Here is a 72,089-nt window from a genome sequence, read left to right as displayed (position 1 = left end):
TGTGTGTGCTTGAATGAATTTTCATCTTGGGCTTTATCTGTCTTATTTACTCCTGTTTTAAAAGCTCAAATCTCAGAGGTATTTTGGCATTGTTAGGCAATTGTGTTTAGGGATGGTGGAGCTCCCCGAGGCAAGGATCTTACTCGCGTCTTACTGAAGGCTGTCTATATGGTGCAGTGTAGAGCTGTGTAGATAAACTAAGACTTTTCCCAGGGAACCTGCTCGCAGTCTGTTAGTGAATTGAGCTAGTGCATGTTATTTCTCAGCATGGCTGGTTGGGCCAAGCAGTGTGCCAAAACCATGCCTACACCTCTCCCAAACTGCTTGGCTGTCTTTTGCAGCACTGCCCTGTGCCACACAGACCTTCAAGCAGAAGACCTTATCCGATAAGTCCCACAAATAGTCTAAGGAGCAGTTGTGTCATACAAGTAATAAAACCATATTGCAGTGAGACACTAGAAATTCTATTGTGGAACCATAGCAGGTAATAGCATACTTTCCATTCAAGTTCTTAAACTTAATTAAGAACCATCAAAAGTTAAATTGAATCAAACATGCATTCACTCTGCTTGTCAGTCTCAGGGAGTGTAACATAGCTCTGATTTCTAACCTGGATTTAAACTTTTGTCCTCAATTAGGTTATTTAATTTGCTTCATTTAAACACTACAGGAAAATGAAAAGCAGGTGTTTCCTTTGCTAAGCACCTTTTGTTATGCTTTCTTTTCTATTTTGAACTATAGTCACAGCATTTCAAATAATGAACCAGGACCTCCTCTTTGTTTTCGGTGAAGTCAAATGTACACTAGAGGACTGGAATGAAGCTCTTTCTCCTAGCGGTTACTGTCATAATAGATAAAGCTCTTCCATAAATGGGGGAGGGAAAGGAAAGGCAGCTCCAAGCGTTTATTTATCATCAGTGCATCTTGGTGGTACTTGTAATTTCCTGTGGCTACTATGACTAATAAAAAAGAAAAGTTCCTGGAATAAAGGAGCAGAAGCAGAGCTCTGGCCTCAGACCATGGTGATATTATCCCAGATAAACATGAAATCCTTTCACAAATTTACGGAGCTCTCCCAGTAAACTGCACAGATCTGTGCAAAATGTAAGGAAAGCCATTGCATCACTTAGCTGAATAGTGATTTGTTTCCTAGTTTAGGCAAGATGGCAGACGCCTATTTGCATTCTACTTAAATGCTGTGTTAGTCTTTTATGAAGGTCAGCGGTTAAACACAGGCTGCAAAAACAGAAGTTTATGAATTTGAGACAAAGAAATAGCCAATGTAAATGGTTTTGAAATAATTCAGAGTTTGAAAATACTATGTTTGTATAATAATATAGTCATCATAATCAAAACTGTAGGTACCTTATGATTAAAGAAAAAAAGTAGATGAATAAGCTTGAAACACAAAAGCTCAGCCCTGGTCTCGAAGAGCCTTAACAAAACACTGACCAGTCCCAATACTGGGATCAGCATGGAGCGCCCTGTTACCAAGTGAGGGAAATGTTTCTGGAACAGCCTTTTTTTGATTGTTCCAGAAGGAGAGTGAACATTCACGCTCTAGGAAATGTTTTCTGAGAATTCCTGCAGGCTGAGAAGTTCTTAGTCACGCCAAACACTTGATTAATGATGACTTTTTAGGTTGATTTTCCACTAGCAATGGGCAAATTTAATAGAGGTCAGTGGTTTCATTCATTTTAGTAAAGGATGTTTATCAAAACCTTACCCAAAATTCTGAGAGATAGAAATCTTCTGAGATTAGAGCATTGGAAAACTTGTTGCTTATGCTGCAGGAAATTGGGTGTGATCATTTCATTAGCCAATTTGATCATTGGCTATCTCTTTGTTATTCAAGCAAAAATCTGCCAGAAGATTTACCAGACACTGCACTAGATGTTGATCTCAGTTCCATGATATAATTCACTCCACTGATTTCAACTGAAGCACAAAAATATTGGGACCATCACTTTTTTGTGAGAGGACTTACTGGGTTGTACAACTAACACCATTGCAGAGGTCTTTAGGGAGAGGGAGTAGTACTTGTAACTGATGAAATTCTACTTGCCTTACTAACATCACAGTCATGGTATTAAAATGGTGGTTTTCTCAGCCTGCTGTGGTTTGAAACACTAGCTTTAATTTCACAGCAGTTGACCTTGATCGTGCAAGACAATAAGCAGCAGCACCATGGAAAAGTCCCAGAATACAGTTCTGTTTAAAAGAAGCAAAACAAAATCTGATCCACTGGTAATCTTAGAAGGTATTTAATCTAGCAGGAGAGATGACGGCTTCAACAGCAGTGTCTACAAACTTCTACACGTATGCCAGTCTTAATGATTTTCAAGTACATATAAGAACTCAAAACATTAAATTCCCAAATAACTCCCCCCCCACCTCTCTTGAAATGCTGTGCCTTATAAGAAATGAGCTTCACCTATAGATAAACACTGAATGTGGTTGGGCTACAAGGTTTCTGTTCTTCCAGACTAGATTCATATTTGCACACAATTTTTATTTATATTTATTTTATTTTTATTTTTTCCCCACCTTGTCTCATTAATATGGGTGAATGAAAAGGGGAACTATTCTACAGCTGACAGTCTCATTCTTATGCCTGTGCCATCATTAGGACACAGTGCCAGCATGTGGGTAATATTATTTGGGGAAAGGGAAATGGGCTTGCTTGCTTGTTCCCTCTGTACATGCACAAACAACTGACAAGCCAGCACACTGAGGCTCTTATTTAGCAAAGCTTCCTAAGTGTGTGCTCTAGCCTGCCCATGCTGGTGAGGCTGTTAAGAACGTGCTTAACTGTAATCAGATGTTAAAATTCAAAAGGATTTAAACATCTGCTTCTCATTAAATGCATGCTTAAGAGCTTTGCTGAATCAGGGCCTTAGCCATTAGGAAATAAACAGAGACCACCAACTTATTTTACATATACTCTTGAAGAGTGTTCGGATAGATAGTAATGACTTTCAGTCAGTACTGACCAAAGTTGGCTTTGAACTGCTGACCTAGAGGTGAAAGGCTCGTATCCTATTACCAATCCCTGGGGCAAACCAGTCTTACTTGTTTTCAAATATTAATGAATTAAGTCAAGTCAAAGTGTAGCCCCATTGATTGCCTTTTCCCAGTATTTTTCTTGTGTCAGCATCAGTAACTGATGCTGCTGTAGAAAATCTTTGGGAATCAGTGCTGCCCACACTTCTCTGGTTTAAATCACTTGTATTGTAAGCACAGTCTTAACTGAAACAGTTGGTTAGTTTCTAAAAATATTTAGAAATGGACCTTTCCACAAATGTTGATAGTAACTGTTCATCTAGGAAAACATGTGTCAGGTCTAATGAATTATTTAGATATCTATTCTCCTTGTGATATGCAGACATAACTCTCACTGACACTAATAGGAGATTCATATGCAGGCCAGGAGCAGGGAAAATCCTTGGAGAGTATTTAGACACTATTCCTTGAAGGATTGGGGTGGGGGAACATGCAAACATGAATTTGTCATTTTTCCACAGTAGATATGTGTATTTTTATTTTAAAAAGACAGTGGGGACCATTAACTAACAAATATTTAAAAGTCTATTTGCATGTCTAAAGGCAGAACTTAGATGAAGACCACACACAGACCTCCAGTTGAAAGTGGAGACACACTAATATTGAAGAAAAGCAAGTGCTCCTTGTAAGTGCTCTTTTGAAAACTTTGGGTTTAGTCTTGGGTATTTGACTTTGGGGAACCTTTATTCCCTATGAAAGGAGGCTTATTGAACCACAAGTATTATCTGAAATCTGGAGATCTTTATCATTGGGTCTAGGATGTACATTTGATCCAATGATTCAGGTGTTGTGTGGCTATGGTCATATATTGCGAAGGCTCATTTCCAGTAGGATTTGCTCAGTTGCTGGGTGACCTATACATGGTGTCCCATGCACATAGGACCTATGTGAGCTAGAACAGGTCAACAGATTGAGGATATCGGGAGCCTAGACCGTGGCACTGCAAATGCACATTTGCAAATGCAGAAAAGATTCAGGAAGGGCTGGTGGGGAATGTGAAGCTCAAGGGCAGCCTTGGCTGCAGCAACCATGAAATGGAGGAGTTCAAGATCCTTAGGGCAGAGAGGAGGGCAAATAGCAAGCTCACTACCCTGGACTTCAGGAGAGCAGACTTTGGCTTCTTCAGGGATCTGCTTGGCAGAGTACCATGGGACAAAGTCCTGGAATGAAGAGGCCAAGACAGCTGGCTAATATTCAAGGGTCACCTCCTCCAAGCTCAGGAGCGATGCATCCCACCAAAGAGGAAGTCAAGCAAATCCACCAGGAGGCCCCCGTGGATGAACAACGAGCTCCTGGGCAAAGTCAAACAAAAAAAGGAAACCTACAGAGGGTGGTAGCAAGGGCAGGTAACCTGGGGAGAATACAGAGAAACTGTCCGAGCAGCCAGGGAGCAGGTTAGGAAAGCGAAAGCCCTGATAGAAATTAGTCTGGCCAGGGACGTCAAGGACAACAAGAAAAACTTCTATAGGTATGTCAGTGACAAGAGGAGGACGAGGGAAAATGTGGGTCCCCTCCAGAATGAAATGGGTGAACTAGTTACCCAGAATATGGAGAAGGCTGAGATACTCAACGACTTCTTTGCCTCAGTCTTCACTGGCAAATCCTTGAGCCACACTGCCCAGGGCACAGAAGGCAGGGACTGGGAGAATGCAGAACCGCCCACTGTAGGAGAAGATCAGGTTCAAGAACATCTAAGGAACCTGAAGTTGCACAAGTCCATGGGACCTGATGAGAAGCATCCGCGGGTCTTGAGGGAACTGGCGGATGAAGTGGCCAGGCCACTCGCTATCATATTTGAGAAGTCCTGGCAGTATGGCGAAGTTTCCGCCGATTGGAAGAGGGGGAACATAACCCCCATTTTAAAGAAGGGTAAAAAGGAAGACCCAGGGAACTACAGGCTGGTCAGTCTCACCTTTGTGCCTGGCAAGATCATGGAGCAGACCCTCCTGGAGACTATGCTCAGGCACATGAAAAACAAGGAGGTGACTGGCGATAGCCAACACAGCTTCACTAAGGGCAAATTGTGCCTGACAAATTTGGTGACCTTCTATGATGGGGTCACAGCGTTGGTGGATAAGGGAAGGGCAGCTGACGTCATCTACCTGGACTCCTGTAAGGCATTTGACACTGTCCCGCATGACATCCTTGTCTCTAAATTGGAGACACATGGATTCGATGGATGAACCACGCGGTGGATAAGGAATTGGCTGGATGGTCGCACTCAAAGGGTTGTGATCAACGGCTCAATGTCCAAGTGGAGAACAGTGACAAGTGATGTTCCTCAGGGGTCAGTATTGGGACTGGCACTGTTCAACATCTTTGTCGGCGACATGAACAGTGGGATCGAGTGCACCCTCAGCAAGTTTGCCAATAACACCAAGCTGTGTGGTGTGGTCGACACAGTGGAGGGAAGGGATGCCATGCAGAGGGACCTTGACAGGCTGGAGAGGTGGGCCCGTGCGAACCGCATGAAGTTCAACAAGGCCAAGTGCAAGGTCCTGCACGTGGGTCGGCACAATCCCAAGCACGACTATAGGCTGGGCGAGGAATGGATTGAAAGTATCCCTGTGGAGAAGGACTTGGGGTTATTGATTGATGAGAAGCTCAACATGAGCCGGCAGTGTGCGCTTGCAGCCCAGAAAGCCAACTGTGTCCTGGGCTGCATCAAAAGAGGTGTGACCAGCAGGTCAAGGGAGGTTATCCTGCCCCTCTGCTCTGCTCTGGTGAGACCCCACCTGGAGTGCTGTATCCAGCTCTGGGGGCCCCAGTACAGGAGAGACATGGAGCTGTTGGAGGGAGTCCAGAGGAGGGCCACGAAGCTGATCAGAGGGCTGGAGCACCTCTCCTATGGGGACAGGCTGAGAGAGTTGGGGTTGTTCAGCCTGGAGAAAAGAAGGCTCTGGGGAGATCTAATTGTGGCTTACCAGTTTCTGAAGGGAGCTTACAGGAAAGCTGGAGAGGGACTGTTTATCAGGGAGTGTAGTGACAGGACAAGGGGTAATGGGTTTAAGCTGAAGGAGGGTCCATTTAGATTAGATGTTAGAAAGAAATTCTTTACTGTTAGAGTGGTGAGGCTCTGGAACAGGTTGCCCAGAGAGGTTGTGGAGGCCCCATCCCTGGAAGTGTTCAAGGCCAGGTTGGATGGGGCTTTGGGCAACGTGGTCTAGTGGAGGGTGTCCCTGTCCCATGGCAGGGGGGGTTGGAACTAGATGGTCTTTGAGGTCCCTTCCAACCCAAACCATTCTATGATTCTATAAGTCAGCGATGAAAGGAAGACTAGGGAAAACATGGGTCCTCTCCCAAAGGAAACGAGATGCTTGGTTACCTGGGATATAGAGAAGGCTGAGGTACTCAGGTTTTTTTGCCTCAGTCTTCACCAGCAAGTGCTGTAGCCACACCACCCAAGTCACAGAAGGCAAAGGCAGAGACTGAGAGAATGAAGAACCACCCACTGTAGGAGAAGATCAGGTTCGAGACCATCTAAGGAACCTTGAAGGTGCATAAGTCCATGGGACCTGATGAAATGCATCTTCAGGTCCTGAGGGAACTGGCAGATGAAGTTGCTAAGCCATTATCTGTTATATTTGAGAAGCTGTAGCAGTCTGCTGAAGTGTCCACTGACTGGAAAAGGGGAGACATAGTCCCCATTTTTAAAAAGGGAAAAAAGGAAGACATGGGGAACTACAGGCTGGTCAGTCTCACCTCTGTGCCCAGCAAGATCATGGAGCAAATCCTCCTGAAAACTATGCTCAGGCACATGAAAAACAAGGAGGTGACTGGCGACAGCCAACACAGCTTCACTAAGGGCAAATTGTGCCTGACAAATTTGGTGACCTTCTATGATGGGGTCACAGCGTTGGTGGATAAGGGAAGGGCAGCTGACGTCATCTACCTGGACTCCTGTAAGGCATTTGACACTGTCCCGCATGACATCCTTGTCTCTAAATTGGAGACACATGGATTCGATGGATGAACCACGCGGTGGATAAGGAATTGGCTGGATGGTCGCACTCAAAGGGTTGTGATCAACGGCTCAATGTCCAAGTGGAGAACAGTGACAAGTGATGTTCCTCAGGGGTCAGTATTGGGACTGGCACTGTTCAACATCTTTGTCGGCGACATGAACAGTGGGATCGAGTGCACCCTCAGCAAGTTTACCAAAGACACCAAGCTGTGTGGTGCGGTCAACACGGTGGAGGGAAGGGATGCCATGCAGAGGGACCTTGGCAGGCTTAAGAGGTAGGCCTGTGTGTACCGCATGAAGTTCAACAAGGCCAAGTGCAACATCCTCCATATGGCTCAGGGCAATCCCAAGGGCAACTACAGGCTGGGCAGAGAATGATTGAGAGCAGTCCTGAGGAGAAGGACGTGGGGGTGTTCATAGACAAGAAGCTCAACGTGAGGTAGCAATATGCACTTGCAGCCCAGAAAGCCAAGCGTGTCCTGGGCTGCATCAACAGAGCTGTGACCAGCAGGTCAAGGGAGGTTATCCTGCCCCTCTACTCTGCTCTGGTGAGATCCCACCTCGAGTACTGCATCCAGCTCTGGGGGCCACAGTATGAGAGAGACATGGAGCTGTTGGAGAGAGTCCAGAGGAGGGCCATGAAGATGACCAGAGGGCTGGAGCATCTCTCTTATGAGGACAGGCTGAGAGAGTTGGGATTGTTCAGCCTGGAGAAGAGAAGGCTCCGGGGAGACCTTATAGCAGCCTTCTAGTACCTGAAGGGGCCCCATAAGAAAGCTGGAGAGAGACTGTTTACAAGGGCACGTGCATAGTGACAGGACAAGGGGTAATGGGTTTAAGCGGAAGTAGGGCAGATCTAGATTAGACATTAGGAAGAAATTCTGTACTGTGAGGGTGGTGATGCTCTGGAACAGGTTGCCTAGAGAGGTTGTGGATGTCCCATCCCTGGCAGCGCTCAAGGCCAGGTTGGATGGGGCTTTGGGCAACGTGGTCTAGTGGAGGGTGTCCCTGTCCATGGCAGGAGGGTTGGAACTAGATGATCTTTGAGGTCCATTCCAACCCAAGCCATTCTATGTTTCTATGATTCTATGGCAAAAGATGCAGAAAATGTCATTTTTGTTTCATTCCTTTTAAGCCATCCCAACATCTGAGAGCGCCATCCCTCCAGTAATGCTGTATCAGAGGAAATTTGGTCCAGTTTGGTAGAATCAAAAAAGTCAATAATCATGGTAGTATCAAAATTATATACTCTATTCCCTGTCTGTTCTCTGATAGGTCCAGGGGACCCATCCTGCCCTATATAGCTCAGACAAGTTGTCCTCCAACTGTATCAGATGTAGATCCAGAAATCCTCAAACTTAACTTTGCTACTGTGCTCTGTTCCTAAAACTGGTTATTTGGCAGCCGGGAAGAGCAGCTCTCTAAAGAAGGCTTCCTGGGGCTTTTTTTTTTTTTTGGTTTGACTTTCTTTTGCCCAAGGATGTGTTCTGCCACAGGCTAAACAGGGACTGAGAAGGGGGGCATGAAAGTCCCTTTTGTAGCTGAGGCTTGCGGGGTCGATGTTTGTGGCTTTTTCTGTACCTTGGAACTAAAGTCTGTCCCACTGTATATTCTGGTTGCTTTGGTATATCCAAAACCTTCCTGTAAGTTGCGTTGCAGGCAGGTTAATTCAGTTTACAGGAAGAACTGCGATGCCATTGGTAAATGCTTCTGGCAAAAGGCAGCAAGTAATCTGCAACCTTGAGAAAGTTATCATGGCCTTTTCGCTTGCTGCACACCTGGCAGGAGGGCAACACGCCGGGAATCATCACCCTGAGCTTCTCCTGGGTTTCCTGGCTCTGCAAGGACCCTGGCCCTTGCTAATCCTAGAGAATGTGTGTAACATGAGGAGGAGCACAACTTCCAGACAGAAAAAAACAACTTTAAGTAGGTAGTATTTCTTTACTGTAAACACTTTTCATCAGTTCTGGAAAACCACAAAATAATGATAATGCAACGTTACTGGAGAGCAAAACTCATTAGACATTATGTCCTGATACAAAAAATAAGCCACAGCAAACCAATGACACTTCTTAGAAGAAACAAAATGTAAAAACAGCAAACCAATTTCCAGTGAAATGTAATTTGGATTATTAAAACATTTTAATCAAAGATTGAATCAGCAATTCATAAAAAGCCATCCTGAAAATTTATTATCTTATCTTGACAGCATGTCATTTGTGGTGGGGAAAATTACTAAAGCCACAGCAGAGGATAAGGACTTGCCTATAGGCATGCAGATATTTCTAGGAATTCAAGTTTTTTAGCCTTTAGAGACTGCAGTTTATTTTAGCCTAACTCATTTTCCAAAAACATTCAAAAGGTTGATAAATTCCTCTACCAGCTATTTTATCATATTTTATATACTGCTGAAGATATTTACTGCTTTCTCCAATGTTGGATTTTTCAGGTTGACATAAAAGAACATGAAAGAAATGTCATCGCTGTAAAAATGGTCTTTTTAATACAGACTGAAAAACCTTTTTATGAGACATTAGTTTGGTTGTGCTGGATCAGTAGATTCAGTTCTGGGTTGTGACTTACATTTACTTTAACTGACATGTCTTTTCACTATAGATCAGAGAAAAATGAGCAAGCCCATGTGAGGGGAAAAAAATTACAAAGCAAGGATAGTAAAACTGGGTTTGGATCTTTTTATGGAAAAAAAAAACATTTCTATGAGTAAGCATCAGCTTACTGCTATGTTTTAGTTTTTAGTTTTAAAAAAGCGCCTCTCCTCTCCACTTCCCTCAACCCAATTTGCTTTTGTTTTTTGACAAACACTCCTCTTTTCCAAAGCTAAACATATGTTTACGTGGCCCTCTGTATAAGCAGGTGTTTATTCACATGCGTTGCCTGCTTCCAGTTTCAGTCTTTATGGTACTTTGCTCTACAAAAAAGAAACGTTGCAAAGTAACTAAGCTGGAGACTCAAAATATTTCAGCTTGCGGTGCGGTTATGCCCTGCTGTTCCCTGGGACTGACAGCTCTAAAACAGAGGCAAATGTGGAAGGGGAAAACGCTGAGATTTCTAAGTGTCTGAGGGAACGCTTTGACTGGGCTGTTCGGTGGCTCTAAAACTCCTTCAGGCGGAGATACAACAGTGCCAGGTAGGACAGCCTGTTAGCCCAGTCGTTTTCACTTCATGAACAGAAGACATACATTTAGCTGTCAATGAAGGTAAGGGAGGTCATTTGTAACCAAAATGGGTTGTTTTTTCAGGGCTTAGGGTTGACATCAGCCTAGGTCAGCTGGGGCAGCACCTACTTGCACACATAAATATTGATGCCCTTTAACTAAGTGAAAAAAACATTCCATTACAAAGAAATAGGGAAGAGGGACAGGGCTAATTAATTTCAGTCAACCCTGATCAAAGATACCTGTTTATCTTTGCGAGCTCTCCTATCGGAGAGCTGCCTGATGGGGAGGGGATGCTCCATTGTCAGACCCGCTGCTCTCCAGATCTCATGCCCTCCTCTGCATCGGGAGCGTGCTGGAGGCAGGAGGAGGGTGAGCGGTCACCCAAGGCACCCACAAGGCTCAGGAAACCCAGGACAGCACAGCATCCTTTTCCACTATGGCAGGCTGCTGCTGGGGGAGAGGAGTCACAGCCCCCGCCCGCAGGGACAAGCTCCCCTCTGCAGCCGCTGAGTTTATTTCTTTGCAGAAATAATCTGAATTTGGTCTGAGGGGGCTTTTTCAGGGGGAAGGATTTACTCAAACTTGCTTTTTAGCTGGGGTTTTCAATGCTTTGGTCTATGTTTCCTTAACAAAGATATATGCTGGGATTAAAGGATATTGAGTTAACCTCCCCAGCTTATTTAAAATGCACTCTTTGTAAAATACACATCAAAAGTGTCATGAACTCTCTTTCACTCTGGGTGGCATGGAGGGTGGAGAAATGTTATAAACAAAGTAATACAGGGCAAATTGTAATCTAAGAGGCCATCTTTTTTTCCTATAGAAGGCAGCTGAACCAAAAATGTACTCCCTAGCTGCAGAACTGTGCTGAGGAGGATGTCTTATTATCATCATTGCTTTATTGCTATGCTGCTTCAAATCAGTATTTTGTACCCTTCTGGGAAAACAGGTTGGACATAAATACACTTTATATGCAGCTGAGGTTTGCTGAGCACTGCTGTTTGCTTCAGCGAGAGGAAGTTGCAGGTGGCTCGCAGTTTGGCAAGTATGCTGTATTTAATGCTGCTCAGCTTCTGTAGTTTGGCCTTTGGGGCTAGGGATTCACTAACATCTATTTACCTTATGGCAGTTCCCAAGACACTCCCTGAAATACCAGCCACTGGTTGTGCTTTCCTACACTTGTCAAATAACAGATTTGGAACAAATTGCGTAGAATTACAAGTGGCGCAAATGCAATGCATAATTATCTACCTAGCTACCAGAAGACAATGATAATTATGTTTTTATTTTAATTCATACGGTGGAGATGGCTACATTTCTTATAGTTCTAGTGTTGCTATGACCATAATAACACTTTAGGCTTCTAGTTCAGAAATGTGTTTTAACCTCCCCCCCCCAGCCCCGCTTCCCGCCAAGAGAAAATTATAGCCTAAGTAGCAGAAGGCAAGTAAACACCTTACTTTACACACTGGCACTTGCATTACAACGGGACACAGAGAAAGAACTGGACATCCTGGAAAATATATTTCCATATTTGAATCAAAATCTATGTAAGATGGAGGAGGTTTCAAACTAAGGGATGGGAAATTAGTCCCATAACAATATCAGAATTTGTGTTTAAATATCCTATGCAGTCTATGCGCTAGGAAGTATTTCTTGCCATGATTTCAAATGGCAGCGTTTGCATATTGAATGCTCAGCAGTATTTTAGGGAAAGAATGGGTACAATATGGTAACTGCAGCTGCGAGAGGGAAGGATACGAGCTGTCAGTTGGCCCAGCTAGCCCTTATGGCATAGATGTCAAACTGCGCTGCCTCTCGCCCTTTACACATGTCACTGTATCTACTGTTGCTGTTTATTTGTTGCAATTTTGGTCAGAGCTTTGGGACCTTCATCCCACCTGCTCCTTTTCTCCGTGCATCAGATGCGCTGTTGCATCTGTGGCCGTGTAATTTGTTCCTGTCTGTTAAGTGCCGCTCTCCAGTCGTGGGCACGGCTTACCGGCCAAGAAGTCACCGGTGAGAGCAGAAGCCATATGGAATCCAACTCGTCTGTTTTTCTACTTCATAACAATGTTTAGCTGAAACGCTTTCTGCAGCCTGGTGTTAACATGGCCCTGGTGCTGGGATGGCTGCTAGGGTGGAATTGTTGGAATACAAAATATTTTTGTTCCCCACCAAATAGCTGACAAAATCATTCCAACTGCGGAGAAAGAAATGAAATGAGGAATGGAAATGACGTTCTATTTGAAGGACTGAAGGGGAATGATCATGTGGGTAGGGGGAGCCCCAACCCAAAGTATTGTACATGGCCCCCCCAGGCACATACACAGTGTGCTCAGAAGTTAATATTGAGCAATGAAGGGTGTAGGATACTGCTAATAATGATGCTGTTTCAGGATCTCAACAGTAAACTCATACATGGGATTATCAAGACTGATTTTCTCCCTAAGGTCACCACCCCTGTTGTGAAATGATGTTTTGAATTGAGAGGCTGATGATTCCCTGCAGCTTCCTGCGTGACCATGTTGTCACTCTGAGCTATATAATTTTTTTATAATTTTTCCATCCATCTCACCTGTTTTGAAGGCTTGAATCTTTCCTCCATGTTAGAAATAGGTTTTCTGTTGACTCTATAACTCCATCTTGGCACAGATGTTACACAACCCTGTGTAACTCCTTGTAACTCTATAAGGTCACATTTTAATAAGAAAATGCACTCACCCCTCTGCCATCTGTGGGTGATGAACACCTGCATTAGGAGAGCACTGAATTCTTTCAAGATATTCTTGAATAGAGTTGTGAATAGAAGTATCTCCCGCTTCTCAAGACATGTGAAAACAATAGTCCCACAGAGTCAAAGGCACTATATTATGAAATTTAAACGTGTTTTGCTTACATGGGTCTTAGGATAAATCCTTTCTTTCTTTCAGCTGTGAAATCCCTCTTTCAATCCTTCGAATAACCCATCTGAAAGAAATCATTCCAACAGAGCCATTACAATTAATTCTATTATGTAAACCTGTAGTTTCGGATTTTCATTAAACTGACAAATGGTTCCTCAGAGTCAATTTCTAAATTACAAAATACATCTTGGCTGTTTTAAAAGGCCTGTTCTTGCACACTGTCCTGTAACGTAGGACTATATTAGTGGGGTGAAATTTAGTCCTCAGCCAGGATTTTTAAGGAGCTATGTTAGGTGCTGATGTCCATCTGTAGGCATGTAAACAGCCTAGTTTTAAATTACTTAGGATCCAAGGGAGTTGATCGGTATACAAGATTTTTGGGAAAACAGTTTCCATTTTTGTTGGGGCACTATGAAAACACTAGTGTTTTGAACAAAAAAATTGTAGCACAAATACCTAGGTAGCGTTAATGACATTAGAAAATGGGGTTTGCACCAGTTTTTTCTGTCAGTCCTAAGCACATCTTCCCCCTCCAGTGAAGCTCCTGATGGGCCTGGGCCAGCACTAAACTCGGCACCATGGGACTTAGTGGAACCCCTCAGAAGCGGCGGAGGTGCTGTTGTATGGGCAGGCATGGGAATTTAGCTGAATGGCCTCCTAAAGAAATCAATAATCAGATCATTTCAAAAGAACCATTCAACAAAACCTTGGATAAAATGACAGATTACTTACAACATTGGTTTAAAGCATTTATGTTGATAATTAAGAATAACAGACAAAGAGTATTAAGTAAAGGAGAGCAAACATCTAGCTAGTCATTAAAAGAACGGAATTTTTCTAATCCTCTTACAAAGATGCTGTTTTGGGTCAAAGTCCCTTTCTGCAGAAAGCAGCCACACCACATTTTTGAAGTGAATGAAGAGCTGAGAGCTGTAGCCCAGACCCTCAAAACTAGTTTAAACAGACAACTCCCACTGAGAGACAAGCATTTAAATTAATCTGGGGACTTGGGCCCATGAGATGAATAAAGAGAGTTTAGTTCACACTGTATTGCATAGTAAATAATTATGTAGCTAAATTAATTTGATATACCAGAAATTTACTAATGCTTTATTGGCTGGAAGTCTCCATGTTCTGTATCACACATGTTTTATCTCAAGGTTAAGAAATTCTGAGGAGTGCTTTTTATTAGGTTAAACTGACAGATTTTATTTCATACAGAGCCACATTTATAGACAACATCTGGTCTTTACATTTACTCTCTTTTTTTTTTGTTCGCCAATGATTGTTTGTTCCTGGGAAAGAGGGTGTGTGATTGTTTCTATCATCTCCCTCACAAGTAACTTGGAATCTGCAAAATAAAGTCAAATTTATGGTTTTATTTCTTAGGTACTTGTGAATCCCGCTCAAACCTCACGGCCTATTTGCACTGTTCTGATCATTATTAAGTACTCTTAATTGCAGTTGTCTTCCTCTGAGTCCTTTTGACCCCTTGTAGGATCTGAGAGGCAGTAGGGTCCAGTAGAAGATCCTTCAATACTAATCTCAAATCTTATTCAATTAGGCCCCGTTGGAAGACATTGCTTAATGAGTTGGAAGGACCTCAAATTCTACTTCTAGCCTATCAAACCCAATAACAACTCCCTAAACTGCATAATTAACCTTCCCCTTGGCAACTTCTTCCACACTTGCCTTCATGTCACCTTGTTTGAAGTCTCTGTCCAAAATGTCTTTATCACCCTGTTTATTGCCTAAATCTAGAGGGAGAAGTCTCTTCTTCCATAAGGCCTATAAACCTGACTGTACCAGCCAGTATGGTGAAGCAGCTGAGCAGATGACACTGTACCTCTTTTCTCAGTGTCTTCTGTTCTTACTGTAGCAAACGTAGCACGTATGAACAGCAAGGTCCAAATACTCCTGTCTGTAAGCTGCGTGTAACACACAACTAAATGGTGGTGTGGTCTGCTGTTCTGAGAAATGCTCCTGGTAAGGGTTATAAGCTGTTGAAGAGTACACTGGCCAGTATTGCTTTTTGTTTTTGTGTATAGGCAATTAAGCAAACTTATTGTCATTTCAGACAAGGGGCTTGGAAGTCTCGGGGGGGCAAGACTAATGTTTTCAAAACTGCTATCTCGTTATACCAGTGTTTGGGTACAGCCTTAGCCCTTGGTTTTCAGAGGTGATGCAGATTGCTCGAAATCGTCTACGCTACTAGAACAATTCAAGTGTTTTCAGCCAAATAAACAGACGTAGGGGCAAGTATAAGAAAGTTATATTTAAGTTGTATGGGATTTCTTTGCTCTTCAGTAACATATAGTGCCTATATACAAACCGATGGTGGATCTTGCTGGTCCTTTCTTTTTTTATCTCAAGAGTTTTTTTCCCTCCCTAAAATTAATACCCTACGGTGAATTAAGGAGTAAACAAGAGCCTGACACTTTTACTGTGAGGAATAGGAGAGAAAAGGAGTGAGTTGATCCATTCTGATTTTACACACCACAATTACTTAGGACTCTTACGAGCTAAATTCTGTCCTGTAGCATATTACATCTCCAGGAAAAGAGAAGGGAGAAGGAGTTTCTGATCCGAATAAACCTAGTTTGTGCCACATAGCAGCACCATAGAGAGCTTAGCTTTAAATGCTAAACTGCTCTGACAGATGGACCATATTATACCCTACAGGTACATAATTTTCCTTTGTAACTGGCTGCCTTTTGACCCTGAGTTCAGCACAATAATATATTAATGCCCCTGCACCCTTGGCCTATTTCCTGATTTAGCTTTTGTATTAGAACAGGAGGTATTCCTAGTTATTTTATTTTTACCTTCTCCTCCTCCTCTTTCTTTTATTCAGAAACTTGCTAATGCAATAATGACTCGGGCGATGACTTAGGACTAGGTTAGTGATGCTAAGTTTCCCATTCCACCTCCATCTCTAGCCTCTCTAGACCCAAGTTACAGTACATCATCAATTGCACAACGTAGCAGGATAACAAATTTCAGGCTGTGAATAATAATATGATTCAAGGTCTCTTGAACCTTCTGTAATTACTTCTATTAACAGATGACCTCGTACTTAATTAGCAAGTCGTTTGGAATCAGCACATACAGTAAGTTACATTTCATATAAGATACTCTTCTGAGAGTGTTTCCTTTTGGGGAAAAAAAAAAAAATTCCATGGCCATATTTAATCAGGTATTGATTGGCACTTAGTTCTGAGGAGTCTGTGGAGATAATTGTAGTGCACAAAATGCCAAAGCCTTTGAAAAAACAAAGTATATTTTCTCATGAAGTGATAACTTTGATGTCATAATTATGATCATCTAACTAGCAGCGGACAGCAAGAAGAAGCCAGGCTCCAGCTGTGCCTGCAAGCTGGTGTTGATACGTACCTACCAGCTGCACAGGAATGAAGTTTTACAAACACTTTCTGTCACCCTTAGAGCTTGCTCCAAGGTTCTTCAGGTTCCTCAGCAGCATGGCTCCTGCTGCTCTTCAGAAAAGATGCAAGTATTAACAAAATGAATGATCAAAATAATAGCCTTTAAACATGATGCTGTCTAGTCACACAGATGGTTGGGTGTTCTAGAAACCCCAGAACAGAGCTGCTTCTATCACCTGGCCCTGGCACGCAGTGGGGAAAAATCTTCACTTTGGTAATTTGGACTGCTGAACTCAGCCAGTGATTAGAAAACTAAATTTTGCCAAATGTTGGAATTAAATGTTGGAATTAAAATCACAAAGTGGTAGAAGCCAAGTTTCTCTGAAATAAGTAGACCTGCCAGAAAGATATGACTTGGAAAACTAGGTTGGAAGCACATGCTGTTCTTTGGTTCCGCTCTAGGGTTTTTTAGGTTTGTTGTTTTTTTAAAAAAATTCTTTCTTTTCCCAGTGCAAACAATGCAGGTTGTTTAGATCATACGTGTATAATACGTGTTAACTTTATAGTCTTGTATATAACAGGTTACTGTGGTATTGTGGCAATATTTTTCCACGGTTTTCGTCATTGCCAGTATACGTCAAAAAATTAATTTCTTTAGGTTTTGAAGTAATAACTCCAGTGTGTATATGACATACTCGTCCTCCATCTAAACTCAGCATGTGTGTTTGGTTGCCATGTGTTAGAGATGACATTTTTTGACTAGAGCCTCATGTAGGCCAATATCTTAATTCTCTGAGAAGACTGTGCAGTGTAGTTCAGCAACTCTTGTTTATTCAAATTAGAATTAGAGTTGTAAAATGTTTTTGCTCAGCTCCTGATGCTTTTAGAGACTCTTGCAAATCAATAGATGTGATGTAAGTTTAGAAAAGGCTCAAGGAATCTTATCCATTTTTTCATTTTATATATTGTGTCTTGATTTGGTCCCTGATTTCAGAGAGACCGTTTCTGGGTCAGTACTCAGAGTACTGGTACTGTTCAAGCACTTGAATAATTTAACCAGACCTGCTGTGATGCCAAGACCAACAACTTCATACCTGAATGTACAGGTACTTGCACTGTAGCTGGGGAGAAAACGAAGAATTTTTTCCCGATTTGGAATACCTTGTACTCAGGTACAAAACAGAATTGAAAGAAAAAGGAACGATGTCTGTGAAAATCCCTCTCCCCACAAAAACTCACACACTTTGTTTAGTAAGTGTCAGTCAGACCTCTGCTCCAGCATTACAGCTTTGCTCACCCATGGATTGTTTGTCACATTTTTCAGTTTGTTTCACTTTACATCGTTTCTTGCCGAGAGGCCACCATTATAGGCCTGACCTGAATACTGGAGTTATGAAGAAGAAAAAAGTCACCCTGATGGAGAATAGATAGTGACAAAGACTTTATTCTCCTGTGCAGACCATCAGCTGAGAGGGACCTGCTATCAGCAGTAACTGAGCCTTGAATCGCATATTTTCAATGCTGCAGGCGGGAGATGGTCTTGAGTTACAAAGCTAAGTCTCACATCAATTAAAGTCTGTGTGCACAGCAGCTGCATTCAGAAAGGTGGAAGAGATTTAATCTTCACCTTTCACCTTGGGTCAAAATACAAGGTTACCAAGACAGACTGTTATTAAAAATGGATTGTTTCTGCCAACTTAATGTTAAAAGTTTGCAGTTATTATGAAAGCACTTTATTACTTGCTCCCTTTGTTAAGGAAACTTGCTGTTAAATAGCAAGGAAGTAGTAAAACAGTTGAAAGGAACAAATAAATATTTATGCTGGACTTTCAAAGGCTGTAGCAGTTTTAGTCTTGATAAAAATTAGAGAATTATTCTCTACTGCATCTTATTGGTGAGTAGGTAATTATTCTGACTGAGTATAAAGAGAGGGTCGCAGGACTGAACACTGACGGTGTACTTAGCTTGAAGGGATATACAATGTGAGCAAGATTTTATCTTAGTACAAGTATTAATTTAAAAAATAAACCCTATATGAAGCACTAACTTCTTAGCTACATCTCAGAAATCTTATGTCCAAATTCAGCTCATCACTGAGGTCTCTGGGCATCTTCCATTGTTTTTCAGAGGAAGCTGAATAAAACCTGAAGGGGAATGTGTTGCTGATCTGTGTTCCCAGGATGCACTAAAGATAAACAAGGTATGATTGATCACGTTGGTATCTCACTGTCTTTTATATGTTGTCTGTGATTTGAATTTGAGGCCAAACATCTGCATATTGAAAACTGGAGAGGGACTTTTTACAAGGGTGTGTAGTGACAGAACAAAGGATAACGGCTTTAAGCTGAAGGAGGGTAGATTAGATGTTAGGAAGAAAATCTTTATGATGAGGATGGTGAGGCACTGGCACAGGTTGCCCAGAGAAGTTGTGGATGCCCCATCCCTGGAAATGTTCATAGGCCAGGTTGGATGGGGCTTTGGGCAACCTGGTCTAGTGGAGGGTGTCCCTGCCCATGGCAGGGGGGTTGGAACTAGATGGTCTTTAACATCCCTTCCAACTCAAACCATTCTATGATTCTGTTTTCAGATAAGTAAATTCCCGTAGTCTTCATGTCTCTTTGTGCATCTAAATGAAGAAATTGCCCCAGAGAGATAAATACAGATATTTTTCTGTGGTTATATATGGCCTGTTTTCCAAAGTTCTGTAGAGAAATATTTAACTGCAAAAATATATATACATTTTAAAGATGGGGTCAAAACCTGTGTTTCACATGGGTAAAGGTCTGCCACTGCTAAAGTCAATGGAATCTTTGTCATTGACTTGGAGGGGTATGAATGAACTGCCTGTGAACAAGGGAAACTCTTACAGTCATTAATTTACAGAAATTTTGTCATTCCAGTTTTACGTCATTAACCTCAGGTAAAGTAAAGCTGTCATAACAGAATAGAAAAAGCAAGCTGTGCTGGTAGCTGCTCTTACTCTTTAAGGATAATGTTTGGAAAGACAACTCGTCCAAGAAAGTTGAATTAAGGGAAGGAATTTTTATCTAACTTAGGCGTCAAATACGCAATGTGGTGTGTGTCTGTGCTGGGTTCAGCAGCACTCATACTGCAATTGGGTCCTTTGAAAAAGCGATTCTGACGACACATTCATCCTCTGTGCAGAGTGTATATTTCATGACATCTGTGCATTGTTTGAGTTATAACTGAATATGACTTTTTAATATATTCCAGATATGTTAAGCAACAACTGAAGAAGTATGTGGAGCATGTTCTAGTTTTTGTTCTAAAACACGTGTGTTTTATTTATAATGTGGAAACTGTACAGTCATCACAATAATTTCACTCTGATATTTAGCTTTTTATTAACAAACAATATCTTTACTAAAATTGCAGCAGCATTTTTAATTCATTTTCTATTTAAACAATTATCTTAGTCTATTTAGAGTTTGAATGATACAGGGTGATACTGATCATCGCTTGCACATTAAAAAAGCTTTTGTTCAGTGGTTCCAGGTCTGTAATAAGACATAGAGGGCTTAGGTCCCTTGTGTCATGTGATGACTTTCATTCAAAAATATAGAAATCTTCTTGTATATATAGTGTCTAAATGAAGGTTTAAAAAAAATGAATTGAATGTAACTGTCAAAGCACCTTCCTGAGTCTGCTGAAAGCCTAAAATAGTAGCTCAGAGATGTGTGAACCAACCTCCATCACATTCAATTCAGTGTAAGAATTCTGCAAATAATTTTGTCTGCAAGAGGGCAGTGTACGGCTTTGGCACAGCTCTGCCGTACACCTCTCTCCATATGCTTCCTCTCGGCTTCACACAGGTACCAGGATCGTTTGCATGCAACCTCGTCTAGGGCTGTTTCCCAAGTCACCTGAAATAATATTGGAAGTGCAGAATATAAACACATGGCTGTGTACCACCTTATTAAACACAGATGTGGCTCTTGTGAGGGCCTTGTTATCTAGAGGTGCCTCACCTTCGTTTTCTTGGGTACCAGCATCCCACAAAGAAACCTCTGTTGTACTGCATTAATGCAGTGGTGGCAAAACCAGCCACAGCCTCAGGTAGGGGCTTGCTGTAGCGGCTGCGTGGATAGAGGGCAGAGGGGTTCCTCCAGTCCTGACCTCCTCGGGAGTTAAGGTCAGAAGGCCAGATTATTTTTGTTTATGCATAAAGTATGTTAAGTGCCAGACTTTTTGGAAGCCCTTAGCTAAGCTGATAATGCTTTGAAAAATTCACCACCAAAATCTGAAAAGCTTTATAAATAACTTTTGAAAATATAACTGTTGCTACCTGTTAATTCATTAATCTCAGAAGCAAAGGGTACTGTGTACTAGAATGTCAGAACTGGTGGCAGGAATGCATACAGCTGATGCCTTTCTGGGTCTGAGCGGGATTTCTTTGGTGTTAAGTGTCTCATCACTGTGGTTAGTGTCTAATTTGCTTCTGGTGAGGAGCTTGATTGAAGACTGGACTAGTCTGATTGGATTTTTCCTTCATTACAATTTTTATATACATTTGCTAATTTTCATTAGACTTCTACCAGGACTTTTCTGCTCCAGGACAGTATTTCTGCCAAAAATAGAGAGGCAGAGATTTCAGTAGCCTTTTATTCAACAACGTTCCCTGGGCTGAGGGAAATTTAGTCACGAGCCTTTAGTCCAAATCGGATGAGAGCTCTGACCACCAGGCTTTTAACTGGGACTGCATGGGTGTCTCCTGAGTTTTTGTTTTTTTACATAAAACTTCAAAAGGCCTTGTTTTTCATCCCAACAGGGAACAGGAAAAGATTTTGTTTGAAAGCTGAAAAAGTTTCATGGTACAGAAACACCATTTCATATCCATATGTAATCCAGAATTGAGTTTGTCAGTGCAGTCTGAATTTTGTCTTTGATCTCTAAAAGAGAAAGGCAGCCCAGGAAAATACTGCTGAACTAAAAGAACATAAACACGCTTAAAACACCACATTCTGATTGAGGGTAAAATGACATTCTGATGGAGTGTATCCCATCCAACCCAGGGCCCAGTGAATTTACCAGGGAGACTTACAGTGCAGTAAAGAGACAATTTCAAAGCTCTGAAATTTTATTTCACTTTTTATCTAACCCTTGTCTGAATTTCTTTCCTGGATTTCTAGTCTCATTATCTGATCTTTGGCATTTTGTTTTCCCAGAAGTATGGCTGAACAAATCATATCTTGGCAAAGAATGTACACATCCAGCGGATTTCTCTGGAGAGATCTTTTAATTTGATGAACACCTTGGATGCGTCTTGGTTGATTCTTGCTTAGTAATAGATCGGCCTCTCCCCAAGTCCTGGAGAAGCATGTGCCAACCATATTCCTTGCCACACCTGCAAGGCAGCTTTGAGGGCTCTCATCTTTTATAAAATCGATGAGATCCCCATTGCCTGGTTGCACTTGGCATGCAGGGCCCTGGAGCATGAGATTACTATACCACTGTAAAAGCTGGTGTAATCAGGGCATTTTCAGTGCATGTTAACAAATTCTGATAAGCTCTAACACCTGCCTCAGTTTATGCTTAATGAACCCTATAGAAAGAGATGTACCAGTATGGAAAATAAGTTCTATGTATCTTAGCATCGATCTATTGCCACCAGAAACTAAGAAAAGTATGGCATAATTCTCAAAAAAAGCCATAAGAGCCCACACTGAATGTCCTATCAGATCAGCAAGGAGCAACGGCGCTCCGAGAGACCTGAGATGGCTTAGTTGTTATCTGATTTTTACTCTGATTTTATTCATGGAAAACTTGTTTTCCGATCTGTGCACTACAAATAACCACTCACCTAAAACATTAAATAATGAAATTCAAATGTATTGAGTTAATCACTGGAAAAGTGCTTCATCTGAAAACTCCACAGGGGATCATGTTTCAGAACACAAGTGTCCTTGTACAGTATGCATTTCCTCTTTGGTTCACAGGTTTGCTCATGCAGAGATTTAGAGTAATATTGAATTACTGCCTGAAGCCATGCCTGACTATCTCTTTCATTAATTACCTTCCATGGCTTTGGGACAGATTAACTGATAAATATATGAATCCCTGGTGTAGTAACCTTTACTGTGTACCTAGAATAACTGATAGGCATGTAATCTCAGAATCTGCGAAAAACTTTTTTTCTTTCTTCCTATAGATTACTACTGTGCTCTTGCTGAGTTTCCTGTCCACGCTGCTGTATTGTCTTTGCTAAAAGATGTTGCTAAATCAATAACTAGGACCTCTACAACAGACTTCTACAACAGTCCAAAGGGAAGATTGGTATGGTTTTTCAAAAAATATGTTTGTTTCTTTTTCTCATTTGTTAGTATTAAAGATGGGTGAAACTATATAATGCCCTGTGTAATCTTTTCTGGGCAACAGATGCTTCAGAGTAGTCTAAGAAATGCAAATCAACCAACCATTTTTATGTTGCTTTGGGGTGTTTTTTGGGGAGGTTTTTTGTTGGGTTTGGGCTTTTTTAGCAAAATGTTTCAGAAACTGGTCATTCTGGAAGGGTAATCACACTGCCCTAAAAAAAACAAACCACCACCTAGTTTCTGTTGCAGCTGGGGGTTATGTTTCTCTAACCTACCTGCCCTTCAGCAAACTATCTGTTGCAAGTTATTTAACCAGTGTATCTCCTTTTCCTCTGTGCAAAGATTACTCAGATTTTAATTTTTTTAAAAATCAGTGAGAAGCATTTCAGATATTTGTTCCATGTCTGGAGAGCTGTTGTTTCTTTTGCTTTAATTGTTATGAGTATTCTTACTGCATAATCGAGCTAGCGATCTAGCTAGACAATATTACTGACCAGGAACCTTGCTGGGGTTGCTTGAACCTTCTTAGGTGCTTTGCTTTAGGTCATCATTGCAAGTCAAAAGAATCACTTGACCACAGTCTGAAGAAATCAAATAAAGCCAAATATCAGTGTTCTAAAACATACATACAAAGGGAACTGAACTAATGTGCTTGTATACTTATTTCTAAGGCTTTTGCATTGATGTATGTCATCAATTATTAATAATATGTGATAAGACCATTTATTTACCAGGAAATGATCTCAGGTGAACAAATCTTTTCATTAGTGCCATTATAGCAGGTCAGTTTATATTTATTCCCATTCACTGGATTGGATCTGAACTGGTTATCCATCCCTTTATCAGTTCCCTGATAACCTCAATTTCCATACCCACAGCATCTTTACCATACAGCTGCTCTCACATGTGCAGTATCTTTTTTACAATTACTTTGGGCATGTGTAATGAAAAGGATGGTTTGGAAGAGCAAGAAAGAATGTAAAGGCAGTTCAGGTGATGCTAGTGGAGAAAGAGGGAAGTGCAGAACATTTTTTCCCTCTGGTAAAGCAGTGCTTGAATAAGTCACGGTATTGCATACAAATAGGTGACTATGCAAATATAGACATGGAGCAGAAGATTGGGACTAAAATCAGTTGGGTTTCAAGGATGGAATTTTTGAATACATTTGCTATTGATCTATTAAAATTGTTTTTTAGTTCCCAGCCATGACAGATTAGATCTAAACCTAAGATTTTCCTCAGTGTTTCTCCTTTTTTCCCACATAATCATATATTCTCTGTGTTACTCCCATATAGTTTAAATAAAGTTTTTATAAGGTTGACTGCAAAAGAGGGGCACTAGTCAGTTAAAAACATTAAACGTTCAGTTGTAATAAATAAATCTGTGGATGGAAAAGTGAACTGGAAGAATAGGGAAAGCCAATTATGAAAGCACTTTCAAAGCTTTAAATATGAAAGAGAACTATGGGGAGGGTAGAGCAATCGGAGCCTTTTTGATTTGTTAATCTTCTTTGACACTGATATGGAATTTCCTTCGGCAGAAGATATTTAGAAAATTACTAACAGGGCTATGTATGCCCAAAAAAATATGGGAGTAGCATTGTTAGTCTATAGTTCCTTAGGGTGAAGAGAGCCTTGGCTTGCATGCCCAAGCAAGTCAGTTTTATAGCAACCTCTATCCTCTTGAGCCTGAACACTCCTATTACTAAGCATCCATATAATTTATGCCTATAGGACTGCAATTCCTCAGAGTAATTTTTCTTCCATCTGTTCAGCTTGAATGGAGAGCATTTGTTAAACGGTGTTTGGAGGGATGTTGGCAGTAAAATGCATGCCCACCCTGATGTTAGGCTAGTTAACTGGTCTTTCTAGACACAAAGCTGACATTGTTAGATGGCACAGAGCTTGAACAAGTACAAATATGAGAGAGCACATTTTCTTCTTTTCTTATAAACTGGAGTATTCTTTCCCATTGTTCTTCTAAAAAGAGTTAAGATAACTAACTAAATACCCACTTAGAATAATTAGAAGTAGTTGAAGTCCACCTGTCAATTGTATAAAGTTAGATTAAGTCCAGTCTTTGCAGTCCCATACTTTTTCAGATTTAAGAAGCCAGAGCCATGTAAACATTGAAAGTAATTATGTCTCCTCCTCCTCTTCTTCCTTTTTTTCCCCCCTTTTCTTTCTAATGTTAGTTGTTACAGAAAAGAGTCAACTTGAGTTTCAGAGAGTCTGCCAAAAAGCCTCTGGCATTCCCTGGGGGATTGAATTTTACATTCTTCAGCAAACAATGTCTGTCTCCAGAAATGCAAGAAGAAAACACTATTTTTCTTTTTAATCTAATATCACTGTCTAAGCCTAACAGAGCTCTGATTTTTTTTTTTTTTTTTATTATTTTCAAGCCTGAGGAACATCTTAAGTTGATGGTAGTATGTGCCTTTTGAAGATTCATTTGTTATCTTTAAGCAGCTGCTAAAGTGTAAACAATTTCTTTTTCTTTTCTGTGTTAAAAAAAAAAAAACTTATCCAAAAGCTCAATTGCTATTGTGCTTATTGGGCTATGCTAACAGCAGTGAAAGAACACTATTGAATGCAGCAAATGTTTGGTTTATATCAAAGCCTTTCTAAACTATAAATCATCTCCGTTTCTTTTCAGCCTTCTCCTTTTCCTTACTAGTAGAAAATTAAATCAGTTAGCCAGGAGGTAGTAACATAAGAAGTTACCTGTGTGGTTTTTTTCAAGTATAATAAAGAAGGAATTTCATATTTCTGATGGTGACTTTACATATAAAACTCATGTATGATGTAGAATTTTGAAAGTAATGCAGTGGGAGCATTTTAAAGGAGGTCTGATTTCTCAAAAAGCAGGAAGTACAAAAAATTGTTTCTTTCAAGGTAAATCAAGCTGAAATCTGACCTTTTTGGATTATTTACATACAGAATATATACACATTTCCCTCTCCCTTCATTACCCCAGCTCTATATTGCCCTGCCAGACCACAAAGGCTTTCCAAAGACAAAAAAAGGAGGGAAAAGAGTGATTAAAAACATTTTGCTTACAAACAGGAGTAGAAATGGGGGGCGGGGGGGGGGGGGGGGTGTCTTTAGAGAGCAAGTGCAACAGGTGACTTTCAGAACTGAAAGTGTTTACCATCTCCACTGATGTATACCCCATCTCCAGCAAAATCACTGCCACCAGGTACAATTAAACTGCTAAGACCGCTCCTTGCAGTTTACAGGGTGTATAAATCTTGTAATCGTCTTCAGACTCTCATAGGAAAGCTTCACAACTAAGAAAACAACTCATGCTGCCAAAGTATTCCTTACAGCTTTCCAGAATTTTCTTCTATTTACTTTGTTTCATTTTACTTTTTTTACTTGAGTTCTACTTAATATACAATTGCGAAGTCATGATATTTGCTTAAAAGCCCATGACGCACACCCAAGGAAATGCACAAAACTATATTTTAAGTCTGAACTATAACTAGTGCATCTCCTTTAGTTAGCAGCACGTAAGGAGTGGCTCAGGAGTCTACTGGCAACTTAAGGCCAACAAGTGCCTTGCTCAGCCTGCCATTATTTCAAACTGCCAAAGGACCGCATAGCAGGGTGTGAGCAACTTGTGCCCCATCTGGTCAGCAGAGATTTTTGGAACAGAGGATGCTTCTGGGTGTCTCCTCTCTTCCATGAGATTTGTTCAGAAAATTATTCTGTTTTGATCTGTACAGGTTTTTATTGCACACTCTCCACTGTCCTGTCTGAATATTTTCTGTAGGACGTTAAGTGTTGGTGTTTTCCACCACAGCTTTGTCCTGTCCATGCATATGTGGGTATCTGTCCTGGAATGAATGGGTGTTCATACGCTTGTTTTATATTTATGTTTGAGAATAAAAGGGTTAAAGAAACGTGCCTCGTGCTGGGGCTAAAGGTAGTTTGCTTATGAAGCAAACTCCCGCCTACAGGTTGCTGGAAGGCGGTAGGGAAAAACATTACACCAGCTGCAAACCTCTTGGGGTCTTCCAGCTCTTGAGAGGGGAGTGTGTATATGTATATACGTGTTTGGGGGATAGGGAGGAATAAAACCTACTGGCAGGGTTTACTGCAGGGGTGAGAGGAAAGAAACCACTGTAGGGCTCAAACGAGCCTCCTGAATAGAGGTGTGATTTGTCACAGGATCTGCCCTCTACTACTGAACTAACTTTTCTTTCTTTTGGTCATCTGAGATGTTTCCTGTGCTTAAACCTTCCTGGGTCCATTCATGTACCCTGTTGGAAGCCTTATGAGTTTAACTTGTTATATTTTTGCTCAGTAGAACATATTTAGTGTGCATTAGGAGAGCAAAATAGCATGGCCTAGCACTGTGCTAGCTATTTTAAATATCTGAAACATAAGAGGACTTCTATAATTTTAGCAAGAATGTGTTGCAGCATCAGGGATGAATTGTGCTGGGCGAATTTTTTTATTTTTTTTTTCCTCCCTAAAGTCATGCTTGGGTATTTTCACCTAGCAAGATCTAGCCAATTGGGGATTGCTTGCCATCTGAAGAATGTAACAAACAACACGGTTCTGTAATTTTGCCTGTTATTGAGATGGATCATAATATCTAAATATTGAGTTAGAGCACACTAAATTAAATATCAAAACTACTAGAACTGTAGATGTTTAAAAGGCACTTAATCACACTAAATTTTGTTCTACTCATCCCATTTGCCATTTTCAAAACAGTTACGGGAAGCTGGCTTAGCAGATGCCAAGCTGTTCTGCACACAGCTGAGGACTCCAGCTTGGTCCTGTGTGCCCAGGGTGAACCTTTACCACTTGCGTTTGGTTCTCCTCAGATTTTATGACCTCAGGACAGTGCTGCAGAAAACAAGCAGGCCGAGTGATTTAATACATAATTTTCTCCCCTCCGAGCCTCTCTGGATTTCGTTTCACAGTAGAGGGCACTGTGCAGTTGGAGTTCGTCCTCTTGAGAAACTGCGTAAACTCCTGGTTTCTTGTAGGCATAGAGATTCCAGGGCACTCTTCAAACTTACAATTTTAGCTCTGCTCGATGCTCATGCCTAATTAAGGTAGTTATATTTTACTTCAGCTTTTGCTTTGGTTTCTAATGGATTTTTTTCTACTCTTTGTCTCCACTGCTGCCATGCATTGTTAAATAGCTGTGCTGTTCCATCCCAGATATGGCTATATTTTAGTGGTCAGCCAGTAGATTGCTATACCGAGTATTTAGTTAAATGCTTTGTGGATCTTTCTGTATAAAAAGAGCTCCATTGAGACTAAGAGGATATTATTATTCATAATGTGGTGACTAGTTTCACACATGGCTGAAGCAAAATAAATCATCACTGTTTTTAACAAAACAGTGAGTAGACCTCTTGTTGACCACAGCATATTTGTGGTCAGCAAAGAAAGAGTCTTTTATAGCTATTAATATGCTGCCAAGGTGCTTTAGCTGAGATTTTTGCCTTAAGGGAGGTGGGTTCCCACTACCACATATTCGTGTTTCTCTGCTAAGCCAGTTTCCACAGCCCTACCCTTACAGAGTGATTTGATACAAAAATCCAGCCCTGAAAAAGAGAAACTGGTTACTGAAAGAATTGATACAGATGAATATTGCCCTGATGCTGACTCTGATAAGAAAATGAGGAATGCTCTTGATTGTTCAAGCACTAATGTTTAGTTCTGGGCAGTTGTACACAAAAGAACCGATATGTCAGCATTTCTGTTATGCACACCAGCACAAAGGTCTGAAGAAGGCCTGAGTGATACCAAGCATCACACTGCTCCTCTAGTTGCTTACGCTTCCAGTTCTGTGCAGTTAAACTGGAGTTCAAACATTGTTTTGTAATTGGTCCGTTTATTACACAGTCAAGGGAATGGCGTTGTTTGAGGATGTTGTCATCTCCTGATTTAGCACCCGTACAATGGTACCTGACTTTCCTGGAATGACTTGGGGCAAAACATTGCAGTTTCTTACACTGAGAGTCCTGCTGAGCAGGCGCTGATGGCAGCCAGCGCTGACTCTTCAATGCTTCCATCACTTTACAGAAGTTAGTATGAACTTTTCAGCCTGTATACAGCCTTCTACCCAGCTGAAAGTCCCACCAGAAATTCTGAATGCTTTTCCAGTCAAAAAGCAGGAAGTTTGAACACATTGATATGCTGTTTAAAGGGTGCAAAAGAAATGCCATTTGTAATAGGAATGGCAAGAAGAAAAGATCCAAAGTTTTACACAAAGAGTCATGGGTGGTATGAGAAGAAGGGAAGGAATATAAAATAGGAAAGCTATTCTTCATAGCATATCATTATGTAAACCAAAAGCAGAACTCTTACTTTAAAGGCTTACATTTGACTTAAACATGTTTCTTGACATACCGTTTACAAAAGGCCCTATTCTGATCTCAACCCAGTGTAAAAAGGAACAGGTCCACTGAACGCAGTGAAAGCTTGGTGAATTTATGGGAGGGAGAACGTGTGTGAAATAAGAAGCAGGGTCATCCTCACAAACTTTTCTAAACCAGATGAACTTTGAATTGCATATCTGCAAACATGAAAAATGCAAATAGTTTATTGAACACATTTCTCAGCTTCTGGTGTATTTATAAAATAAACTTAGATTACGTTTGTAAGGCTACAGGATGCACTCTCTGTGTTTACTTTGCTGTCCAGCTCTATGTTTTCATGTGAAACAAATGGTTTCTGCCATCTCTAAAATGCATTAAAAGCATCCATTGTCTGACGTTTTTAAAGATATTAAATTCTTCATGGCTCTTTGTCCAAACTATTCTGCCTGTACTATGAACCGGCCAGATACAATCCAGTTCACAAATAATATGACTGAATCATCATCACCACAAAGATGTATCCAGATTAGTGTACATGATCTCTTTTTAGGACAGTTGTAGATTACAAAAAGTTTTTGAACCAAAAATTTTCTGTCTGGATAAATACATGAGCAGAAATACATTAGGTGCTTTAAAAAACTTTATGCTGCATCTGTGTCCTCTACCAGCAGGTATGTTCCTGGTGCCCAGCTGTGGTATGTGAGGTGGTTAAAGGCGTTGCCAATTCTCTGGAAAAATAGAAGCAAGGGTTATCAGTTTCAAAAATGAAATTCAGCTGAAGGAATCAGATCTCAACAGATCTGATTTTCTACCATCTGTGGCAAAAATCCATGCTCCACAAATTGGGGTCCTTTTAAGATACTTGTCAAACAAATTTTTTTTATACAAGTAAAGCCTAGAAACTATTTGCCTAAACATTCCTGGGCTTCTGTCTACACCTGTATCTATTGTAATGCCCACCATCTTATTCATCATCTCGGGGCTTTTTCTTTTCAACATCGGTGATAAATACAGAGTGTTAAAAAGGTCTTGATTTGGTAATGGTTATTAACACAGTTCCTGCTGAAGCAGTTCTATTGGATGCTATGGACTGGAAATTATAAATGGTAAGAACAGGAGAGCAGATAACATTTGGTAATATTTTACCAAAATTTCATCTTTTTTACCGTTTCAATACCAACTTCATGTAAATGTAACTACCTCTGTGATAAAAAAAATTAGAAAGTTTCATGGGTTATGGTTTTTGTGCGTAATCAGACCCAAACACCAATTTGTGGCCTTATCATGCTGCTTTCTCCTTGCTTCTATATTAAAAATGGAAATTTTCTGAGCTTTTGTAGAAGCTGCTACACTTTTTCCCTGAACAAGAAGGATGGTGTCTCAGAGGGAGCCCTGATGGCGTCTCTGGGGACTTGGATGCTGTTTCTTCTTCAGGATCTCTCTGCTGTAGGACAAGCATTTTACACAGCCCTGTTCCTGGGTTGCTGACTCTGAGATAAAGGTATTGCTTTTCAGTTTCCCAAATGATTTCTGAGTATAAAACACTTGTAATGGCTAAGTGTTATGGTTCTGTAATGGCCTGATGAATATTTAGCAGGATTTCACTTCTCTGGCCTGCTTTTCAATGTTAAAAATCTTAGAAACGTGCATTAGTTCTTTCAGGCAGAAAGTAAGTACTGAAGATCTCTGAGTTGTTATGACAGTTATGAAACTTGCTCATGATAAGTGACACAAGGTGCCTTATGAGGGCCATTTAGCTGAGCTGGGAAACTTCTGAAGTTTGTAAAACTGAGTCCTGTGTGCAACAGTTCGGTTCTTCTTCAGAGAGCAGGGCGCTTTCTACAGCCGTGATGCTGAACATCGCCTTCCTCCTCCTCCCCTGCAGGGGCTGAGCATGCCATGTTGCTAGTGCCTTCCGCCTTAAGATGTGAAATGCAATGTCGGCCACCAAGGCAATCTCATTTTATCAATAAAAGCAGGGTGAGAGGCCATGTTAGGATATAACAAACCTGACCTTTCTGTTCATAGGTACCAGGCTGCTCAAGCTAGCCACGGATATTTTAGCTGGTATTTTTGTCTAGGGCAAGCTGTTCTTGAGAAGTAAAGCTTGTTTATGAAACCTCCACTAAAAGCAGGTGTTGCAGACATCCCATTAGTAACCTTTGACTTACCTTCCCCTTTGAAACTTTTCATCCCAAAGGACTGGCATTTCAAAGCCCCCTTTTTTTGTGTGTGTGTTCCTCCAAGTTTGCATATTGTAAACATTTTTCTTCTCTGCTCTGATGGAACAGAGCCAAAAATCTGCACAATGGGGGAACTAGATGTTAATGAGCAGAGATTGTGGGAAAATGTGTACCGGGCTGCCCTGCCTGACCTGCATGATAATGCTACATTTAGCACATTCTTTTCCATTGGTGTAGCAGGCCTTGAAATGGTAGCAAACAACACATATTGTGAAAGTTTGTTTTAAAGAAAACTGCTTTCCTAGGAGAGTGGAAATAACAAATTATTTATTGTGTACAGTTGGCAGACAGACAGCTGGCCCTGGAAATATTTATGCACAAACAGCGGTGTGAAATTATATATTATTCTTCATGTTTTCAGTAAAATTGCTTTACGTGAAGGTTTAAATTATGTAAAACACAAGTATTACGTACAGGCTCATACTGAATCGAGGAAGTTTACAAATCGCTCTGTGACATTTAGGGACTGATGAGGGGGAAAAAAAAAAAAAGGCTATTGGGCCTGTTAGGACGAAAAATATTCTAGCACTTTGGTATCTTCTAAATAGATTGTTTTACTCTGGCTGTGCTCACAACCCCTTTTTAATGTGTTTATGTCCGTGGAGTTTTGTTTGTACAAAATGCTCCTGAAAAATTAATTTTGGCTCCTCTGAGCCAAGTTTCATTTAATCATAAAACAAAATTTATGTCTCGACCATATGAAAATCATTAGGGGCAAAAGGATTCTGAGAACATAAACAACGCCATGTGACTTAGACACCCAATTGCACAGCTTGAACCTATCAAGTGGTGAACATATTAAAATACTAAAGAGAACACTTACAGTCAGCATTTGGTGTGCAATGAGTAGGGAGAAATTTGTTTGCACAAAACTTCTGACTAACAAAGAGGAGTACCGAAGGAATTCATAACAAAAGACTGACTGTAGATAATTTCTGAGCAGAGAAAGGGATTCAATCCATTAAATGAGCTATTTCTTGCAAACTTTTTACCCAGCCATTTTTTTAATTATACTTTTATATGTCCAACTTTGCTCTTTCAGTTAAGGAAAGAGTAATTCATGTAGTAAAAATTGCATACAAATGTGAACTGTTTACCAATGACATTCCAGATCCTCATCGGGAAATGCTTATTTCTTCACAGTCAAAGATTCCTAAAGAGCTTTTCTATGGGGAAAGAGACTTCCACTCATTACCTTAAAAACAACACTCTTATCTCCGCCGTGGAGTGGATATGGGCTCTGAGCCATATTTTGCAAAGGACAAAGCAAATTCTTTAGCGGAACATCTGCTAGATAAGAGCAGCATTCCTTAGAATAGGTTTTCTGATGAAAGAGATGTCAAAGCCTTGATTCCAAAAGTACTTATATGCTAAAACAACTACTGTCTGTGCTAGTTCTGTTACATGCTTTCAGGAACAATTTCAAACCCCAGCTAACACCAAAAATACAGAGGTGGTTAATAACATGCTTTGGGGCTACTCAAATCAACTTCTATTTTGCATAGTAAAAGAAAAGAATACAGAAGTATTAATCCTATTTTCTGGAATCTTTAACACGATGTGAGATGTGCATTTGACCAGCTGATAGGCAGTCTCCGTGCCAGTCACGAAATGGATTCCTTTTCTCCACAGATAATGCCCATGCCGTGAGCAGTCTGACTCCAGCCACTATACCTTCAGAGCTGCTCAGAGCGGCTAAAGGGTGATAGCCGTTCTTCATGTCCTGAAGTCTATGCAGTAAGGGAGATGTTTATGTACATTTGCTCGTGCTCTCATGCCACCAGGAAGGCCTTGCAGCAACGCACTGTTGCTCTGTCATGCAAAACCTGAGCATGCCATTGAGAAGGGAAATGTGGCAAAAGGGACCGAGTACAAATTTATCATTTATCACAAAAGCCCCTTGCTAACGCCAGGATAACATCTGTTGCAGAGACCTTCCAGGACTGGAAGACTGGCTAAGGCTGAATACTGGGTTCAGGAGAGTGCTTGGATGGCCTTGCTGTTTGTTCTAGGGAAATTTTAATGATCCAGGTGGGTCTCTATTACTAAGCTGGGTACTTTCAGTTCCCATTTTTCACTCTCTGTCTTCCATGTCTCTTGCTACAGTTCCAGGTTTCTGATGATCCCTGCTGCTTGGTATGGTGACTGCCGAACGTCTCTATAGTGTCAAATATTTCTGCATAATGATGCCAACCAAACTTTGACACATGTTTATGGCAAGCACCAACTTGGTGACCTTGTCTAAGGAAGCACCGTGCTCTTTCTTGGTTAAGCTTTGACTCATCTGCATTTCTCATAAAGCTGTACCTTCATCGTGTGTCTTCTGTTTGTTTCTCATCCTCTTCATTGCACTTGAGGGATGTTGTGGTCTGTGTTTTGGGAACTGCCCCAAGTGAAAGAGTCAGGGAGTTGCACTGTAGCTGGAAACAGGAAAGCAGGAACACAGGGTCTGTGGTGAAAGAAGAGGGATCGGGAAAGTTACTTTTCCTTTTCATCCTCCTTCAGTTCCTGCTAGGTGCTGACTACTGTGTGGTTTCGATTTTAATTTCTCAGCTGAAATTCTGCAATTTGTAGACCATCGCATCACAGCTTATGTCCCCAAAAACTGATGAGTGCACGCATCCTACCTCTCCGCTGCTCCTGGATTTACATTCTTGCAGTTTTCTCCAGCTTCGATTTCAAAGCCCTGCAGAAAGTATTTTTATCTTTGTTCTTTCATCGTAAATTGTTTCCTTTAGTTTCACTGTCTGAAATGCACATATTTGCACGTGAATGCTACTTAAGAGATTGCTCAAGAGGAAGTTAGCACTGACTGGAAGAAGCCAAATCTAATGTGCCTTAGCCAAGCTGGAGACAAATGCCATCATTCAGTCTGTGATGTAGGGGGATCAGGTCATATCACATCTCAGGTCTGGGTCATTCCTGGACTGATTTTGTTGGGCAATAGAATACCAGGTTGGAAGGGACGTCAAGGATCATCCAATAGAAGGTATTCATCCCACAAGCACTTGAGTACTCACAGTACTCAAACCTGGAAGAGTTAAGAAAGTTTTCAGCAATAGTACTCCACCCACATTCGTGCTCCTTTAAAGAGATTAAATGGAGAGTTATGTTCTGTTAATGTTCATGTTTCTTGCTAAAACTTTCAGGGCTCCTTTAGTAAGTGTGAGGCTTATTCAGAAAAACATCGCTATTAGGAAAAGCATTTAAGCACAAGATAAAACATGATTCTGGATAGGAATCAACAAGCATCTATTTAGGTGCTTTTCAATATAGGTCTTTACAGAGTTGGTCTCACATCATCTTTTTATTTCTTATCCCACTGGTAATAGGTGTCATCTTAATTACATTTGCAATAGATACTTCTGAAATATTTGTGCGATCCTTGCCGATTCCTCGCCACCTCTAGATTTTTAATACAGTTCCCCAAATCTCTCTCTCAGAAATAGTACCAGTGCTCCCATTTTACAAATGATGAGCTGAGTTACAGAGTGATTGAATAACTTTGCTGCTCTCGCAAAAGAAAAATTTGGCTTGTAGAGTCCAGTCATGCTTCCTTTCCTCATCACAAGCTCTTCTTGAAAATGGAGGAGATAATTTCTTTTGAGACAGTGATGTTTCACAGAGTGAGTGCAGCTCTGCTCTCATGTTAAGAAATGTAAGCTTTTGAAAACCCACTTGCTGCCAAAAGACTTCTCTCTTTCAGACTTTTAGCTATGGGTGACCCTCTGTTTAAAGTCTTGTCCAGATGTGCTTTATAAATATCTCTTAACTGATAAATGAATTATTTCCTTCAGTTAAGCTCTCCATATTGCTATGCAGAATTAGCAAACACACAGTTTTACAGTAGACGCATTAGTTTGCCAAATTGGTTGTCTTGTGTTTTTATATTTGGTAGTTATGCTCTGTATATTTTTAACTTTCTGGCACGATTTTGACCCAATTTGGTGAAGTGTTGTCAATCATGGTTACGAGACATAGGAAACAATACCAGAAAATAAAATCTTGCCATTTTTAATCTAACAAAACAGCTCTGTTGCTGATCTTCTCTGGCTGTCTAACAGATGGGCTAGTGTCCCATGAGAAGGCAGCCACTTCCTTGCATAATAAACAAAGAAGGAGAAGTTGTCTGCAAGCCATTAGTGTATTGTAAAGTTAGATGCAATGTCTTGATATTGTCAGAATGGGTTCCTCAAGCACATTTCTTTGACATTCTGTCATAAGTCAGATACAAGACAGTGTTAAATCAAAATTAAAACTCTAAAAGGCTGCCAACTTTTTAACCGTTTCCAACAAAAGAACACTAGTAAAAATATCCTCCATTTTCTAAATATTGATAACCAACTAATAGACAATAAAGGACTGAGTTAGGGTATTTGATGGAGGCAAGATCATTCAGCCCATGTGCCACATTCCCAACACGCGGTGGGGAGTCCCTTCTCCTTTTTCCCTTTTACAAATAAGGACGTTAGTAATAACTGTTCTTGTTTGAAGTACAAGCTGGTTATTGTCTAGTCGAAGCTTATGAAAATCCCAGCAGATCATTACATTAGAATTGTTTGGCGGTTTTTTGATGGGACACCTCGGGAAATTTATAAGACCCACAGAAATCAATGTATTTTTTCTTAAGAAGGATACTTTCCCTTAAATTCAAAGGACAACACATTATATATTACATACAAGTCTATAGCTGGTCACTTTTCACAAGAATTGCCACTGAAGTAGAAATAAGTGACGAGTGTGGTTATTTGCAGAGGAAAGATCTTCTTTGTATGGAAATGAATTTTCCAACTTTAAAAAAAAAAGCATTAAATACAGTGTTCAAATATTAAACTAGAAATTATTCTTTCTTTCTGGTTCTGCCAGGAAAAAAAAAATGCAGCTCTCAAACTCTTTTTTAACTAATTATTTATGGCAATTTTGGCACCAAAAAAAAAAAAAAAAAGGAAAAGAAGGAAAAAAATATAATCAAATTCCAGATGTATAATGCTGCTTAAGCCTGTAGGACATGGAGCTGCTGAGCAATATGCTACTTACTTAGTTGCCCTGACAGGTCTTAAGACCTTCCCACTAAAATTCCATGTTTAAGTTAGAGGCAGAAATAAATACAGTGATCTGAGAAAAAAAGATGACCCAATCTGGATAGAATGAAGTGGTAATCCCCTTTTTTATCCATCTTAAAACTAAGAAGGGCTTAAAGCTAGAACCAAAGTCTTTCATATGTGCATTGCTAAAGACTTTTAAGGAACAACTGTAAACTGAAGGACTGACAAAATCTATGAGAATGGATATGCGGTATTTTACATATCTCCTGAAGTGTTTTGACTTTTTGGATTGATAATTGTTTGTGTATATAGTACTTTTTCCATCTGGCCTCCTCTTTGTAGTTCACTGGAAAAATGTAAAAGTTTCTTAATCGACTAGATGGTAGAAAATTCTACACATTGACTAGAAGTATAAATCCTGAAAATGCAACTTGACTTGTTCACTGCTTGTAACTCAACTTGCGTTTTGTTTTACCTCATACTCTGTCTTCCTATTTCATTCTGAAGATGTAAGCAGCAAGTTGCTAGATCATCATAAGCCAGATAGTGTTTATGATGTTTATGTTAACTAGTGAATTCAAATGACCCAAATGTGCTGTAGGAAACCTCAATTTAATCTGGGGTCATATGATAATTATCAGAAAGCTTATTTTAAAATATCCTCCAAATAATCTCCCATTTCTGTTGATTGCTCTCTATCTTTACTTGTCATTCTTAGGAAATGAAATGAAACAAAACCCACTTCTCTATAAAGGCTATGTAAATTGTAAAAGTGATAACGCCACTCTTACAAAAAGCAAACAATATCATTGGGAACAAGTGTCTTATTTCATTGTTCATTCTTTATCATACAAAATCTACCTATTTACAAAGGACCTTAGGACAGTTCTGTGTGATATAAAACAGCAAAGCGGAGCAGGGGGCTTGAGGCAGGGGTTTGATTCTTTGAAGCAGCTTTCCAGTGTATTTAAAACAGTACAAAGAATAGTAACTTTTTCTTAATCCTCTCTTTGAATAAAACAGTGACATTTCAAAGGCTGCGACAGTTTTGAAAACATAATTAAACTAAGCCCCTTTAACTTTGCATCATACTAATTCTGTGGAATAGTATGTAACCAATGGTTAAAGCGAATAACTGGATCAAGATTTGTGCCTCTAGTTTAGCAGGACCTCTAGTTCGTACTTTGAACCAAATAAACCCTGAACATTCTTTTCCCTCATTCATTCCTGCTAGGAAGTTTTATGAAAAGCACAGGCAGCACAATGCATCAGCTCCTTTCAGCAGGGCTTTTTGGGTCCTGGAGAAAGTGGAAGAGAACAAAAATATTCAGGCTGCTCTGTTTGTAATGAAGGTCATGGCACTGCATTTTGTATCGGGTATTTTCCTCAATAAGTTTGCACGCCTGCTAGGGTAGAATGGGAAAGATAGAGCTGGAATTCATAGATTTGTTCCAATTAGTCCATGAAACAACAGTTTAGTAAGATGAATACTTTTCAAATAATATAATTGCAACATTTTTCACATAATATGAAGAATAATTGCTAGTATCAGAACATCTTTTGATGCACACCCTTACAATGCTCAACAAAACAGTGTAAGTCAGCCTTAAGAGTTGACAAATTACATTGCTTAATTTTTTTGTTCTGCATAGTGGTTTCAATACTAAACTTTTTCCTTTTGTCCTTTATTATTTCTAATCTCTTATGTCAGAGGAAAATGATGACCTCCATCATGCAATCAAAAGAAAACCTGGCACTACTGATAATGTGATTAAAACGTGGAATTAAAAGATCTGGCTAAAATGATGGAGGAGCAAAGAAAGGAAGGGAAAATAAATCAGAATCAGCGAAGGAAACAGCTTTGCACAAATCTTTACAGTGCAGCCAAAGTCCATGAGAACTATGTGTATTCAATTTATATCAACAAATACAGTTGGGGCCCTGGCATCAGATACTGTGGTCTGGTGTGTATTCAGTTACACCAGAGATCTGCTCTGCTTCTGGACTTCTGCTGCATCTGTCCTGGTACATTGGGTCGCTGCGGTGACACTCGGTGCCATAGCTGCTGATCACAGATCACAGCGCTGTGTGCGATTTGAGAATCTGATTGTCAGAAAACTCTAACAAAACCAAGAGTTTGGGCTAACTGACTCAACACCTTTGCTGTGGCAGACAACTGCATCACTGTAATTCCGTTTATAAATCTAATGTCCTTCATCTTAAACCAGGCAGCTTATTGCCTTTGCAGCCCTACTGGAAAGCTGTACCAGAAGCGCACTGCGATGACAGTTGCAAATTTTTTCCTAGTTTTTGGTCACACTGTGCCGAATTCTGTGCTGACAGATAAAATAATTGAGCACATTCACTCTTGGCCTACATTTTGCTGAGTTAATAAGCCAAGTTCCCTTAATTTTCTGTCATAAGAGAGGTTACCCATTCCTCTTAACATCTGAATAGTCCTCCTTTGCACATTTTCCAGTCTTCTACCTTCCTTGAATGTCAGCGATGAGAATTTATATGCACAGTCTCAGGTGAATTAGTCCTAGGGCATGGTGCACTAGTTTCAGTAATTCCCTTTTCTACTTTTCCTGAAGCCTTGTGAGGTTGCATTTGCCTTTTTAAGTGCTGACTGTGATCAAATAAAATACCATGCTCATTTTCCTCCTTTGTTGCGTAAATCATGGTCTCTGACCTTGTAAGAGAAATTCTGTTTTTCCCTTGCTGATACAGTTTTGCAGTTTATGCAGCTGAGTTCTGTTAAAATCATTCCTGCGCAATGCTCTTGTCTTCCTCAGCATGGGTAGGGCTCCCCTGCTTCATGTGATCGCTAACTTTCATTAAAGCGCTTTGATTGATTATTACCAAAGTCATTAATGACAGTATTAAATACATCCTGCCCCAGACTAATTTTTTTTTGGTACCCATCTAATAACCTTCCAGTCCTTCAGTTGTTGGTTAGGGGGTTTTTTGGGGTTTTTTTAATATGATCAGGTGTCATTTGGTTTGTTATACCTATTGAAATGCTGGTACTTCTATTCACCTTTGGAAACATATCTAATGATTTTCTGAAAGCCAGATAATTTCCTTCTTCATGTATCACTGTGTAGCATCTAGTGTGTAGCATACCTTTGACACACCTCAGGTGTGTTTTATTCTGTTTTCCTTTTATCTTGAATGGTCTTTAACCTTACTACTTCTTCCTAGGTTCTTGTACGTTATTGAGTAACAGCCCAGGATGGGACCTGCAGTTGCTCAGATCACTCTTTTCCCATTCTGAAATAGAGGGACTACATTTGTTATTCTCTAGTCATGTAGTACCAATACAGTGGTATGAGACGTTCAGCATGTTTGTATGGAGATTGCTTGGTGTCTCGACCTGAATGCGTTTAACTCTGAGATTTTCTTTCATTTGTGTACTAGCATTCATATTAATTACCTTTTTGTGTGCTATTGTTCAATGTCATTAGAAAATGAGCTGCTCTTAACAGCAATAACAAGATCTTTGTGAGTAATTTCCCAAATATCATAATTAAAATCTATGTTTCATTAGGTTCTCAAGTGCTTTGTTAACTCTAGACAAAGGGGGGATTTTCGTAGTCACAGATAGGATTTAGACATCAAATCTCTCTCTTTCCTCTGCCTTTCACCTTTAGAAACTCTTCCCATGAAAGTGTATATGATTTCTGAACTATTGTTTCTCAGGAGGTGGAGAGTAATATAAGGAGCAGATACCTCTGACTTTTTTTAACACCTGCCAGCTCTGTAGCACCTCTGGCCTTTTTCTTCAGGGCTTCAATAATTAGAGCTGTGTGAAGTTTCACACGTAGAATGGAACTGGATGATTCTAGCATCTAATCAGGTCAAAGGCTAAATTCCTCTGGTGTGCAACGTGTTACCCTAGGCTGAATTATAGCCCTGTAAACTGGAATGGTTAGATCCTCAGCTTTGGAATATTAACTTGTTAATTTATTTTTTTGCAATAGATAGAGAATTACCACATCACACAACTGTCAGTTTTATATCACTGCTGACATCTTTTGCCCACACCTTGCAACCTGAATTGCAGAATGCGTTTCTATGCTGTGTTGCAATACCTCCTTGCTTTTCTAATTGCAGGAGAACATGTGGATGATACAAAGCATCATACAGCCTTGACCCAACAGGCTGATTCACTGCTGACAAAAAGCAGTGTAGCTGCCTAACTGTGCGCTCTGTGGATCTGGACCCAGCAAGTGGTAGCCACTGGTCTAAACTGGAATGTGTAAGCTGGCATGTTTGATGTAAGTTGTCTAAACTGGCTATGGCATTGCCTCTGCCATGAGAATTACAAGCTCTGATCACGCAAACTAGGGTTCTTAAAAGAATAAGAAGGTAAGGAAGCTTTGCAGATAAGCAAGCACACGGGTACAAGTTTAAACAACCTCTGCGTAAAATTTCGCTTTGTGCCAAGTGTCTGAGGAACTAGCTGCCAGTTTGTTGCATGCTTACTAAGGTTGCTGATACTATTTTGTTTGTGATGTATTTAAAGTACTGAAACCTTTCCTTAAGATTTATGTGTCCTTCCAAAGGGCACCCAGTGAATAGGCTAAATGTTTGGCACGCTTTCGTCCTGGCTGCACAATCTGGCAAAGGCTATGGATAACTGGGTCCGCAGATGGAAAAGGCAGCTCTCCCCCTTTTCCCAGATGAGATTCTTAACAGTACTCTTGAGTTTGGCAGTTGATTGCTTCAATCAAGATACAGTTGCCTTTGGCCAAGCCTCTGGGATCTCTGCAAAGCTTTTCTCAGTCACAAATCATTTCTTCATTCAGCATGTCACTTGACATCTTTGGTGTTATAAATTAGTTCAAGAGGGTGGACACCCATTTCACCTCCTCACCAAGGGCTCAGTTCTCATGTTTTCTGAAGTTATTTATTTTTGCTTTAGGGGACAATGCAGTTTTACTCTCCTACTGCACTATCAGGAGAACAAGTCCCTTTGAGCCAAACACCTGCTTTCCTTTAAAAAGAATGATGGGGAAATACCTTTTTAAAAGCCTCTATTTATCTACTTTCTTAATTTACAAAAAGTCCCTGATTACTCAGATCCCCAGAGATTTGGTAAAAAGGTATAGCAGACCAAAGTCAAAAAGAAAAGGAAAAATACAGTACTGCCTTTTTCTTGCCACAACAGGGACAAAACCATGGCAATGTGCCCTCAAGGCTGCCAGACCCTTATTCTCTCCTGAAGTCAATCTCCTGAAGCAAGTGGTCTCCACTAAGGAAAAAAATAGGTCACTTGGTGTCTGTGAGCTCCAGCTTTGGGAGTCTTTGCTGGCCATTGCCTGCGAGTTGGAAGCCATATAAGAGACATTGAGTGTTACTTCACCTCACAGGCTCCACTCTCATCCAGAAACTTCCCCTCAAGTTGCAAATAGAGATGTCTGTGTCAGGATGTCTGAGCCCAGGATATTCATGGTGCATTGCCCTATCATGATTTTATGCTGTTTCATCATTTTCTCTTCTCTGACAAATCTAGAGGAAGGTGTCACAAAGCTTTATTCTTAGTTCTAACTTTCATAAGGGTTTAAGAGTGTTAAGCATCTAAATCTTATTAAATTCTTAATTCTCTTATTATTTTTTCAGAATCACATCCTCAGTTCTTCTTTTTCCACAGGTTTTAAGGTGGCAATTTGCAGGCATAACATGACCGTGCTGCACAGTGTTGCCACAATCTCTGGGTACACCAGATCCGACAGAAGGCCTCTAGCATGACCGGTGTCTTGCAGTGCCACAGGGAAGAGCTGGTATTGTTGGTGCATCTGAGCCCTGACACAGCACCAGAACTTTTAAGTAACAGATCACATTCTGTGGGCCAGCAGGTAAGAAGCACAAACACTCCAAGCACACGTGTAACAGGCTTGACTGCAATTGAATATGTTGTGACCTTCAATTACTCTTATTGTATCAGTGCCTTAAGAACTCAGTTACATACTACAGCTGTATTGTACTGTACAAACACATAGAGGAAAAAATAGTTCTTGCTACCAAATGATTTAGTATGGGTCATCTCACTTATAGCTTACGATTTTGATGTAAAACGTGCAGAACAATGTAGTCTAATTTGTTTCTAGTCTAATTTCTAAGACCAGCATAGGATGGGGACGTGACTATAACAGTGACTCCCATGCCCTACAGCTGGCCCATAAGCCACAGCACACCCCTCCACTGCTGCCTTCACACCGCTTTCAGTATCTTCCTAAAACAAGTCCTCTCCCAGGCCAGGTTATTCCATCTCTTTCCGCTTTGCCCTCTGGGCTGCTGTGCATCCAGCTGTCAGCTGCAGTAAGGAGGGCAGCCTCACCTTCGGATTGGATCTTTTCCCTCTGACTCAGTTCAGATTTGGGAAAGTATCTAGGAGTTACATGAATAAGAAAATCTGTTAAGAAATTATCTTAACTAAAGGTGGTTTCATCTTGTGTGTTGTTGGTTTTTGTGGGGGTTTTTTGTTTATTTGGTTTGGGTTTGTATTTCTCCCCATGGTAATGTGTAAATTCAAGTCAGAAGTGCCTGGTCCCAGTATATGCAAGATTCAGGTGCAGGTCTCAGGTCAGGGTGATTTGGAGCAAGGACTGAGGCTTGGTTCTTCCTGTCATAGGTAAATGTCCTAATCTGGAGACTACTGATGATTGTGTGGGGAAATTCTCACATTATGATCTGTTGAAGATGCTACACTTCGTAAAAGAGTAACTATTTATTGCATGAGTAGAAGAGGCAGGTTAACCCTATAGAGCTCTTCTGGAGTTTAGTGGTGAGAATAGAACAGGCTTTTCAGAGAGCTGGGTTCAGATGGCTTCTTCTTCAAGAGGGACAGGGAGCCCTGCCTTTCAATGCCGTAAGCGCTAAGTTTCCTCGCTTCCAGCAGTTGCGTGGGGGCAGAGAATGAAATTTAAAAAATCAAAAGATCTTAATCTGGAATCCTTTATAGATACAGTGAAGAGCCAGAAAGTAAGTTACAAATAATAGTATATTGGCATTGGAATGAAAAAGTTGTGGAAAGGATGAATATTCATGACTGACTTGTATATTTGCTAGCTCAGCAGAAATGTATTTTCAACTGGTCTCAGATATCATGCTAGAGTATAGAGTATGTATGCAGTAAATTTCATGTATAGAGTATAGTTTATCTCTTAACTATGTATTTAGACACTATTTCACAGGCAGTAGAGCATACTTAGAATTATTTTCTATAATGATAATTTTGACATTTTATGTGACTTAAAATGTGAAATAGTTCAAGACACAATTGCACACCTAAATGGAAAAGCAACTGCATAAGCAGAATATCATATTTATTATAAATTGTATGCAATTTTACAGGCACAACTTTTTTTTTACATTTCCAGTAACCAAACATATTTACTCCCAGTTGCACTCCCATTGTTCTATTGGGAAAGCGTTTTGTAGTTAGTGTATCCCTTTCGTGGAAACAAATAAACTAGGCTTTACAGAGAACTGCAAAAGCAGTTGTGTCTGGTGAAACTAGTTTAGCTGAGGAAACACTGTATATAAAGGAACAAGAGTTTGATGCCTTTTATTCTGAAGAAAAACATATTTGACAAGTAACCCCATGGACTGTAGTGTGATTGTGAGTGGTAAGAAACCTGAAAGTGTGATGAAATGTGGAAAAAAACCATATAGCTTTTCTTTTCATTTTCCTTTTTAACTCATTGAAAACGTTAATTGCAGCTTGACTAAAAGTTTCTAGTGAGCTTGTGAGAGTAGTCCAGAGGCTGGATCTCAGAAATATTAGGCAAATCCTTTGTCTGTGCTTCTGTTGGCAGAGGGAGGCCTGTGCACTAGGGAGGGTTCTTGAGTTTTGAATCCATTTTTGTTCAGGTAACATTTTAATTTGCTCTCCTCTCACTGGATTTGGTAAGGACTTGCCTCAGAATGGCCCGCTACAGATTAATTTTCAAAAATTACTACATTCAGAAAAACAGTAATTCTCAAGAGCAAACACATAATCTCATACACAAAACACACCTTGGGTTTTATTCATTTCTCACTGACATAAGGTGTAATTTAGTTGTCTAAAATGGAGTCATTCATGATTTACGTCAGAAACAGGCCCACAAAGGCTATTTTTAACACACACAACCAAATGACATTTAATTTTTTCACATTCACTCCCCAGTGTTGCTGTATACATCCTCGGTGGCATTATTAAGTGGAGCTTTTCAAACAGATGAAGTATGTTACTTACTGTGGCTAAATTGTAAGGAAAGAAGAGATGGCTGTTTGCCAGTGAATGGTGTGTAGCTTGTAGAAGCATGTAATTACATAAATCACAAACATATGCAGAAGACGTTTTCTCTTTACGTTTAACTGGTGTTGCCTGGAGCTATAGCTGCTTGCAACTCTATTTAATTACCATAATTATTTTAAATGTGTATATCTGGGTAATCTTTGAGCTTTATGAGAATTTTATTCATACCTTATCAGTAAAAATCTAAAGGGTCCCATTCTTTCCCCAAAGGGGCTGCAGTAACCAGGTTTCTCCAGATTTCAGGGATAGGGCAGCTGTAATGTTTATATCTTTATTTTGAATTACAGGTTTTTAAAAAACCTGAACCTCTGAAACTAATCAGATCTTGAAATCTCAGTAGATGCTATAATTTCCTGGTAGGAAATTAAGCATTGTACATTGTTTGTGGAAAGAAAGTACCTGGAGAGGTCCTGATTAGCTTCTTTTACATCTTAATTTGCTGACTGTGTAAATGTTGTTTGGCCAAACAGATTGACAAGTGTCTAGGAAAGGTATTGACTGTGTTAAAATGGATACTTCCTATGGGAAATGTCAAAAAACCTGACAGACTAGCTGGGATTTTCCAGTTAATTTTGTCAAACAGTCAAATGTGTTAGAGTGCGACATTTTTTAAATTCTCTTTTGCACTAGTGTAAACCTGATTCAAATAGCTGATGCTAATGGAGTTGCCCCAGAAATACCACAAGATAACACAGGCTTTTGGCAGTTCTCTCATTTGTGTCAGGTTTATGTTGACTTCATGCCATTGATATTGGTCGAGTTACTTCTGGCTCAGACCAATACAAATGAGAAAAGACATGAGTCCTGATATATAGGATGACTGGCCAATGTAGACACACCTCAGTTTTCCCTAACTAATGTAAATTGGTGAGTATAGAATTCCTCCAGTTGAATACATTGGAAGTGGTAAGACCCTTGGGAATAAGAAATCTGATAGCTAAATAAGTTCAAAAGACCAAGCAGTAGGAACCATAAGCAACTGTCACACATAACTGATGAAGAATACTTATGAGTAGATATAGAATCCTTATGCACTGAAAGACTAGGAAAGGCAGGTTTTGTGAGAAAAGGGTAGTATAATTTATTAGTTCAACTCTGCATGTCCAAAACCACACTTTTTTTGAAAATTGAGCCCTTCCTATGTTACAATAAACCAGTTGGTTAAACACCTGAATGCAAAGATAGTGAAGTTGCAAAGGTTTCATGTTCCAGTAAAATAAAAAATAGTAATTATTTAGCAATTTTAGAAGTCCAGTAAAGGTAAATATAAGGTAAATATAAATAAGTGTCCAATGGAGAATCAGATTGAGCAAATACAGTACTTCTAGTTATTCAGTGCCAGGGAAATAGGATGATCATTTGCAGCTTGTCTTTTTTGTCAACCACTGTAGTTAACCTTGCAAGTGATGCCTCCTTAAAGAGCTTTTGTAAGTCATGAGATCATTTTTGTTTGGTTATAATGTGACATGCCAGCTGTAAATCATATGTGCAGTTTTGTGACACAGCTTAGTCTTTTCTTCCACCACCCAAGAGAAAACATACACAAAGCATTATTGTCAGAGATCAGTTACTACAATCTCTTGTGAAAAAAAAAATAATGCAAGCCTCTGGAATGCCAGGGAGCAATGCACTTTCCACATCAGAGACTGGTTTGTTTAATAACCACAAATTATTTCAGGTAATTTGGCGCCAATTTAATTGCACCCACAAGAATGTCCTCAACAACAACAACAACAAAAAGAAGTAACGAAAGAACCACCCCTACTACTAACCCCGTCACGATGAGCTGAAGGCAGAGTTTCCATTCATTAAATTATGATTAGCCTTGCTAATACCTTGTCTATCAAATCCCCATAGCGTGCTGCAGACACGCCAAAGGGAAACATGTATGTGATGTTTTGAAAAGGAAGCTGATGGAAAGTGATACTTTTCCCACGCATTAGAATGACAATAAAATCCTTCAGATGAAGGTGCACACTAAAACAGTCATTAAAAATGCAGATTAAGAACAGCTGAAATTAAAATCCAGCCACGGCATTGTCAGTTAAATGCAGAGCATGAGGACAAACACAATATTCACTAACTTTAAGGAGCAATTAATCTGGATTTGTAGTTAGATTTTGTTCTGTTCTTTTTCATTTCACATATTTCTAAATCAGTGTGATTGAAAGGCTCCAACGGTTACGTTAACCTACCATCTCTGTAGTATTGGCATCTATACAGAGGGTGATATATGCCCTGTCAGTAGATTACAAAGCTCTTTGCTGAATAGCAGAAGAATGTGGGAATGGGAAATCCCCCTAGTTTTGCCTCTGGGAAGAATATATCTTGGTAATTTCAAATACTGAAACCGAACACAGACGTTTGGAAGATTCATTTTAAAAGCTGATACTGGAGAGCTCATGTGAATTTCCATTCAGTTCAAGTGTTTTGGGTTCTCTCCAGCACAATGGAGAGACTTCCTTCTGGATGCCCTGAAATACATTTACCTGCAGCTGACCAAAGGTAGTGCCACAGAAAGAACAGAGTTCTTCATAAAAAAGCCTTTGCATTTCTCCTCATGAAATCCATGCCTGCTACTACAGCTTTTTTCACAACGAGATTTTCCCCTTTCATGGAGCAGAGAAGACTCTACAGGCCAAATTTTGATAGAAAGTCCCTGACTGAATATAAGAAAGAATATCAAGCAAATTGAGTCAGTATCATTTTCCTTAAAATCTGGGCATCATTTTGTTTGTACCTGATCAAGGATTTGTTAAGATAAAATGAAAATGACAAATTCTAAGTCAGGAGGAGACCAAGGTCTGTGTAATAGGTTCGTTCTCAGACTACTTACTGTCCATGTCTCCAGCTTTGTTTCGAATGGCTGTATTTTGGCTCTAATTGTTACATGCTCCCAAAAAAAGTATATCTCGATATATATTTCCTTTATCTTTGAGTGCGCTGCAGGCAATTTGATCTGATTTTTTTAAAAATCCTATTCTTTATCATTGTATCTTTGCAGTCAGGTCTATCAGTGAGTAGTAACATAAATACTGCTACAATTAAACAAAAATTCTCTAATCTCTAAGTGATAAGAATTTTGTACTATGGATTACTTGGAACAGTTTCAGCCTGAATTTCATTTGTTTTTCAAAGGATTTCTTTGTATGGTGATTGAAACTGTTGCATGATTGGTGGGAGGGAGAGAGGAGAAAAAAATAGGTTCTGCATGTTAATAATAATTAGATGACATCTGTGAGATGAAACATTACAGCATGAATTACCTAACTTCATTCGACTTTGAAGTCGACCAGATTGTTATAAAGTTTGCAAAACATCTGATCATCTGTTAGAAATACATGGTGAATTCCCCATCTTAAAGTTATACCCATACAAAGAAGGGCTGTAGTACTTGTGACTTGAAGTAAAAGGGGCTGGATGTGATTACAAATTGAACTGTAATGTAATCTGGGCTTTTCCAGTCAAGTTTTCCAGTGAAAGTTGAGGTTGGCTAACGATTTCTTTCCTGTGCACTGCCCTAAGGATCCGTTCTGTTTCTCCAGGGCACCTTGGCAAGAGACTTGCAGATATTTAAAACCCCTAATTAATGCCAGGTATTTCTCTTCGCTTTTATTTTTAAAACATGAAAATAATTGCTAAGCCAAAGAAAAAACAAATATTTTCCATTTGCCATTCATTACAGATGTCAGACAGCCATAAATATAGAAATGGTCAGCTGCAGGTGTAACCTAGTTCTGTTGTGTAATGCACACTCTGTTCCTATAACATTGCTAAAAATGGTCTGTCTGGCTAATAAATAGCACTACCATTACATAGTAAAAGGTGAAAATTAATGTGAATGTTGCTGGTGAGTTAGCTATATTAACAAGCCAATCATGTAGTATTAGCAGTTATAACGGGGAACAACATAAACTTCTAAGAGCTTCTGCAAAAGCTTTCAGTCCTTTCAATGTCAGGAATTTAAGATCAGTGCTGTCCAGTAACCTTATTTCTTTAAATTTAGGAGCAAAAAAAAATTAGGAATTTTTTAAATAAAGTCATTGACATCCGCACCTAAAAAAAAAAATTAAAAAGAATTGCGTCCAGCCTGCATATATCACTATTATCTCAGATGCTCTGCTAGAAAAGCTCTGTTGCCTCCATCAAAGGTTCTGGCCCATGAATGATAACCTTTGATAGCTAACTGATAGAGAACTGATAACCCCTTACTGATAGCAAAGCCTTTCCCACACCCAGGGCAAGAAGAGAGTGCAATCTAAAATGGCAGTGAGTAAAGGGAGGCAATAAACAAACAAAAGACCAATTGATTTCTTCCACCTAGACACAGAGCTATGTCTGACCAACAGCCCATTTGGCCCCGTGTCCTCTCACTGATGTCGCATGGCACTTTGGGGAAAATTTAAGACCAGACCACATAACTTATGTTTCCTCCCTGGAGTTTCCTTCCAGATTGTGTCGGCAGTTGAGGGAGTTTCTGAAATAGATTTATCTTGACCATTACAGGCAATAACCAGTAATGGATCTATCATCTCCAAATTGTCTAATCCTTCTCTGAATCCACTTTGGTCTCTACAGCATCCAGAGGCAGTGAGTACCACAGTTTAGATGCGTGCTGTGCAAAATGCAGCGTGCTGAGAGTCACAGCCTTTGCTGGGAAGGTTCTTTAGGTCCTGTTTGTGTGTCCTCAAAGAACTACCGTTGTGTGTAGTCCTTGAACAGCTTCCTCTCTATCCTGCACATCTGGGGAAAAACTGCATGCAGTCTGGCCCAAGTTGATAAGTAGGATGATGGGAATCTGCCTGATGAGTAACATATTTTGTGGGTTGTTTATATTTGAGTTAAATGTACTAATTCCCCCTCTCTGTCTTCCTCCCATTCTTTTAATTTTATTCTTGGCTGCAGAAAAATCGCTAAAGAAAAATGTACCCTGAAAGACAGACTGTTACGCTTGGCAATGCTTTATTATGTTGCTGTGCCTCAACACCGTATTTGATCTGAACTTATTTTGGGGAGATAAGTAGATTAAAAGAAAATTGATAGGAAATATTTCTATATCATGTATTGGTTGGTAACACACATTAGAAGGTAAAAATTAAAAGACAAATGTCTCTCAACTAGAAAAGCAAGTCTGCTCTCAAATCTAGTGCTGTGAGTTCCTGTGGAAAACTTTGCAATGATGTGGCATGCCTAACCTGCCTAAACAGGAGCACATGGAAGAACTGATAGTAATTGTATTCTGTCCTATACTTCAGAAATTATATCAATGAAAATTTTCTATTTCCCAGTCAACTGTCTATGAGTTTGTGCCTATAACTGCATTTTTAATTGCAGTCTATCAAGGACGGAAATTAGATAGATGTTGTGGCGAAGAGGGGAAGGATGAGGGAATGGAATCATGACATATTTGTAAACTAACGCTAAAGTCTGATCTCAGTCAAGTTAATGTCAAAGCTGGGAGTTCAGTGGGAGCTGAATAAACCCTGACAATGTTTTGTCATCGTTTGCACTTGTGACCAACAAGTGAACAGGCAAGTTCAAAAATTTCTTGTCTACAGTCTCTCCACAGCTTTGAAACCCCTTGGTTTGGCTGGGTGCACTGCTGCCCGAGACCTTTCGACTGTTTGCAAGCGTGGGGCCAGAAGACATGGATGCAGGTCAGGAACAAGGACCCAGCAAGTTAGTCCATCTTCTTCCCCTGTGCACGTGGCTCACCTGGGGTTTGGTTCTCACAGGCTTTAAACAAGTGGAGGAGGTGGCAGTGGCATTTTTCATGCACAATACCTGCTAAGGAAGGCAATGTAATGCAGAGCAGAATTTGCTGTCTGTGAGTTTAACAGTTGGTTTGGGAAATGGCTGTGATTTTACAAGCCAGCTCTACTAAACAAGACAAAACTACCCTTGGTGGTCTCTGCTTTGAGTAGCATTTTAAAGCTATTGAATTTCCATGGTTAATTTTAGCATGCTCCCCCATGAAACCCAGGTGAAATGCTACAAGGAGGTATCACCCTGGAAAGAAAGGACAGGTATCTCAAGGAGACAGGCTTAGAAGTGCCCCAGAGAGGCGAGATCCCGTAGGAACTGCAGCTTCTTGCGTTACCTTCTCCGATGCCTTGAGTTGAACTAGCAGTCTTTCAAGAAAGCAGATTGCAGGGAAATGGCTAGTCACTTTTGCTGTGCTAATGCTAGCCTAAGTTAAAACATTTGATGATTACCTGTCTCTGCTCAAAACACAAGTATCTGTGAAATGTTATTGAAGAGAATGACGCAGAGCCAAAATGGCTCGGCATTGCAAAAGAGGGAGAAAGCAAGCATACCAAAGATGTGTTAGTGATTCTATGCCGCCTCTTGTATTCTGGAGTTTGTAGCAGCCACAGAAACAATTTACTGTTCTATTTAGGAAGGAAAATACCTATAAATCATCACTAAGTTAGTTCATAATTCCTACGAAGTGTACTTAGGAGTTATCACTGTCCTAAACAAACTTCCACTCTAGATAACTGTATTCCACAAATGGTGCTTCCAAATTCAGTCCTCAGTTATAATTGAAATAGCAGGAAACACCCCAGAAAAAAAACCACCATTGTTGTATCCATATGATTTATAAGGTGTTTTTACGATCCTTTAAGAAATAGCTGCTGACTGGCTCAAAAATAAAAGGTGAAAATAAACACCAGAATTGTTGTTATGTTAGACAGATGGCTTTTGCAAAAACCTGTTAGACAGTATCTATGTGAATAGTGAGGTAACCTAGTATTTTTCATCGATGTGTCATCTCCACATTCTTCATCTTTCCACTAACTTTTGACTTTTTTTTTTTCCCAGAAAAAGAGCAGGAGTTTAACCTTGTCTGCCATAGAGAAAAAGGGAAGAAGTAGAGAGCGAAATACTATTTGCTAAAACACATTAGTGAAAACAGGAAACTGGGAAAGAGATAGAGCCATTTAAAAAGCCAGAGGAACAAAAGGAGTGAGAGAAAGGGCAAATGAAAGGAGAGAGCATGGTGGAAAGACCTGATGGGCAGGTAAAATATGGAGTGGCAATAAAGAGAAGATTAGGAAGAAGGGTAAAAAAGGTAGAAACAAAGAGAAAGAGATGGAAAAATAATCACAGACAGTAGTGAAAGAGAAAATAAAAGGATATAAAACCAAATAAAAACAGTAGATGGAAGGAGATCTAAAGACAGGAAACAGGAAAATGTGGGAAAGGAACAAGAGATAGTGGTATTTAATTAACACATGTTGCTACCTTACATCAGAAGGAAGGAAACACAGGGCAGTCATTGCCAGTTAGAGCTACAGGATGGAAATAGAGGGGCAATGTCTTTTTTTCCCCATTTTTTAAACACCGTTCAAGGGTTTTTAGCCAAGGATGAGTATAATGAGGCCCAAGAGCAAATGTCTAAAACACGTAGTGCATGTCTGAAAGCGAAATGCAGACACTAGTGGCAGCCCATCAAGCACAGCAGGCGCAGTATGGGCACCGACACCCCTAAATCATTCTGCCGTTCTAACCTTCGCTTCCAGTGCTCGTAGTGTTTACCCTTATTATGGTATATTTTACAGAACAAATTGCCAGCTGGGGATGTCAACCCTTATGCTGCTTTGTATGGCTGCAGAGGGTTATAAACAATGCTAATGCTCGATATTTTGGCTTTGTGGGGGAGACCCATCTCTGCAGTCACAAGGTATGCGTCAGTCTGAACCAGACAGCAAGCTGTCAGATGCAGGCAGCCACTGTAAAACAGACTCTTCTCCCTCTATTTGTAAGCTTATATTTTCATGTAAGAAGTCTAGCATTGGCGTGGTCACTGCTTCAAAGTATTTTCTGTAGGCAGTTTTAATGAAAAACATTTTAAAATGTGAATTCCAAGCTCTTCAGTGAATGAGATCTGATGAGCAAATTGCGTGCTGAAGTGAAGGACGCTACAATTAGATTCTTGCCTGAGAGTGATGAGGACAGATGGTGGGATCCACCAGTGGCTGGTTTTCTTGGCTTAGGAAGAGCAGAGAGGCCTCCGCAGAGCCCTCCGAAGGGCAAAATCATAGACCTGATTTGCTGACCATTAGCATGACTTCAAAGCGGCAGTGGCCTGGAGAAGGGTAGTTTTTATAGGTCTAAATTAAATTGTCTAAATTAATACAACTTTTTCATCTGTCAAGTTTGAAAACCTTTACCAATTCTTTTTCTTTTTCTCCCCCCCCCAACTTCAAGAACGCTCAGAAGACTTGAGCTCATGGGATGCTGGTTCTGGGCTATGGCAGCCAGAAGGACCATCAACACCAGGACCATGAAGCTCAACCCTTGTAACGGTAGGTGAAGTCTTCTGATCGGTGGAGGGGAAATCCATAGGAGACTGAAACCTTTTCTTCCTTGGGCCAGGAGGAAGTCTCCATCCACAGCATCTGGAATATTTCTAATGTACAACCCAAACACAACAAAGGTGTGAAGGCTAAAAATGGGAAACTCCTACCACAGCTCCAACAGCCAAAGCAAACAGAAAAGAGCTCAGTAGTTATGGCTTCAAATAGCTTGTTCCTCAGTCCTTTTCATATTTCACTGGCATCCTCACAGATCCTGGCCCATGTACATAGCAAACCCCAAATGAGTTTTAAAACTAACCTAGAGAAGAAAAACAAAAGCTTTATGGATCAGAGGCAGCTGACTGGCCCTAGATTCTGTACTACCTTAACGTGTTTTGCTTGTTGGTTTTTTTATAAGTTAGTTTGATTTGGGAGGGGAACTTGTTTTTTGTTTCATCCTTTCCTATTCTTTTGTCTACCTTTTCCAAACTACTAAACAAAAAGTTGGCTCATCACTTTTCTTTCAGTCTGTAGACCACTGAGAGAAGCTATAAAAATTAAACTAATTTTTTGGTTTCTCATTTTAATGCTAAAAGAGAAAACAGCCAGAACTAATGTGGGGAATGATGTGATTTTTCCAGAAGCATCATAATTGTCAGGGAGAGTATTAGACTGCTGTTTGATTAAATATCTCAAATTTACTGTGATTCATTATTTTCTGAGACAATCTTGACAACAAATGGATTCTGTTTTTACTATTCTCTCAACATTTTTATCAATAACCTCTTTAGTACATTTACATCTAGAAAAAAAGAAACGAGAAGTTGAAGATGAGGCTATTACCTTGATCTAGAACAATAGAAAGATGCTTGTAGATTTCTCTATTCGCTCGAATAAAAAGCTGAAGTGAGCTCCATTTGGCAACCATGTACAAACCACATGAAATCTATCCGTGTACTGGCTGTCGCTGAGAATTGAATGCGTTCAGAAGAAAAAAGTCATTTCTTACAGAAAGACTGACAGCACAACATCAATCCACTGTCTTCTGTCCCTACCTGTTCATATCTGCAGACACATGCATGGGCGTATCTTGCTGCTTACACGTATTATTAGAGTCTCCGGCTACAATGCTGCCAGTTTGTCTAAAAATGATTTCTGAAATATAATTCAGGTAGTGGGTACCTCATTTTTTACATTCCCCATTTAACTCCAAGTTCAAAGATTACTGAGCACACAAGTCTCTGAAAAGAAGTCATAGAATCATAGGATCATAGAATGGTTTGGGTTGGAAGGGACCTTAAAGATCATCTAGTTCCAACCCCCCTGCCACGGGCAGGGACACCCTCCACTAGACCACGTTGCCCAAAGCCCCATCCAACCTGGCCTTTAACACTTCCAGGGACGGGGCATCCACAACCTCTCTGGGCAACCTGTTCCAGTGCCTCACCACCCTCATAGGGAAGAATTTCTTTCTACCATCTACCCTAAATCTACCCTCCTTCAGCTTAAGGCCATTACCCCTTCTGCTATCACTCCATGCCCTTGTAAACAGTCCCTCTCCAGCTTTAAGTCAGCACATTTACCTCATTAAATTTATTTCACTAATGAAAACGGCACCCAGACTACATTTGGGTGCAGGTTTGGAAGTAGGAAGTTTTCTTTAACTTGATTTTACTTGGCTAAACTAAAAGTAATCATGCAGATTCCCCTAACTTTGAACTCCATATGGAGCTGTAAAAATCATGCTTTGCCTTCAAAGATCCTTGCTCTCAGTCACAAACTTTCTTTTTGGTGCTTATTGGCATCTCAAACCAGCAAGTACTGAGCTCTGCAGGGTTGATCCAGGAAAGCATTTGTGTAAATGTTTGATTTCAGATCCTGTTGAGGGCCAGTTCCTGAAAACATAAAGCTAATCATACATTCAACTACTTTACTGGATCGAGACCAGGGCACAAGGTCTCGGAGATGGACGTGGCCGTGCTGTGCTGACAAACATCCGCACCTGGCGATGAGGCCAGCTTCGCTTACAGGCTCCCTGCTCTGCTCAGCTATTTTAGGACAGGTTAGGGACCAGTACTGGGGGGGGAGGTATTATGTGAAAAAAGGTCAGAAGTTTGCCTGCTTGCTCAACCCAGCAAAATCTGTTTTTAATCCATGAAAACACACCAAAACACCCTTCTTGGAGAAAAAGGTATGTTGTATTTTTCCTGACCGCTGTTTTACCCGGTGGCAAGTTTCTCATTCAAAATTATATCCACAGCTTTGTTTATGGGACTTTACAGAAGGATTTGCATGGGTTAGCGAGGGGAGGAAATACTCCCATATGCAGAAACACAGAACCCATTAAAGCACATGAGGCTCTTGGTGGTTCCCCTCCCCAGCTGCCACTAAGTTTATTTGCAGGCTGCAGCCTGGAAAAGGGGCTGTGGCCCATCTGCACCCCGTATGTGGGAATTCATTTCCAACATAGCCGCAGGAGCATGGGTCCAGCAGACCCTCGGCTAACCTTCTCTCAGATCCCCCTCCACGCCGACCTAATTGGAGCCAGAGCAGACGCCAACGAGCGCTGGAGTGTCACGGGGAGGGGGGGTCGGGGGCTCGGCTGTGCTGCTGATGGTCCCTGCTGCTCCCTGCCTCCCCAGGATAACCATGGGGTTAAACAGCACAGCAAACCTTGTGTGGGCCCCGCCGCGTGGGGCAAGCTTCACCCTTATAGCAAACCGAACCTCAGCGCTGGATGGTGGGGCAGGAGCGGGAGATCAAAGAGGGCAACGCTGTGTTGCTGCACCACATCTTCTGGGTCTGAGCCTTTTCCCTTTTCAGCTGCAGAGCTGCCGCTCGCTGTGTGATAGCGTGAGCATTGGGGGGGAATGTCGTGAGTAAGATCTCCGGAGGAAAAATCAAAGGGCAATATTGAAACAGAGGCAGGGAAAGGAGACGGTATTGCTTAAATTAGACCTCGTTACTGTATTGTCTTTTGCACAGGAGGAAAAAGTTAGTTGCTTTTTATATTTTGGGCCTGCCTGGAAGATGTTGGGAAGGGCTGCCCTAGTGTGGTGAGGGCAAAGGCATCTTCTATTTTAAACTTTTGTTAAAGGGAAAAGGACAAGTGTAGGAGGGTGGGGAAAAGGAGAGATGAACATTAGCAAACTTACGTGCAAGCAAAAGCATTTGTGAAGGGGGTCGTCCTGAGAAGACAGATGCTAAAGCTTTGAGGGTTCTTTGGTGTTACATGGACGTGAAAATAAGCATTAAAAAGGGCAGTAATTCTGCGGCTTAAGTGAATAATTAAACAAATGAAGGACAAGACTTTAAAACAAATGATTGTATAGGAAGTGCATGCAGGGCAAATGTCAGCAGGCAACCTAACTCTACCTTCAAAAGTTTTTAGATATTTTAGCAGTTGTATAAATACCCACTTTCATGTGTATCTATCTGTGGCTCAGCTGAGTATCTGGCCCCCAAGTCCATCTCTGCCCAAAAGGCAAAGTCACATTTAAAGTAAGCAGTGACCTCTGGATCAAAAATAACAAAGTCACATGCTCAAGAAGAGAGAGTTATGGTCACACTTTATGGCTTTAAGCCTCAGGTTTGTTTTGTTAACATTAACTTCCTTAAGGTCTCTTTTTTTTTTTTTTAAATGAGATTTCTTTGTTCTTTTTCACATCAATTTTTTCTCAAGAAAAAGTTCATTTTTGTCCAATAATTTTTTAATAAAATTTATAGTATGTAGTAGCATGTTAAATTTGGCAAAAGTGTTTTGCTTTCCTTAAATAAACACAGAGGTGCTGAGGTCCAGTGCATGGCTGTGGGAACTGCTGGCGTGGCCCCAGGTTCCACATGTTACCCATGGCATTTTTCCGGGAGGAATAAGCCCCTCTCCCACTGCTGTCTCAGTGCTTCGGTATTCTGAAGAGAGCTCCACAGACACCCATTTAAAATTCCCAAATCTCAACATTTGCATGTGGTAACTGCTGGGGACATTGGCTGCTGATTTAGGCGGCTAGAGAAAGGCTGGTGACTCTGCGGAGAGGAGCGGGGCTTTCTGACATGCCGGTGGTGCTTGTTGAGAACGCACCTCGTTCCTCCTCTCCTGCCTGCAGCTTGGTGGCTTCCTTACCACCCACAGCTCCTCGCTCCGGCCTCACCCGTTTTCCTCACCACCTTAAAGGAAAAGTACTGAGCATTTATTAAGGACTTGACATCTTTACATGACTTTTATTTCTCAAGAATAGATGAAAAGGGAATGGTTTACCTCAGAGTCCAGGAGTTTGCCTGTAAATAACCATCGGTAATACCTGTCCCCTTTGCTGTAACCAACCAAGGTCTAGTCAGCCTCTACTCTTCAGAAGGAAAGCCCTTATTCACTCTGGTATTAGCCACTACCTTTTCCATGGCTATTAGTACTGAATCAAACTTTGTTTCTGAGGTTAAGAGAGAGGAAAGTTGGTTTTAGTATTGGTTCTAATTATGCATTTTGCCTCAAGCCACTGACACAAACATGTATTTGCTCAAGGTTCACCAGAGAAGTGGTTGAGGGCACCTAAAGCTTTTAATTAGAATTTGATTCACATTCATGTTCAAGAATTCAGATGATTGTCTTATCAGAACAAGTCAAGTCTTAAAATATTGAATTGACAATATTGTGGGGAAAAAGCTTTCTTGTGGTATTTACAAAACATTTTGGGCAGGGCAAAAATTCCAGGGAGACTGACTACTTCTTGTAATTTTACTTCTATGTTAGATTTAGGAACTAAAAGCAAAAGAAAAAAACTTAAACCTTTTGGCTTTTAATTCAAAATGGTCCAAACTAAGTAATTTGGCTTTCAATTCACTACAGAAGAAAGTGTTACCGAGGTCTAGCATTAACCTCAACCAGCTAATTTGTGTGACAGCTACAAATTTGTGTTCCTAGGATTCCACCTCAGGTAAATACTTGTTAATCACATGCATTTTTGTAGTGATGATGGAGTCAAAATGACTGCTTTGCCTCTGCTATATGTGTCTTGGAGCTGGATTTTTCTATGAAGTCTGTGGAAGCTTGTTACTATGTTAAATGTCCAGCTTTCATTAAATCCACACCTGAAGGATAAGTAAATGAATCCTGAATTTTGCATTTGAAGGTATGTGGGCTTTTCATGGATATAAGCCAACTAGATTCTAGATTTAAAGAGACATTGTGATAACCTTAACCACACTGTGGCTAGCCTAAACCTCAAAGATCTTGTTCCTAGGGGCACTGCTATTTGAAGTGGCACCACTGACAGCTTTAGCTACTGTAGGTATTTATGAGGTACAAAATGATAAAGTAAATAGGCATAAAATGTGATTTTAACCAGCATATAAGCATCACCAAACTGGATTATATTCTTGCATTCCAAGCATTTTATTTTCTCAATTTGAGTTTTGTTTTCTCTCAGCTCTTTTCTTTTCTTTTCTTTTTCTCTTTTTCTTTTTCTCTATGAACCTGCCCTGAAGAAACACAGAAGCAGTGTTTGCCAACTACAATAGAAAAGCTCTAAAAGATCAGATGTATATATTTACTATGAATTGAACTTGCAGCTCTTACCTAACACTGTGTGTTTAGCCTGTTTACTCACCAGAGTAGTTGGAGGAATATCTGTGCATTTTCCATTACTTCCAGTGTGCTGCTTTGTTTGTTGGTGATTTATTAATGATGCTTGTGATTTATTACTGTCACTTTATTAGATTATGTGCAAATCGGTGACAAAGCACTATGTGGATCATGCCTTGTTAGTCATAAAAGCATTCAAGAAGCCATGAAAATCAGTTAAGCTTGAACTTATTGAACGAAAGAGCATAGCGCTGTCTATTGATCAGTAGCCTTTAGATATGTGATACATAGTAGTACTTTGGACAATGTCAGACAGTGTTTTCCTTTGAATCTGATAAATTACACTCTTTTGTATTAGTGGTCCGCGATTTGACGTAAAACGGTCTTGTATTGATATTTCTTTCAGCTCAAGTACTGTGGTAAACTTACATGGCCAAGGCAGATAAATGTTAGAAAACCTGGTATTTTCTCTTCCAACATAGTTGTAGCTATTGAGTTAACACTGATTTAACTTTCATACATGGCAGAAGATCGAGGGCCTGCAAATAGTTTGCAGAATATATTTATGGCCTATGTGCATGATATACACAATCTTTCTCCCATACATGAATAACATATACAGATTTGGACTGTGGCTATCTAATTTCTTTATTAACACAGAAGTTATTCTGAATTTCTTGTTAAACAGGCAAACAGTATGTAAGATTAAGTCCTTGTCTGTTGCTAGCTTGAAGGTACTTTGTTTCTGTTTACAATATCAGGACTTGATTTCTTCCTGCTTTGCAGTTTGTACAACCACTTACACAAAACCAGAGCAGGGTTATAGGTAAAAAGTTTTAACTGGATAAAGTTGAAGGCAGAGTTTCTGATGCAGCAGGCCCCCAGTCTTACATCTGTGTCCTTCTCTGAAGGATGCCTCCATTAAAACTAATAGCCAAATGCTTCAGAGGAACAGGTGTTTGCTGGGACGTTCCTCCATGTCAGAGAGTCCCTCTCTCCTCCCCTCTGTTCCTCTCCCTCGTATGAAAAATTAAATATTCAGAAGAATGAGCCCCATAGCCTCCCTTATTAGCAGGATTAGGGGCAATAAACTTCCAGCAGCTGCTTTTTCTGGATGTTAGTTTTCTAGTGCTCCTTTCAGTGTTTGCTCAGGTTATCTATGTTTGAATTCATTCCTCTTAAGTGAGCCCGATTCAGGCAATAGTAGCCATAACTTCTGGGGACTGGCTTGGCTGTACAAAAGAACAGTAATATTAGTTTGAACATCAGCAATGCCCTGGCATGTCAAATAAGTAAAAAGTTCCATTTAGCTGAACTTGAAGATTTTTTGGCTGTGCTTGCAGTTACAGGCAAAATCCAGTCACACTTATATCTAACACCGAGAGAAGGAGCAGTGTGTGGTAAAATCTTAGACCCAGTGTTTTCTGCCTTTCAAGCACACAAGCATTCAGTCCCCTATTTCTCCTAAGGACAACACTATTATGAAGGCTGAGAGCTGAATTAAAAAAAAGTAAGTAGAAATGCCACAGTAAGCAGACATTTTTCTCAGGGTGGAAAGGCTTGAGGACAAGGGAAATGAAGCATTTACAAGCCTTTACTTGAAGCTACTATTTTTCAGGCTCTCTGGAACATCTGTTTTGCGACCGACTCTGGAGACTTCAGTTGTATCAGTTCTTTACTTCCAGCAAAAAATCTCAGCGGGTTAACCAGCAGTGACAATTTCAGTGCACAAATGAAAACTGTTTGCTAAGGTGGATGAACTGTGCCTTGTCTGTTGGTTTAGCTACTGATTTCAGTACAGAAGGCCTGCAATTAATATTTTGACCCTTTCAGTCACTTCTGTATGAATTATATAATTAATTCTCATCTTTAGCTGATTCAAAAGCTCTCTCGGCAACACTATAACACAGTGACCACCTAAATAGTAAATGAAAACATAGCTAAAAAGAGTCAAAGCTTAGTAACATCTGCAGTACATTAAGAAAGGTTTTGGAGCTCTAACACATGACCCAAGTGCCCAGCATCCTTGCAGAATGTTGTTTACTGCAGTCTGGTTTTGCTCTGGTCTTTCTCAGAGTTGGTTTAAAGGGCAAGTAGTCTCTGATGACCACATTTATTGACCCAACAGAATGGATATAGGAGGGAGAAGTGATTACCATCTCAAATCACTATTTTCTATGTAAATTTTTACATAAAATGAGTTTAGGTCAATGTCTAGCTCATTTAATAAATGTTTCTTATTTTATGAAGGCAACTATAATTAAGTTATAGAATTACAGAAGTCTGGCTGAAAAGAAAATTTCTAGCTACAACATATTTTGAGGTTAAAGCAAATTATTGCTTGTGACTGGACAGAATCCTGATAAAAAGCTTTCTCTGCCTGTTGTCATTATCAAAAAGCAAGCCAAATCAGAGTCCCTGTATTTTGAATTTCATTCCATCATTTCAGTCTAGACAATTTCATTTTCCAGTGGACAATACTGAAATATTGTCCACACTCAGATAAGCCAAATAATGACACCCTTCACAATAATGTTTTGGTGAAAAATGAGAGATTCATAGTATAACTTGCTATAGAAACCAGATAAACTGGGCTGAAAGACAGTTTAATCAGAAAAGTCTTCCATTAGTTTGCTTGCAGTCTTCAAAGTACTGCCCAATTTTCCTTCTGCCTGTATCTGTAGTCATATATCCTTACCTACCCGTAAGGATCTCATCTCAGTGACAATTCCAGAGAAACCATACATATGCGGTCCCTCTCATTTATATGTGGCATATTGTTCCATCTATTCACATCCCATTTAAAGACTCAGTTCATCCGTGCTGCCCAGAGACAGTCAGGGGCAATTACAAGGGGTGGATATTATTCTGTCCCTATTGAGTAAAATCCTACTCTGTGGCCTGTCCTGCAGGAAATAATACCCAAAGAAAGCAAAAGAAAAAGGAAAAAAAAAAAAAAAAGAAAAGAAAGAAAAAGACAAAAGATCTCTTCTCTTTTTCCCCATTAAATTGCATCTTTTCATATTCTCACATGGCTTCCACACCCCACGTTTAAAGGTATTTAGCTAGTGGTGTGCCTGTCATTACCGGCTCTGTGTGACTTAGGTGTTTTAGTAAAATTGAAACTCAAAAGGCTTCATAAATGTGGGACAGGGCTGTGCATTGCTGGTACTTGACTAATAATAGATAATAGTAATAATGACAAGAGAGATGACTGGTTTGAACACAGCTCAATGCCCTATATAGCATGGACACTAAAAGCTGTAAAAAAATGTAGCAGTTTGTGTAGTTAGGAGGTAAGTAACAGTCCAGTAAATTTACTGTTTCTCTCACTGAAAAAGGATACATACAGGCACATAGCTTAAAAAGATGATTTATTAGTCAGTGCTCTGCAGCATAACCTGATGTGGCAGAACAGTAGTATTTTCTATTAATATGCTAACTTAATTATAGAAATAGCAAACAACTGTGGTGTGTACTGAATGACTATTATTAAAGTAAAATACAACAAAAATTGGAATAATACTTCCTGAGAACCAGAAAGATGTACTTCATATTTTGTAGTACATATCTTTACTTACTTCTCGATTTGGGGACTAATTAAAGCCTGGTGATTAGCACCCGACAGTCCTACCCGGGGGTTAGCCAAAGCAAGGCTCTTCTAAACTCCTCCGTCCTCCTGTCCCTGCTGCTCCTTGTGCCTCGTGCATACTGCTTTTTGTTCAGGGGTCTTTCTTGGGGACCAGCTTCAGAGAAGGCGTGAAGATGAATTCTGGGAAGGGTTTTGGTAGGCTGTCAGCGCATGGGGATTTTTCTTAATCATAACAATAACAACAACAATAATGATAATGGCTTTGTTATTGTTGTTTGATTGCAATAATATTGCAAATTGAAAATAGAATCTTGATCCTAACCTCCACCTCCCCAGGACTAGACTAAAGAGAAGACTTTTATCATTGTTGCAGTGAAAATTTCTCAGCACCAACTCAATTTGGTTAAGAAAAGAGGGTAAAAGCATGAATAGGGTTGATTTCCTTAAGCAGTTTAGCACACTGCTGATCACAGAAGTTAAAAAAAAAAAGCTAACCAATATTCAAGTAGGTAACAAACGCGCCTTTGTGAAATGGGATTTTCTTTGTATAGCACTAAGAAATAATTCCATCCATAAAACATTTACAAGAGACATGAGACTGTAAAGGATCTCCTGAATCTTTGAATCCAGGCCTCACTATTATGTGACTACATTAGTAAAAAAAAAAATGTTAGTAATGTAATTTGTATATATTCTGCATGAACTTATGAAGTTTCATCTTAAAACTAGCATTACTCTAGTTGTGCTGTTCCAGGATCCTGCTGTACTGAAGGTTAGATACAATCATATCATTAAATGTTTGTCACACTGAAAACTTTTAATATAGTTTATGTGTTTTTGAATATAGAAAAAAAAACCAAACACAATGTAACCATGACACAAGGTAACTGTTATGTCCATTAGAAAAAGACATTTGTGTTGTTGACATTGGAAAGGAGGATGCAATCTTCAGACATCCATGCCAGTATTTTTGGTAAGAACATTTTTATTGAAAAGTAAAACTAGGATTGAGCTTTGTTTGGTTGATTTTTTTTTTTTTTTTTTGTACAAATAGAAAGTTCCAAAAAGGAATCCAAGTGAGTGCTATAAATTATTTTATAAAACGACTGTAGGTTATATATTACAAAACAACTAAACGAAACTAACCAGAAAGCCCTGGGATTAAGCAGATGAGAAGCCCATTCCAGATGGAAAACAGCTCAAAAGCCAGAGCTGCCCAGAGTCCAGAATGCTCTGTCAAAATTAGGTTATATTAGTGTACTCTTGAAAAGGAGGTTTGGAAAAGAGGCAGAGTTAAGACAGCAGTTATACTGTGTTTGACAGGCTAAATGGAATACATTTCCTAGCTCCAAATGGCTGCACAGTGCTCCTGTAATGGGTGTTTTGCTCAAAGCATAATGAGAAGAGGGAAAATTATTTCATTTGTCCAGACAATAATCAATCACTTCCAGGAAAAGAAGTCTTTCATGATTTTCCAACAGCCATAGGAGTTGTTAAACACATTAGTTAGTTATACAAATTGCCTTATGAAAGAAAAAAATGAAAAGTTATTGTTATTAGAGAAACAAGTAAGATGCACAAAATTAATCTGTAAATTTATAATCATTCTTAGTCATTCTGCTGTCTTTGTGTCTCAATACATGCCTTTATTCTTTATTGTCTCTAAACTGCCAATAGCTGTAAAAGCATGAAAGCAATAGAAAGGATGGAGAAGTCTCCAAAGAAAAGGGATTTTTTCATCTGGCAACATGTCCAGCCCAAAAGCCATAAAGGTCTTTCCTGAAACTGTAGGATTGCAAAAGTTTACTGAGTTTTGCCAGATTACTTGCTTCTGATGGAAATTCCCTAATGGTACTGGTGGTTTCTGGACAGTGATATAAACGATTGCACAAGGTGATGGTAGGCAAATGGTTACAAAGGACTTGCACAGCTATAATATCCAAGAATTTCTGAGTGCCTAAATCTGTATTGTCTTCTGTAGTCATGAGAATATTATCACTCCCAAATTTAAACAGCAGGAAAGCTGAATCATAGGAAAGTCAGTCTTGTTCCCATTGAAGGCAAAATTATAATGCCTTTGGTGCATGGGATGCAAGACTGAACCTGGGATAGTCAGGATTTGATTTTGCATGCCTATGAGCACTTAAAAGAAAAGAGAGAAATTATCCTTTATTTCAGAGCATATGGGCTGCATGCTCTGAAAGCCACTTTACTCAGGAAGCATAAGAATGGATTCAGTGCTTCTACCTTTCCTAAACTTTCCAGGGGCTTGGACAGGGGGAAAAAAATAATAATCCCAAAGTAATCTCCTCAAGTCCAAAAAAAAAAAAAAAAAAACCCTGATGTGCATAAACCACGTAAAAGGGAGGAAGTTGGTGGGTGTGCTAATTAGTAGCTTCCAGGAGTCATTTCACATCCAGGAATTTCCTACAGGCAATATTGTGTCTAAATGCAAAGCTCTGATATTTTGCAAAGGCTCCTTGAAAGGCCCCCTGCGCAGATTAATACCAGGTAAATTGTTACCGAAGCAGCAATGGATGGGGAGACTCAGCTGTGGTCCCGAACAAGCCTACGCAGCGCTCCCCTGCTTTGCAGGTGGTAGGAAAGTCGTGTCTCTGGCGTAGGGCGCTCCTTTCAATGCCACCTGAATCAGTCTGCTCTCTCGGAAAAGACTGGGTTCATTAAAATAGTAAGTCAGTTCAGAAGCAGATAGCTCTAATGCGTAGGTTTAGGTATTATGTGACTGCGTGTCAGTTTTACGGACATAATCCTTCAGTTTTAACTGGGCTTTTTAATTTCACCTAAAAGAGAAGCCAACTGAATTCCTCCAACCCCATTTAATACCCATCTCTGTGTGCAGCTTCACTTTATGTTTCTTATAACAAAAAGGCTTTTAAAGTTGATAAATGGCTGCAAAGATTTTGCTTTTACTTTGTTGCTTTTCTGTTTATTTAACCAAGAGCAGTTCTTTTAGTCCTGACCTCAGCCTTGTCAAATAGACTGTGTTTGTCAAACTGCTCATGCTCCCATTAACTCCTAGCTGTTTCAATTGTCATGTTTGATGAATGGCTCAAATACTGCTAGCATCATTAAAAGCAGGGATACTGAGGGAAGTATTATGTTATGCTGAGTCCAAATACACACCATAAATAGGAAAATTCCAAGCAAAGAAAATCTTTTATTGCATAAAGGAAATTGCAAGTGGTTTAAAACTAATCTCTTTTAATGCCATCTTTCATATGTGCAGGAGACAAGAAAAAGCCCCTCAGGTTTCACGGTTGGTATTATCTCTTTATGGCTGAAGAGCATTAGTAGCTTTATAACCTTATTTATACAGAGTTCCTGCAAGTGTTTGGGTCTGCTTGGGGGAACGGGCCTGCTTAGCGCGAATAGAAGCGACAGAACCGTTCCCACAGCACTCCGTAGGTCCAAAGGGTCTGTCCCTTCCCGAAACAGAGCCCGCTGTGGCTGTAAGTCAGGGCTTCCACTAAACGAAGCCGCGCAGCACAATTGCTCCGCGTTATTCCCCTGGCTCCGAGACGGAGGGAGGCACGGCAGCTCCGGGGTGCGCGGTGCTGGGCGTCCTGGCCCCCATCCAGCCGTGCCCCGAGCTCTGCCCGCCTGAGCGGTAACCCCAGCTGAGCTTTCTCTAATGACCTGCCCGTAAATCTGTGCGAGTTCAGGCTTGCCAGGGTCTGGCAGAACTCGGTTCTCCAGTTACGCTTAAGCTAGCGTTTCAGTTTATGTTGTCTGGTGCTCTTGTCTGCCCTTTGTCGTACTTACAGCACAGTGCTAGCAAGAAGCAGAGTTCAGGATTAGTGCTGGGAAGTTGGGCAATGGCTTCTGCAGAAAGAATAAATATTTTTGTTATTGTTGATGTTGTGCTGTTGGTTTGGAGCCTGGGCTTTTTTTAACTGTTCAAGTCTACCTAAAGAACTTCTGTTTGGATAATTTTTTTATGGTTTTGAGGCAGATAAAATAATTCAGATGCATATTTATACAGGTACATTTAAATATGCAAAGTTGTACTCTTGTAGACTGGTGGCATTGCTATGCTTATTAGGCTCAAGACAGAGTTACCGGAGGGGTTTTTTATGATTTTCTTTACAAAAATTGTAATTCTAACTGTATGTGCATATACTTATAGGTTGGTTCTAATATTCCTGAGTGTGACTCATGTGGAATTTTCATCATGAATAAGTACACTGCTGCAGTATATTTTTCCTGGATGGTGATACAAGCCATTACAATGAGGACAGCAGGCAAACCATTAAAGAAATTCTGAAATGGCATCAGAAGTAGGTCTTCAAAGTCTGTATTCTCCCAAGCTCAGCAGCACATCGTGGTTTTTTCCTTACTAGAAGACAGATTTATTGATCTCAGTCTTTTATGAAACACAGAAAGAGCAAGGGAACTTTGAATTGTGTCAGAAACTCTATCAGCCAGAGTTTGCCTTCACTGAGTGTAAGTCTGCCTGAGTGGAAGCAATGGCAGAAATTCTCTCTCTGCTATGGCAGCTAACTCAAACTTTTGTCAGAAAGACAATGCAGGGTATCAGTTACTGAACCTGAGGCATCGTTACCTTAAATAAGCAATTTGCATCACAGCCAAATCATAAATTTACAGATATAGTGAGAAGCATTAATAGTTGATGGGTTCACTTAAGTCCTTTCCCCCTTCCTTAGATGCCACAAGCAGCAGAGTGCAGCGGTGGGCTGTGGGCTCCCAGCCAGTTACCCCTGCCAGGGTCGGGGCGGGGGGGGGGGGGCGGTGGGCAGCTGTCCCCACCGAAACTGTGCTCCTGACGGCTGACTGCACCGGCTGGATTCAAAGCACCCCTCTCAGCCCGCACACCCGGGCTATTACTGTATATAATTGTGAATGTGTGTTTCTGTCCTGAGGTGCATCAGGTAAGCGATGTTTGTTACCTAGGACCCTACGTATATATTTGGTTTCCTAAATAGTTGTGGGGTGGTTTTTTTAACTCAATGGAGTTCACAGTTCTTTCGTTATTCACTGAATAATAATACTGCTAATGAGCAAAATACTTTCATTAGAACAAATGCTTTTTTCAGCCTCAACTGTATTCTTGTTTCTGTCTGTACCAGAATTAAATATTAATCAAAACAAAGTAGGAAAGCTACAGTCATTCCCTGATGAGGCTTGCTGCATTTTTAATCACGATTTGTTGGTGTCGCTGGATTTCTGTTACTCTCAGGAGTACTGAAACCTACAGAATATGAATTCATTTGATTCATAACATTCAAACTGAGTCTATAGGAACAGGCCCTGGACTTAATATTGCTTTCTATGGGACAGGATTATAACCATCAGGGTAGCTGCATCTCAGAATTAAATATAAGTATGTACTCTACACACGTAGGTACCGAGCCCCCAGCCCACACATGGTCTCCCACTAAAATCCATGAGACCAGCGTTTATGAGAAAATAGACTCGGAGGTCTGCAGGCTCAGTTGATCTTTAATGAAACGTGATCTTGACCTGGAAAAGTGGGGTTGGGGATGTCAGTATCTACACACTTGTTAAATCAGTGAAATGAAGAATTTGGCTCATAGTTCACTGAAAAGGCATCCGCAAGGTTAAAGCAAAACATAAGAAAAAGCTTGTTTGGTATGCCCCCTTGTTCAGCATATAAATGATACTGTCAGGAGTTTTGAAGCGAGCGCTGCAGTCTTTTCCTGGAAAGCATCATTGGCAGAAAAATAATTTTCAGCAGAACTCAAGAACTGAGGGGAAAAAAATGGTATAAATCAGCTAACAAGTTGACCCACAGGCAGCCAAACTAAAGAGGGCTCATTTCCTACGGATTTCTGACTCTTCAGCCTCATGGTCTGCTTTCCAGCTCTCCACCACCACCAGCCCTCCCTGTCCTGTGTGCCTCCAGCGCCTGGCAGGGAGGACGGTACGCGTGGCCAGGGCAGCGCGGCTGCGGACATGGTCATGGGCTGTCCCCATTTTGCACAGGACTCGTAAGGACTTGATGGTCGTTGAGACCTCTGCCCTCCTGTAAAATGGAGTTAAAAACTGGGGGGAAAGAGCAAACAGATGACAGGCAAACATTCGTACAACACAATTGTGTTGTAACCTCATTTCCCTAAGGAACTGTTTATTTTTGAGTAGTCGGTATTTTTAGAGATTGGATGTTTCACTTATTTTTAAAAGCAAGTAAAAAGATACATAGAAATGATCACAGAGAGAGGTGGTACCACGCTTTCTCTGAGTAAACAACCAACCAAAAGGCCATTCCAGACTGCCATATTCCACAAAATATGTATCTTAAGCCTACTGCCTATACCCCTTGGATTAGGCTGCAGCCCAGACATTGAGGACCCAAAGTGCAGAAGCCCTGTAGCAAAGAAGCCTGCGTCCCTTGTACAGTAGTCTCCAGGATTGCCACGTTTATGCCATCGAGACATGTTAAGTATTTGAAAGAGAATTTGAAATCGAAGGAATGAATCCTACTTGACAAAACAAAAGACAACACCAGTTTCTCCCTGGGAATGACCCTGTTGGTGTCAGTAGAATTGCAACATTAATTTATTCCAGCATTTTTGAGCTGGGGGATTCTCTTTAATAATATTTGTCAGATTTCCTCTATGATGACCTATTAAAATTCTAGGACTAACTCAATGCAGCTATGATACCCTCGGTATCCTGCAGCATAGTTGGCAAAGCACGCTCTTCATTTTCTTTACTCTGTTTTTCTTGCTTGCTTGTCACTTCAGTTTGCCCATGAGTTGCCTTGCACTGTTCCCACCCAGAAAGAATGCTAGGGCCGGGTGGTAAATAAGGGACAAAGATAGTATCAACATAGGTAACAATGAGGTTTTGTGTGTGGCTTTTAAGAAAGACATTTTTGAAGAAATTTTGTGTTGTTTGAAATTTTTTTGCTTTTATTAAACAACATAAAAATTATATGTTTGTATTTTTAATCAAATCAATTAAGCTAGAAGTAGGGGTTTTTTTCCTTGGTTTTGAAATTCATAAAGGTGTGACTGAAAAGAATTATTTTCCCTGACATTAAAATATTAAATCATCATCAAAATTTGGTTCTGGGCTCACAGGCGATAATGTGTGTATCTCCTGTTCTCTATTTTGCTTTTGTCTTACATTCATAACGTAAGAGCCCTACTATTTTCAAAGAATGTGAACCTCTAGTACTGTGTAGTTTGGACAAATTTAGCTAATAAGTTACATGTGCAACTAGTCCTTGCTGATTAGAGCGTTCTTGGTATTTCTCCTTTCATTTTTCACTTTCCAACATATACATCATACAAAGCTTGAAAGCTTTGGAAAGGACTAGATGTAACTTAATCACTTATTAATAATTTAGAAATATTAACTTGGACCTAAATTTTGTTCTTCCCTTTTTATTTCTCTCTATCATTTCTGGACTAAGAAAAGTATTTCTAGCAGTAGGAAAAATATTGACATTGTCCCACAGTGCCCAAAAACCATAAGAAAGAGTAGCCAGTCCAAATGGTAAATGAACCTTTTAGTCCTATTGCGTGAACTCTGACTCTCACCCAAGTCAGTGAGGCTGGAATTCTCTGATGTTAAGTCTCTGTGCTATAAAAGATGATCTCGTCTGATTGCAAAGAAAATTCACATTTTCTCATCCAACACTGCTTTCTGCTTGTCTTTTTCCTCATTGTCCCTCCAGTCGTGTGAATTCTCAGCCCACCCAGCTTCATTGAGCACTTCTGTCTGGAAACATCTTGGGAGCAGCTTTCTTTTGAGCTACCTGTTGCTTGCTGCTTTTGCTTGAGCATCCTAGAAATTCAGGGAACTTCTTGACTTCAAAGGTATGAGAGCTACAACACTCAGATAAACCGTACTTTTAGAGATGAGTAATCAGCTGCTAAGACTATTTCAGTTAACTTCCATGCAATTCAGTGTTGCTGCTGTTTTGTTCAAAATACTCTGTTATGGATCAGCTCCTATCAACTATTTTGAGATGTCCTCCAGACTAGACCTTTGCCCAGCTTTAAAGATCGTTCTCATGGGTTTCATTAGGTCATCAAATCACTGCTTATTGTGACTTTAAGTCACTGAGACTTAAGTGATGCAGAGAACCTAGGTAACTCACAAAAGCTGAGAGTATCCAAGTTGTCATGGTCTGGCCCAAAACTGTCCTCAGAAGGAGTTAAATATTACAAAGAGCTGGGAATCTCCATGTCCGAGTTCTGCACCAAAGATATTAGATTCCAAATCATCACAAATGCTTGTTTTTCCCAAAACACAAACACCCTTCTGACCTCACTAATTTTCTGATATAAACTAAGAATCTTTTCACGATAATCAGAGTCAAATATCAGTTCCAGAAAGCCATCACTATGCATTATAGGCACTTATGCACATTAGAAAACAAAACAAAACAAGCAATCTACCACTTTCCAGGATTAATGCTATGAAACATTTTATGGGTGGTCCATAAGTGGACAGAATGTTGCACTAATGTGTGACTGCATGGCAATTAAGCTTAATTAGGGAAGGTTTTGAAAAAGACAGATGAAAGTAAATTATGGGAATGAAAGCAACTGCGCTTTTGGGGACCACACTCTGCTACACTAGTTCAGTGAAGTGTTGCTAAAAACATCCCCCGTCTGTCACATTCTGACGCATATCCAACAGTTTGTCAAACCAAGTGTTTTTCCCTAGAAAGAGGAATTTTTTAAGAGCACATTCTTCACCCGGTCTCTGCTGAACTCACTGCTTTCTTCAGGAGGCAGCTACGCTTCCATAGTAAGAGCAGCAGATGACCTTTAGTACGCGGCCATCCGGTTTAGTTAGCATTGCCTCTTTTCTACATGGAGTAACAGAGGTAATGATGAACGCGGGTTTTCATTTTCATGTGTGCTCTGGGGAAATTTTTTCACAATTTCATATTTTTAATGCTTTCTATGATTTACAACTGAGCATCCCATATGGAACATCTGATTCTGGTTCCAGTGATTTTTCCCTGGTGAGAAGACCCCGGTAAGCAGACCTGGAGCAGTTCCCAGGCTTCCACGCTGCATGGTTCAAGGGCATCTGATCAAACAGGCTCTTTTAGAGCAGAAGACTTTGGGATTTCTGGGCTCGGAGACAGACTGTTTCAGAGCTAGGTGCCTATTCCCTCTCCTAGAGAATTTTAAAGGAAACAAAATTTAACACATTGAAATACTTAGTGAAACAGAATTGGTTTTTTCTGCTTTGGACTAGATGGCTGTTACTACAGGCACCATTACAGAATGCTATGTTATATTGGCTTTTATGAAATTATGGAAAATAATTAAGTAGAAAAGCAGGGGGAGGAAAGTCTAAGCAGCCAGCAGGCAGATTTTTTTTTTTTTTTTTTTTAAGCAGGGATAGTGTCTGGTATTGCTTTCCACCAGGACACTGGGATGCTTTTTTTCCCTAATGAACTTTTTACATCCGAGATGAAATACAGATTCTGTGGACAATTTATTAAGAAAAACACCAGTTTCATGTGAGCAGTTTTCAGACCAACAGGGAATTTATATGTGGAAATCATATATGGCTATAGGGAAACACCTCATAAAAAGAATGACTACATGGTCAGCAGCTGTAATTTATGTGCATTCTTTTTTAATAAAAAATTGTGCATTCAGACCAATCTTTTCTTCTTTTATTGCAGCTCGGCAAGGTAGCCTCAACTGTAGTTGTTTAACCTTCTGACTTTGTTTTGTTTTTCAAAAAAGCAAGCTAAAACCAGCACTTTGTTTTTTCAGTTGCGAAACTTATTCATATGTGAAAGGTGCAGTGAGGACACCTTTCTCCACTGAAGAAAGCTGAAAGAAGTGTTGATAAAAATATCACACATAAA

At 40.2% G+C, this 72,089-nt stretch overlaps 1 long non-coding RNA gene across 2 annotated transcripts; it reads left to right on the top strand.

Annotated features, from left to right (window-relative positions):
• Positions 1-29,230: 29,230 nt before the first annotated feature.
• On the top strand, positions 29,231-70,099 carry LOC142601087 (uncharacterized). 2 transcript variants are annotated; one of them, XR_012834686.1, is made up of 7 exons: positions 29,231-30,674; positions 33,347-33,447; positions 40,578-40,741; positions 50,328-50,448; positions 52,984-53,081; positions 66,925-67,149; positions 69,924-70,099. It is a non-coding gene; the product is annotated as an uncharacterized LOC142601087 (long non-coding RNA). The 2 variants fall into 2 exon arrangements; XR_012834687.1 differs by lacking the exon at positions 40,578-40,741.
• The last annotated feature ends 1,990 nt before the right edge of the window (positions 70,100-72,089 follow it).

This window comes from Balearica regulorum, chromosome 3 (genome assembly GCF_011004875.1).
Source record: "Balearica regulorum gibbericeps isolate bBalReg1 chromosome 3, bBalReg1.pri, whole genome shotgun sequence".
NCBI lineage: Eukaryota > Metazoa > Chordata > Aves > Gruiformes > Gruidae > Balearica > Balearica regulorum.
Note: the sequence above shows the minus strand (reverse complement) of the source record. Positions and strands in the feature narration are given on the sequence as shown.